This window comes from Carcharodon carcharias, chromosome 25 (assembly GCF_017639515.1).
Source record: "Carcharodon carcharias isolate sCarCar2 chromosome 25, sCarCar2.pri, whole genome shotgun sequence".
In the NCBI taxonomy this organism is placed as follows: domain Eukaryota; kingdom Metazoa; phylum Chordata; class Chondrichthyes; order Lamniformes; family Lamnidae; genus Carcharodon; species Carcharodon carcharias.
Genome location: NC_054491.1, coordinates 36200654 through 36266988, shown reverse-complemented (window position 1 = coordinate 36266988; position 66335 = coordinate 36200654). Strand labels below are relative to the sequence as shown.

The following is a 66335-nucleotide window of genomic DNA, read 5'->3' as shown; positions in this document are numbered from 1 at the left end:
CAACTGTTGGTCAGGCTCCTGTCAGTCAAGCTCGGGTCGGTCAGTCTCGGGTTGGTCAATCTCTTGTTCGTCAGGCTACTGTTGGTCAGGCTCCTGTTGGTCAAGCTCCTGTTGGTCAGGCTCGGGTTGGTCAGGCTCGGGTTGGTCAGGCTCGGGTTGGTCAGGCTCGGGTTGGTCAGGCTCCTGTTGGTCAAGCTCCTGTTGGTCAGGCTCGGGTTGGTCAGGCTCCTGTTGGTCAGGATCGGGTTGGTCAGGCTCCTGTTGGTCAAGCTCCTGTTGGTCAGGCTCGGGTTGGTCAGGCTCGGGTTGGTCAGGCTCGGGTCGGTCAGGCTCGGGTCGGTCATTCTCGGGTTATCAGGCTCCTGTTGGTCAGGCTCGGGTCGGTCAGGCTCGGGTCGGTCAGGCTCGGGTTGGTCAGGCTCGGGTTGGTCAGGCTCGGGTTGGTCTGGCTACTGTTCGTCAGGCTCAGGTCATTCAGGTTTGGGTCGGTCAGTGTCGGGTCGGTCACTCTCGCTTTGGTCAGGCTCCTGTTGGTCAGGCTCCTGCTGGTCAGGGTCGGGTTGGTCAGGCTCCTGTCGGTCAGGCTCGGGTTGGTCAGTCTTGGGTTGGTCAGTTTCCTGTTAGTCAGGCTCGAGTTGGTCAGGCTGCTGTTGGTCAGGCTCCTGTTGGTCAGGCTCCTGTTGGTCAGGCTTGGGTTGGTCAGTCTTGGGTTGGTCAGTTTCCTGTTGGTCAGGCTCCTGTCAGTCAGTCTCAGGTTTGGCAGGCTTGGTTAGGTCAGGCTCGGATTAGTCAGGCTCCTGTTGGTCAGGCTCGGTTCGGTCAGGCTCGTGTTGGTCAGGCTCGGGTTGGTCAGGCTCCTGTTGGTCAGGCTCGGGTCGGTCAGGCTCGGGTGGGTCAGGCTCCTGTTGGTCAGGCTCCTGTTGGTCAGGCTCGGGTCGGTCAGGCTCGGGTGGGTCAGGTTCCTGTTGGTCAGGCGCGGGTTGGTCAGGCTCGGGTTGGTCAGGCTCAGGTTGGTCAGTCTCCTGTCGGTCAGGCTCCTGTCGGTCAGGCTCAGGTTGGTCAGTCTTGGGTTGGTCAGTTTCCTGTTAGTCAGGCTCGGGTTGGTCAGGCTCCTGTTGGTCAGGCTCCTGTTGGTCAGGCTCGGGTTGGTCAGTCTTGGGTTGGTCAGTTTCCTGTTGGTCAGGCTCCTGTCAGTCAGTCTCGGGTTTGGCAGGCTCGGTTAGGTCAGGCTCGTGTCGGTCATGCTCGGATCAGTCACGCTCCTGTTGGTCATGCTTGGGTTGGTCAGGCTCCGGTCGGTCAGTCTCGGGTTGGTCAGTCTCGGGTTGGTCAGGCTACTGTTGGTGAGGCTGCTGTTGGTCAGGCTCGAGTCGGTCAGGCTCGGCATGGTCAGTCTCAGGTCGGTCAGGCTGGTCAAGCTTGTGTTGGTCAGGCTCGGGTCGGTCAGGCTCCTGTCGATCAGCCTCCTGTCGATCAGGCTCGGGTCAGTCAGGATCCTGTCAGTCAGGCTCGGGTTGGTCAGGCTCCTGTTGATCAAGCTTGGGTTGGTCAGGCTCCTGTTGATCAAGCTTGGGTTGGTCAGGCTCCTGTTGGTCAGGGTCGGGTTGAACAAGATCCTGTCAGTCAGGCTCCTGTCAGTCAGCCTCGGGTTGGTCGGTCTCCTGTTGGTCAGGCTCCTGTCAGTCAGGCTCCTGTTGGTCTGGCTCCTGTCGGTCAGGGTCGGGTTGGTCAGCCTCCTGTTGGTCAGGCTGGGGTTGGTCAGGCTCGGGTTGGTCAGGCTCGGGTCAGTCAGGCTCGGGTTGGTCAGGCTCGGGTCAGTCAGGCTCGGGTTGGTCAGGCTCGGATTGGTCAGGTTCCTGTTGGTCAGGCTCTGGTTGGTCAGGCTCGGGTCGGTCAGGCTCTGTTTGGTCAGGCTCGGGTTGGTCAGGCTCTGGTTGGTCAGGCTCAGGTCAGTCGGGCTCGAGTCTTCAGGCGCGGGTTGGTCAGGCTCGGTGTGGTCAGGCTCAGGTTTGTCCGGCTCGGGTTAGTCAGGCTCCTGTTGGTCAGACTCCTGTTGGTCAGGTTCCTATTGGTCAGGCTCAGGTGGTCAGGCTCCTGTCAGTCAGGCTCCTGTCAGTCAGTCTCGGGTCGGTCCGGCTCCTGTTGGTCAGGCTCGGGTTGGTCAGGGTCCTGTTGGTCAGGCTCTGGTTGGTCAGGCTCGGTTTGGTCAGGATTGGGTTGGTCAGGCCCCTGTTGGTCAGTCTCGGGTTGGTCAGTCTCGGGTTGGTCAGGCCCCTGTTGGTCAGTCTCGGGTTGGTCAGGCCCCTGTTTGTCAGGTTCGGATTGGTCAGGCTCCTGTTGCTCAGATTCCTGTTGGTCTGGGTCCTGTTGGTCAAGCTCGGGTTGGTCAGGCTCGGGTTGGTCAGGCTCAGATTGTTCAGGCTCGGATTGGTCAGGTTCCTGTTGGCCAGGATGCTGTTGGTCAGGCTCCTGTTGGTCAGGCTCGGGTTGGTCAGCCTCCTGTTAGTCAGGCTCAGATTGGTCAGGCTCCTATTGGTCAGGCTCCTGTTGGTCACGCTCAGGTCAGTCAGGGTCCTGTTGGTCAGGCTCAGGTCGGTCAGGCTCGGGTCGGGCAGTCTCGGGTTGTCAGGCTCCTGTTGGTCAGGCTCGGGTTGGTCAGGCTCCTGTTGGTCTGGCTCCTGTCAGTCAGGCTCGGGTTGGTCAGGCTAAGGTCGGTCAGTCTCGGGTTGTCAGGCTCCTGTTGGTCAGGCTCGGGTTGGTCAGGCTCGGGTCAGTCAGGCTCAGGTTGGTCAGGCTCCTGTTGGTCAGGCTCGGATTAGTCAGGCTTCTGTTGGTCAGGCTCGGGTCGGTCAGGCCCATGTTGGTCAGCATCAGGTTGCTCAGCATCGGGTCGGTCAGGCTCGGATTTGTCAGGCACCTGCTGGTCAGGCTCGGGTTCGTTAGGCTCGAGTCGGTCAGGCTTGGGTTGGTCAGGCTCGGGTCGGGCAGTCTCTGGTTGTCAGGCTCCTGTTGGTCAGGCTCGGGTTGGTCAGGCTCCTGTTGGTCTGGCTCCTGTCAGTCAGGCTCGGGTTGGTCAGGCTTAGGTTGGTCAGTCTCGGGTTGTCAGGCTCCTGTTGGTCAGGCTCGGGTTGGTCAGGCTCGGGTCAGTCAGGCTCAGGTTGGTCAGGCTCCTGTTGGTCAGGCTCGGATTAGTCAGGCTTCTGTTGGTCAGGCTCGGGTCGGTCAGGCCCATGTTGGTCAGCATCAGGTTGCTCAGCATCGGGTCGGTCAGGCTCGGATTTGTCAGGCACCTGCTGGTCAGGCTCGGGTTCGTTAGGCTCGAGTCGGTCAGGCTTGGGTTGGTCAGGCTCGGATTGGTCAGGGTCCTGTTGGTCAGCCTCGTGTTGGTCAGGCTTGGGTCGGTCAGGCTCCTGTTGGTCAGGCTCCTGTTGGTCAGGCTCAGGTTGGTCAGACTCCTGTTGGTCAGGCTCCTGTTGGTCAGGCTCGGATTGGTCAGGCTCGGCTCGGGTCAGGCTCCTGTCGGTCCGGGTATTGTTGGTCAGCATCGGGTCGGTCAGGCTCGGATTGGTCAGGCTCTGGTTGGTCAGGCTCGGGTCGGTCAGTCTCGGGTCGGTCAGGCTCGGATTGGTCAGGCACCTGTTGGTCAGGCTCCGGTTGGTCAGGCTAGGGTTGGTCAGGCTACTGTTGGTCAGGCTTGGGTCGGTCAGTCTCGGGTCGGTCAGACTGGTCAAGCTTGTGTTGGTCAGGCTCGGGTCGGTCAGGCTCGGGTTGGTCAGGCTCCTGTCGGTCAGGCTCAGGATAGTCAGGCTCTTGTTCATCAGGCTCAGGTCGGTCAGACTCAGGTTGGTCAGGCTACTGTTGGTCAGGCTCGGGTCAGTCATGATTGAGTCGGTCAGGCTTCGGTTCGCCAGGCTCCTGTAGGTCAGGCTCGGGTTGGTCAGGCTCCTGTAGGTCAGGCTCGGGTTGGTCAAGCTCGGGTTGGTCAGGCTCCTGTAGGTCAGGCTCGGGTTAGTCAGGCTCCTGTTAGTCAGGCTCAGTTTGGTCAAACTCGGGTCAATCAGGCTCGGGTTGGTCAGGCTCGGGTTGGTCAGGCTCGGGTTGGTCAGGCTCCTGGTGGTCAGGCTCGTGTTGGTCAGGCTCTGGTTGGTCTGGCTCGGGTTGGTCAGGCTCTGGTTGGTCAGGCTCCTGTAGGTCAGGCTCTGGTTGGTCTGGCTCGGGTTGGTCAGGCTCTGGTTGGTCAGGCTCCTGTAGGTCAGGCTCTGGTTGGTCAGGCTCCTGTTCATCAGGCTCGGCTCGGTCAGGCTCCTGTCGGTCCGGGTACTGTTGGTCAGGTCCTGTTGGTCAGGCTCGGTTGGTCAGTCTCGTGTCGGTCAGGCTCGGGTTGGTCAAGCTTGGGTTGGTCAGGCTCCTGTTGGTCAGGCTCGGGTTAGTCAGGCTCCTGTTAGTCAGGCTCTGGTTGGTCAAGCTCGGGTCGGTCAGGCTCTGTTTGGTCAGGCTCGGGTTGGTCAGGCTTGGGTTGGTCAGGCTCAGGTCAGTCGGGCTCGAGTCTTCAGGCGCGGGTTGGTCAGGCTCGGTGTGGTCAGGCTCAGGTTTGTCCGGCTCGGGTTAGTCAGGCTCCTGTTGGTCAGGTTCCTATTAGTCAGGCTCAGGTAGTCAGGCTCCTGTCAGTCAGGCTCCTGTCAGTCAGTCTCGGGTCGGTCCGGCTCCTGTTGGTCAGGCTTGGGTTGGTCAGGCTCGGTTTGGTCAGGATTGGGTTGGTCAGGCCCTTGTTGGTCAAGCTTGGGTTGGTCAGTCTCGGGTAGGTCAGGCCCCTGTTGGTCAGTCTCGGGTTGGTCAGGCCCCTGTTTGTCAGGTTTGGATTGGTCAGGCTCGGGTTGGTCAGGATCAGGTCGGTCAGGCTCATGTTGGTCAGGCTCCTGTTGGTCAGGCTCCTGTTGGTCAGGATCCTGTTGGTCAAGCTTGTGTTGGTCAGGCTCGGATTGGTCAGGCTCCTGTTGCTCAGATTCCTGTTGGTCTGGGTCCTGTTGGTCAAGCTCGGGTTGGTCAGGCTCGGGTCGGTCAGGCTCGGGTCGGTCAGGCTCGGGTCAGTCAGGCTAGGGTCGGTCAGGCTCATGTTGGTCAGGCTCCTGTTGGTCAGGCTCCTGTTGGTCAGGCTCCTGTTGGTCAGGCTCGGATTGTTCAGGCTCGGATTGGTCAGGCTCCTGTTGCTCAGATTCCTGTTGGTCTGGGTCCTGTTGGTCAAGCTCGGGTTGGTCAGGCTCGGGTTGGTCAGGCTCGGATTGTTCAGGCTCCTGTTGGTCAGGATGCTGTTGGTCAGGCTCCTGTTGGTCAGGCTCGGGTTGGTCAGCCTCCTGTTAGTCAGGCTCCTATTGGTCAGGCTCCTGTTGGTCACGCTCAGGTCAGTCAGGGTCCTGTTGGTCAGGCTCGGGTCGGTCAGGCTCGGGTCGGTCAGGCTCGGGTCGGGCAGTCTCGGGTTGTCAGGCTCCTGTTGGTCAGGCTCGGGTTGGTCAGGCTCGGGTCAGTCTGGCTCTGGTTGGTCAGGCTCCTGTTGGTCAGGCTCCTGTTGGTCAGGCTCCTGTTGGTCAGGCTCGGATTAGTCAGGCTCCTGTTGGTCAGGCTCGGGTTGGTCAGGCTCGGGTAAGTCTGGCTCGGGTTGGTCAGGCTCCTGTTGGTCAGGCTCGGATTAGTCAGGCTCGGGTCAGTCTGGCTCGGGTTGGTCAGGCTCCTGTTGGTCAGGCTCGGATTAGTCAGGCTTCTGTTGGTCAGGCTCAGGCTGCTCAATCTCGAGTTGCTCAGCATCGGGTCAGTCAGGCTCGGATTTGTCAGGCACCTGCTGGTCAGGCTCGGGTTCGTTAGGCTCGAGTCGGTCAGGCTTGGGTTGGTCAGGCTCCTGTTGGTCAGGCTCGGTGTGGTCAGGCTCAGGTTTGTCAGGCTCAGGTTAGTCAGGCTCATGTTGGTCAGACTCCTGTTGGTCAGGCTGCTATTGGTCAGGCTCAGGTGGTCAGGCTCCTGTCAGTCAGGCTCCTGTCGGTCAGGCTCCTGTTGGTCAGTCTCGGGTTGGTCAGTCTCGGATCGGTCAGGCTCGGGACGTCAGGCTCCCGTCGGTCAGGCTCAGCTCGGTCTGGCTCGGGTCGGTCAGGCTCGGTTTGGTCAGGCCCCTGTTGGTCAGGCTCATGTTGGTCTGGCTCGTGGTGGTCAGTCTCGGGTTGGTCAGGCTACTGTTGGTCAAGCTCGGGTTGGTCAGTCTCGGGTTGGTCAGGCCCCTGTTGGTCAGGCTCATGTTGGTCAGGCTCGGGTTGGTCAGGCTCCTGTTCATCAGGCTCGGGTTGGTCAAGCTCGGGTTGGTCATTCTCGGGTTGGTCAGGCTCGGATCGGTCAGGCTCGGGTCGGTCGGGCTACTGTTGGTCAGGCTCGGATTGGTCAAGCTCGGGTCGGTCGGGCTACTGTTGGTCAGGCTCGGATTGGTCAAGCTTCGGGTCGGTCAGGCTCCTGTTGGTCAGGCTCGGATTGGTCAAGCTTCGGGTCGGTCAGGCTCCTGTTGGTCAGGCTCGGGTCGGTCAGGCTCGGATTGGTCAGGCTCCTGTTGGTCATTGTCCTGTTGGTCAGGCTCGTGGTGGTCAGTCTCGGGATGGTCAGACTCGCGTTCGTCAGGCTCGGGTTGGTCAGGGCTCATGTTGGTCAGGCTCCTTTTGGTCAGGCTCGGGTTGGTCAGGCTCGGTTTGGTAAGAAATGGGTTGGTCAGGCTCCTGCTGGTCAAGCTCGGGTTGGTCAGTCTCGGGTTGGTCAGGCCCCTGTTGGTCAAGCTCGGATTGATCAGACTCGGGTCGGTCAGGCTCATGTTGGTCAGGCTCCTGTTGGTCAGGCTCGGATTGGTCAGGCTCGGCTCGGTCAGGCTCCTGTCGGTCCGGGTACTGTTGGTCAGGTCCTGTTGGTCAGGCGCGGGTTGGCCAGGCTCTGGTTGGTCAGACTTGGGTTGGACAGGCTACTGTTGGTCAGGCTCGGTCGGTCAGTCTCGTGTCGGTCAGGCTCGGGTTGGTCAAGCTCAGGTTGATCATTCTCAGGTCGGTCAGGCTCGGGTCGATCAGGCTCGGGTCGGTCGGGCTACTGTTGGTCAGGCTCAAATTGGTCAAGCTCGGGTCGGTCAGGCTCCCGTTGGTCAGGCTCGGATTGGTCCGGCTCATGTTGGTCAGGCACCTGTTGGTCAGGCTCGGGCGGCTCAAGGTTGGTCAGGTTCGGGTCAGTCAGGCTGGGGTTGGTCAGCATCGGGTCGGTCAGGCTCGGAATGGTCAGGCACCTGCTGGTCAGGCTCCTGTTGGTCAGACTCAAGCTGCTCAAGCTCAGGTTGGTCAAAATCGGGTCGGTCAGGCTGGGGTTGGTCAGCATCGGGTTGGTCAGCATCGGGTCGGTCAGGCTCGGATTGGTCAGGCACCTGCTGGTCAGGCTCGGGTTGGTCAGGCTCGGGTTGGTCAGCCTCCTGTTGGTCAGGCTCAGGCTGCTCAATCTCGAGTTGGTCAGGTTCGGGTCGGTCAGGCCGATGTTGGTCAGCATCAGGTTGCTCAGCATCGGGTCAGTCAGGCTCGGATTTGTCAGGCACCTGCTGGTCAGGCTCGGGTTCGTTAGGCTCGAGTCGGTCAGGCTTGGGTTGGTCAGGCTCCTGTTGTTCAGGCTCGGATTGGTCCGGCTCATGTTGGTCAGGCATCTGCTGGTCAGGATCCTGTTGGTCAGGCTCCTGTTGGGCAGGCTCGGGTTGGTCAGGCTCCTGTTGGTCAGGCTCCTGTTGGTCAGGCTCCTGTTGGTCAGGCTCCTGTTGGTCAGACTCAGATTAGCCAGGCTCCTGTTGGTCAGACTCGGGCTGCTCAAGCTCGGGTTGGTCAGGTTCGGGTCGGTCAGGCTCGGGTTGGTCAGCATCGGGTCGGTCAGGCTCGGATTGGTCAGGCTCGGGTTCGTCAGGCTCGGGTTGCTCAGGCTCCTGTTGGTCAGCCTCGTGTTGGTCAGGCTTGGGTCGGTGAGGCTCCTGTTGGTCAGGATCCTGTTGGTCAGGCTTGGGTTGGTCAGACTCCTGTTGGTCAGGCTCCTGTTGGTCAGGCTCGGATTGGTCAGGCTCGGCTCGGTCAGGCTCCTGTCGGTCCGGGTACTATTGGTCAGGTCCTGTTGGTCAGGCGCGGGTTGGCCAGTCTCTGGTTGGTCAGACTTGGGTTGGACAGGCTACTGTTGGTCAGGCTCGGGTCGGTCAGTCTCGTGTCGGTCAAGCTCGGGTTGGTCAGACTCGGGCTGCTCAAGCTCGGGTTGGTCAGGTTCGGGTCGGTCAGGCTCGGGTTGGTCAGCATCGGGTTGGTCAGCATCGGGTCGGTCAGACTCGGATTGTTCAGGCTCGAGTTCATCAGGTTCGGGTTGCTCAGGCTCGGGTCGGTCAGGCTTGGGTCGGTCAGGCTCGGGTCGGTCAGGCTCGGGTTGGTCAGGCTCCAGTTGGTCAGGCTCCTGTTGGTCAGGCTCCAGTTGGTCAGGCTCCTGTTGGTCAGGCTCCTGTTGGTCAGGCTCGGGCTGCTCAAGCTCAGGTTGGTCAGGTTCGGGTCGGTCAGGCTGGGGTTGGTCAGCATCGGGTTGGTCAGCATCGGGTCGGTCAGGCTCATGTTGGTCAGGCACCTGCTGGTCAGGTTCCTGTTGGTCAAGCTTGTGTTGGTCAGGCTCGGATTGGTCAGGCTCCTGTTGGTCAGAATCCTGTTGGTCTGGCAGCTGTTGGTCAAGCTCACATTGGTCAGGCTCGGGTCGGTCAGGCTCGGGACAGTCAGGCTCCTGTTGATCAGGCTCGGGTTGGTCAGGTTCAGGTTGTCAGGCTCGGGATGGTCAGGCTCCTGTCGGTCAGGCTCCTGTTTGTCAGGCTCCTGTTGGTCAGGCTCAGATTAGCCAGGCTCCTGTTGGTCAGACTCGGGCTGCTCACGCTCGGGTTGGTCAGGTTCGGGTCGGTAAGGCTCGGATTGGTCAGGCTCGGGTTGGTCAGGCTCGGGTTGGTCAGGCTCCTGTTGGTCAGCCTCCTGTTGATCAGGCTTGCGTCAGTGAGGCTCCTGTTGATCAGACTCCTGTTGGTCAGGCTCCTGTTGGTCAGGCTCGGGTCAGTCAGGCTCAGATTGGTCAGGCTCGGCTCGGTCAGGCTCCTGTCGGTCAGGTTCGGGTTGGTCAGGTTTGGGTTGGACAGGCTACTGTTGGTCAGGCACCTGTTGGTCAGGCTCCTGTCGGTCAGGCTCGGGTTGGTCAGTCTCGTGTCAGTCAAGCTCGGGTTGGTCATTCTCGGGTCGGTCAGGCTCGGGTCGATCAGGCTCGGGTCGGTCGGGCTACTGTTGGTCAGGCTCGGATTGGTCAAGCTCGGGTCGGTCAGGCTCGGGTTGGTCAGGCTCCTGTTGGTCAGGCTCGGGCGGCACAAGGTTGGTCAGTTTTGGGTCGGTCAGGCTGGGGTTGGTCAGCATCGGGTTGGTCAGCATCGGGTCGGTCAGGCTCGGATTGGTCAGGCACCTGCTGGTCAGGCTCGGGTTGGTCAGCATCGGGTCGGTCAGGCTCGGATTGGTCAGGCACCTGCTGGTCAGGCTCGGGTTGGTCAGGCTCGGGTTGGTCAGACTTGGGCTGGACAGGCTACTGTTGGTCAGGCTCGGTCGGTCAGTCTCGTGTCGGTCAGGCTCGGGTTGGACAAGCTCGGGTTGATCATTCTCGGGTCGGTTAGGCTCGGGTCAATCAGGCTCGGGTCGGTCGGGCTACTGTTGGTCAGGGTCAGATTGGTCAAGCTCAGGTCGGTCAGGCTCCCGTTGGTCAGGCTCGGATTGGTTCGGCTCATGTTGGTCAGGCACCTGTTGGTCAGGCTCGGGCGGCTCAAGGTTGGTCAGGTTCGGGTCGGTCAGGCTGGGGTTGGTCAGCATCGGGTTGGTCAGCATCGGGTCGGTTAGGCTCGGATTGGTCAGGCACCTGCTGGTCAGGCTCGGGTTGGTCAGGATCGGGTTGGTCAGGCTCGGGTCAGTCAGGCTCGGGTTGGTCAGGCACCTGCTGGTCAGGCTTGGGTCGGTTAGGCTCGGCTCGGTCAGGCTCGGGTAGGTCAGACTTGGGCTGGACAGGCTACTGTTGGTCAGGCTCGGTCGGTCAGTCTCGTGTCGGTCAGGCTCGGGTTGGACAAGCTCGGGTTGATCATTCTCGGGTCAGTTAGGCTCGGGTCGATCAGGCTCGGGTCGGTCGGGCTACTGTTGGTCAGGCTCAGATTGGTCAAGCTCAGGTCGGTCAGGCTCCCGTTGGTCAGGCTCGGATTGGTTCGGCTCATGTTGGTCAGGCACCTGTTGGTCAGGCTCGGGCGGCTCAAGGTTGGTCAGGTTCGGGTCGGTCAGGCTGGGGTTGGTCAGCATCAGGTTGGTCAGCATCGGGTCGGTCAGGCTCGGATTGGTCAGGCACCTGCTGGTCAGGCTCGGGTTGGTCAGGATCGGGTTGGTCAGGCTCGGGTCAGTCAGGCTCGGGTTGGTCAGGCACCTGCTGGTCAGGCTTGGGTCGGTTAGGCTCGGCTCGGTCAGGCTCGGGTAGGTCAGGCTCGGATTGGTTATGCTCCTGTTGGTCAGCCTCGTGTTGGTCAGGCTTGGGTCGGTCAGGCACCTGTTGGTCAGGCTCCTGTTGTTCAGGCTTGGGTTAGTCAGGCTCCTGATGGTCAGGGTCAGGCTGGTCAGGCTCCTGTTGGTCTGGCTTCTGTTGGTCAGGCTCCTGTCGGTCAGGTTCGGGTTGGTCAGTCTCGGGTCAGTCAGGCTCGGGTCGATCAGGCTCGGGTCGGTCGGGCTACTGTTGGTCAGGCTCGGATTGGTCAAGCTCGGGTCGGTCAGGCTCCTGTTGGTCAGGCATCTGCTGGTCAGGATCCTGTTGGTCAGGCTCCTGTTGGTCAGGCTCCTGTTGGGCAGGCTCAGGTTGGTCAGGCTCCTGTTGGTCAGGCTCCTGTTGGTCAGACTCCTGTTGGGCAGGCTCAGGTTGGTCAGGCTCCTGTTGGTCAGGCTCCTGTTGGTCAGACTCCTGTTGGGCAGGCTCAGGTTGGTCAGGCTCCTGTTGGTCAGGCTCCTGTTGGGCAGGCTCAGGTTGGTCAGGCTCCTGTTGGTCAGGCTCAGGTTGGTCAGGCTCCTGTTGGTCAGACTCGGGCTGCTCAAGCTCAGGTTGGTCAGGTTCGGGTCGGTCAGGCTGGGGTTGGTCAGCATCGGGTTGTTCAGCATCGGGTCGGTCAGGCTCGGATTGGTCAGGCACCTGCTGGTCAGGCTCGGGTTGGTCAGGCTCGGGTCAGTCAGGCTCGGGTCAGTCAGGCTTGGGTTGGTCAGGCTCGGGTCGTCAGGGTCAGGTAGGTCAGGCTCGGGTTGATTACGTTCGGATTGGTCAGGCTGCTGTTGGGCAGGCTCGGGTCAGTCTGGCTCGGGTTGGTCAGGCTCCTGTTGGTCAGGCTCCTGTTGGTCAGGCTCGGGTTGGTCAGGCTCCTGTTGGTCAGACTCGGGCTGCTCAAGCTCAGGTTGGTCAGGTTCGGGTCGGTCAGGCTGGGGTTGGTCAGCATCAGGTTGGTCAACATCGGGTCAGTCAGGCTCGGATTGGTCAGGCACCTGCTGGTCAGGCTCGGGTTGGTCAGGCTCGGGTTGGTCAGGCTCCTGTCGGTCAGGCTCGGGTCGATCAGTCTCGAGTCAGTCAGGCTCGGGTTGGTCAAGCTCGGGTTGGTCCAGCTCGGGTTGGTCATTCTCAGGTCGGTCAGGCTCAGGTCGATCAGGCTCGGGTCGGTCGGGCTACTGTTGGTCAGGCTCGGATTGGTCAGGCTCATATTGGTCAGTCTCGGGATGGTCAGGGTCGCGTTGGTCAGGCTCATATTGGTCAGTCTCGGGATGGTCAGGCTTGGGTTGGTCAGGCTCGGGTCGGTCAGGCTCATGTTGGTCAGGCTCGGGTCGTCAGGCTCGGCTAGGTCAGGCTCCTGTTGGTCAGGCTCGGGTTGGTCAGTCTCGGCTCGGTCAGGCTCCTGTCGGTCCAGGTACTGTTGGTCAGGTCCTGTTGGTCAGGCTCGGGTTGGTCAGGTTCGGGTTGGTCAGGCTCTGGTTGGTCAGGCTCGGGTTGGTCAGCAAGAGGTTGGTCAGCATCGGGTCAGGCTCCTGTTGGTCAGGCTCCTGTTGGTCAGGCTCGGGTTGGTCAGGTTCGGGTTGGTCAGGCTCTGGTTGGTCAGGCTCGGGTTGGTCAGCAAGAGGTTGGTCAGCATCGGGTCAGGCTCCTGTTGGTCAGGCTCCTGTCGGACAGGCTCCTGTTGGTCAGGCTCCTGTTGGTCAGGCTCCTGTCGGTCAGGCTCCTGTCGGACAGGCTCCTGTTGGTCAGGCTCGGGTTGGTCAGGCTCGGGTTGGTCAGGCTCGGGTTGGTCAGGCTCCTGTCAGTCAGGCTCAGGTTGGTCAGGCTCTGGTTGGTCAGGCTCGGGTTGGTCATTCTTGGGTCGGTCAGGCTCGGGTCGGTCGGGCTCCTGTTGGTCAGGCTCGGGTTGGTCATTCTTGGGTCGGTCAGGCTCGGGTCGGTCGGGCTTCTGTTGGTCAGGCTCGGGTCGGTCAGGCTCCTGTTGGTCAGGCTCATGTTGGTCAGGCACCTGCTGGTCAGGCTCCTGTTGGTCATTCTCCTGTTGGTCAGGCTCGTGGTGGTCAGTCTCGGGATGGTCAGGCTCGCGTTCGTCAGGCTCCTGTTGGTCAGGCTCGGATTGGTCAGGCTCATGTTGGTCAGGCTGCTGCTGGTCAGTCTCCTGTTTGTCAGTCTCCTGTTGGTCAGGCTCAGGTTGGTCAGGCTCGGGTCGGTCAGGCTTGGGTTGGTCAGCCTCGTGTTGGTAAGGCTCCTGTTGCTCAGGCTTGGGTTGGTCACGCACGGATTGTCAGGCTCCTGTTGGTCAGCCTCCTGTTGGTCAGCCTCCTGATGGTCAGGATCCTGTTGGTCAGGCTCCTGTTGGTCAGACTCGGGCTGCTCAAGCTCAGGTTGGTCAGGCTCGGGTTGGTCAGACTCCTGTTGGTCAGGCTCCTGTCGGTCAGGCTCGGTTCGGTCAGTCTCATGTCAGTCAGGCTCGGGTTGGTCAGGCTCGGGTTGGTCAAGCTTGGGTTGGTCAGGCTCCTGTTGGTCAGGCTCCTGTCGGTCAGGCTCAGGTCGGTCAGTCTCGTGTCAGTCAGGCTCGGGTCGGTCAGTCTCGTGTCAGTCAGGCTCGGGTTGGTCAGGCTCGGGTTGGTCAAGCTCGGGTTGGTCATTCTCGGGTCGGTCAGGCTCGGGTCAATCAGGCTCGGGTCGGTCAGGCTACTGTTGGTCAGGCTCGGATTGGTCAAGCTCGGGTCGGTCAGGCTCCTGTTGGGCAGGCTCGGGTTTGTAAGGCTCCTTTTGGTCAGGCTCCTGTTGGTCAGGGTCGGATTAGCCAGGCTCCTGTTGGTCAGACTCCTGTTGGTCAGGCTCCTGTTGGTCAGGCTCGGATTAGCCAGGCTCCTGTTGGTCAGACTCGGGCTGCTCAAGCTCAGGTTGGTCAGGTTCGGGTCGGTCAGGCTGGGGTTGGTCAGCATCGGGTTGGTCAGCATCGGATCGGTCAGGCTCGGATTGGTCAGGCACCTGCTGGTCAGGCTCGGGTCCGTCAGGCATGGGTCGGTCAGGCTCGGATCGGTCAGGCTCGGGTTGGTCAGGCTCGGATTGGTCATGCTCCTGTTGGTCAGCCTCGTGTTGGTCAGGCTTGGGTCGGTGAGGCACCTGTTGGTCAGGATCCTGTTGTTCAGGCTCGGGTTGGTCAGACTCCTGTTGGTCAGGCTCCTGTTGGTCAGGCTCGGATTAGTCAGGCTCCTGTTGGTCAGGCTCGGGTTGGTCAGGCTCCTGTTGGTCAGGATCGGATTAGTCAGGCTCCTGTTGGTCAGGCTCGGGTTGGTCAGGCTCCTGTTGGTCAGGCTCCTGTTGGTCAGGATCGGATTAGCCAGGCTCCTGTTGGTCAGACTCGGTATGCTCAAGCTCGGGTTGGTCAGGTTCGGGTCGGTCAGACTCGGGTTGGTCAGCATCGGGTTGGTCAGCATCGGGTTGGTCAGGCTCCTGTTGGTCAGGCTCCTGTTGGTCAGGCTCCTGTTGGTCAGCCTCGTGTTGGTCAGGCTCGTGTTGGTCAGCTTGGGTTGGTCAGACTCCTCTGGGTCAGGCTCCTGTTGGTCAAGCTCGGATTGGTCAGGCTTGGGTTGTTCAGACTCCTTTTGGTCAGGCTCATGTTGGTCAGGCTCCAGTCGGTCAGGCTCCAGTTGGTCAGGCTCCAGTCGGTCAGGCTCGGATTGGTCAGGCTCCTGTTGGTCAGGCTCGGATTGGTCAGGCTCGGCTCGGTCAGGCTCCTGTCGGTCCGGGTACTGTTGGTCAGGTCCTGTTGGTCAGGCTCAGATTAGCCAGGCTCCTGTTGGTCAGACTCGGGCTGCTCAAGCTCAGGTTGGTCAGGTTCTGGTCCGTCAGGCTGGGGTTGGTCAGCATCGGGTTGGTCAGGCTCAGGTTGGTCAGGCTCGGGTCGGTCAGGCTCGGATTGGTCAGGCTCTGGTCGGTCAGGCTCGGGTCGGTCAGGCTCGGGTAGGTCAGGCTCGAGTTGGTCACACTCGGATTGGTCAGGCTCCCGTTGGTCAGCCTCGTGTTGGTCAGGCTCCTGTTGGTCAGGCTCCTGTTGGTCAGGTTCGGGTTGGTCAGGCTCCTGTTGGTCAGGCTCGGGTCGATCAGACTCGAATCAGTCAGGCTCGGGTTGGTCTGGCTCAGGTTGGTCATTCTCGGGTCGGTCAGGCTCGGGTTGCTCAAGCTCGGGTTGGTCATTCTCGGGTCGGTCAGGCTCGGGTCGATCAGGGTTGGGTCGGTCGGGCTACTATTGGTCAGGCTCGGATTGGTCAAGCTCGGGTCGGTCAGGCTCCTGTTGGTCAGGCTCCTGTCGGTCAGGCTCGGGTCGATCAGTCTCGAGTCAGTCAGGCTCGGGTTGGTCAGGCTCGGGTTGGTCAAGCTCGGGTTGGTCATTCTCGGGTCGGTCAGGCTCCGGTCGATCAGGCTCAGGTCGGTCGGGCTACTGTTGGTCAGGCTCGGATTGGTCAATCTCAGGTCGGTCAGGCTCCTGTCGGTCAGGCTCGGATTGGTCCGGCTCATGTTGCTCAGGCATCTGCTGGTCAGACCCCTGTTGGTCAGGCTCCTGTTGGTCAGGCTCGGATTAGCCAGGCTCCTGTTGGTCAGACTCGGGCTGCTCAAGCTCAGGTTGGTCAGGTTCGGGTCGGTCAGGCTGGGGTTGGTCAGCATCGGGTTGGTCAGCATCGGGTCGGTCAGGCTCGGATTGGTCGGGCACCTGCTGGTCAGGCTTGGGTTGGTCAGGCTCGGGTTGGTCAGGCTCGGGTCGGTCAGGCTTCGGTTGGTCAGTCTCGGGTCGTCAGGCTCGGCTAGGTCAGGCTCCTGTTGGTCAGGCTCGTGTTGGTCAGTCTCGTGTCAGTCAGGCTCTGGTTGGTCAGGTTCGGGTTGGACAGGCTCCTGTTGGTCAGGCTCCTGTTGGTCAGGCTTGGATTGGTCAGGCACCTGCTGGTCAGGCTCCTGTTGGCCATTCTCCTGTTGGTCAGGCTCGTGGTGGTCAGTCTCGGGATGGTCAGGCTCGCGTTCGTCAGGCTCCTGTTGGTCAGGCTCGGATTGGTCAGGCTCATGTTGGTCAGGCTGCTGCTGGTCAGTCTCCTGTTTGTCAGTCTCCTGTTGGTCAGGCTCATGTTGGTCAGTCTCGGGATGGTCAGGGTCGCGTTGGTCAGGCTCGGGTTGAACAGGGCTCCTGTTGGTCAGGCTCGGGTTGGTCAGGCTGAGTTTGGTCAGGATTGGGTTGGACAGGCTCCTGTTGGTCAAGCTCGGGTTGGTCAGTCTTGGGTTGGTCAGGTCCCTGTTGGTCAGTCTCAGGTTGGTCAGGCTCCTGTTTGTCAGGCTTGGATTGGTCAGACTCGGGTCGTTGAGGCTCATGTTGGTCAGGCTCCTGTTGGTCAGGCTCCTGTTGGTCAAGCTTGTGTTGGTCAGGCTCGGATTGGTCAGGCTCCAGTTGGTCAGACTCCTGTTGGTCTGGCACCTGTTGGTCAAGCTCGCATTGGTCAGCCTCGGGTCGGTCAGGTTCGGGTCAGTCAGGCTCGGATCGGTCAGGGTCATGTTGGTCAGGCTCCTGTTGATCGGGCTCCTGTTGGTCAGGCTCCTGTTGGTCAGGCTCGGGTCGGCCAGGCACCTTTTGGTCAGTCTTGGGTTGGTCAGGCTCAGGTTGGTCAGACTCCTGTTAGTCAGTCTGGGGTCGGTCAGGCTGGGGTTGGTCAGCATCGGGTTGGTCAGCATCGGGTCGGACAAGCTCGAATTGGGCAGGCACCTACTGGTCAAGCTCGGGTTGGTCAGGCTCGGGTTGGTCAGGCTCGGGTCAGTCAGGCTTGGGTTGGTCAGGCTCGGCTCAGTCAGTCTCGGGTTGGTCAGGCTCGGGTCGGTCAGGCTCGGGTTGGTCAGCCTCGGATTGTTCATGCTCCTGTTGGTCAGCCTCGTGTTGTTCAGGCTTGGGTTGGTCAGGCTCCTGTTGGTCAGGCTCGGCTTAGTCAGGCTCCTGTTGGTCAGGCTCGGGTTGGTCAGGCTCCTGTTGGTCAGGCTCAGGTCGGTCAGGCTCGGGTTGGTCAGGCTCGGGTTCGTCAGCATTGGGTCGGTCAGGCTCGATTGGTCAGTCTCGGGTTCGTCAGGCTCGGGTTGCTCAGGCTCGGGTTGGTCAGGCTTGGGTCGGTGAGGCTCCTGTTGGTCAGGCTCCTGTTGGTCAGGCTCGGGTCGGTCAGTCTCGAGTCGGTCAGGCTCGGGTTGGTCAGACTCGGGCTGCTCAAGCTCGGGTTGGTCAGCTTCGGGTCGGTCAGGCTCGGGTTGGACAGCATCGGGTTGGTCAGCATCGGGTCGGTCAGGCTCGGATTGGTCAGGCTCGTGTTCGTCAGGCTCGGGTTGGTCAGGCTCGTGTCGGTCTGGCTTGGGTTGGTCAGGCTCGTGTCGGTCAGGCTCGGGGTGGTCACACTCCTGTTGGTCAGCCTCGTGTTGGTCAGGCTTGGGTCGGTGAGGCTCCTGTTGGTCAGGATCCTGTTGGTCAGGCTTGGGTTGGTCAGACTCCTGTTGGTCAGGCTCCTGTTGGTCAGCCTCGTGTTGGTCAGGCTTGGGTCGGTGAGGCACCTGTTGGTCAGGCTCCTGTTGGTCAGGCTCCTGTCGGTCAGGTTCGGGTTGGTCAAGCTCGGGTTGGTCAGGCTCCTGTTGGTCAGTCTCGTGTCAGTCAGGCTCGGGTCGGTCAGTCTTGTGTCAGTCAGGCTCGGGTTGGTCAAGCTCGGTTTGGTCATTCTCGGGTCGGTGAGGCTCGGATCGGTCGGGCTACTGTTGGTCAGGCTCGGATTGGTCAAGCTCGGGTCGGTCCGGCTCCTGTTGGTCAGGCTCGGATTGGTCCGGCTCATGTTGGTCAGGCATCTGCTGGTCAGGATCCTGTTGGTCAGGCTCCTGTTGGTCAGGCTCAGGTTGGTCAGGCTCCTGTTGGGCAGGCTCGGGCTGCTCAAGCTCAGGTTGGTCAGGTTCAGGTCGGTCAGGCTGGTGTGGGTCAGCATCGGGTTGGTCAGCATCGGGTCGGTCAGGCTCGGATTGGTCAGGCACCTGCTGGTCAGGCTCGGGTTGGTCAGGCTCGGGTCGGTCAGGCTCGGGTTGGTCAGGCTCGGGTTGGTCAGGCTCGGATTGGTCAGGCTCCTGTTGGTCAGCCTCGTGTTGGTCAGGCTCGGGTTGGACAGGCTCCTGTTGTCAGGCTCTGGTTGGTCAGGCTCCTGCTGGTCAGGCTCGGGTTGGTCAGGCTCGGGTCGGTCAGTCTCGTGTCAGTCAGGCTCGGGTCGATCAGTCTCGAGTCAGTCAGGCTCGGGTTGGTCAGGCTCGGGTTGGTCCAGCTCGGGTTGGTCATTCTCGGGTCGGTCAGGCTCAGGTCGATCAGGCTCGGGTCGGTCGAGCTACTGTTGGTCAGGCTCGGATTGGTCAAGCTCAGGTCTGTCAGGCTCCTGTTGGTCAGGCTCGGATTGGTTCGGCTCATGTTGGTCAGGCACCTGTTGGTCAGGTTCGGGTCGGTCAGCCTCGGGTTGGTCAGGCTTGGGTCGATGAGGCTCCTGTTGGTCAGGATCCTGTTGGTCAGGCTTGGGTTGGTCAGACTCCTGTTGGTCAGGCTCCTGTTGGTCAGGCTCCTGTTGGTCAGGCTCGGATTGGTCAGGCTCGGCTCGGTCAGGCTCCTGTCGGTCCGGGTACTGTTGGTCAGGTCCTGTTGGTCAGGATCGGTCGGTCAGTCTCGTGTCGGTCAGGCTCGGGTTGGTCAAGCTCGGGTTGGTCATTCTCGGGTCGGTCAGGCTCAGGTCGATCAGGCTCGGGTCGGTCGGGCTACTGTTGGTCAGGCTCGGATTGGTCAAGCTCGGGACGGTCAGGCTCCTGTTGGTCAGGCTCGGATTGGTCCGGCTCATGTTGGTCAGGCACCTGTTGGTCAGGCTCGGGCGGCTCAAGGTTGGTCAGGTTCGGGTCGGTCAGGCTGGGGTTGGTCAGCATCGGGTCGGTCAGGCTCGGATTGGTCAGGCACCTGCTGGTCAGGCTCCTGTTGGTCAGGCTCCTGACGGTCAGGTTCGGGTTGGTCAGTCTCGTGTCAGTCAGGCTCGGATTGGTCAAGCTCGGGTTGGTCAGGCTCCTGTTGGTCAGGCTCCTGTCAGTCAGGATTGGGTCGGTCAGTCTCGTGTCAGTCAGGCTCGGGTCGGTCAGTCTTGTGTCAGTCAGGCTCGGGTTGGTCAAGCTCGGTTTGGTCATTCTCGGGTCGGTCAGGCTCGGGTCGATCAGGCTCGGATCGGTCGGGCTACTGTTGGTCAGGCTCGGATTGGTCCGGCTCCTGTTGGTCCGGCTCCTGTTGGTCAAGCTCGGGTTGGTCATTCTCGGGTCGGTCAGGCTCCTGTCGGTCAGGCTCGGGTTGGTCATTCTCGGGTCGGTCAGGCTCGGGTTGGTCATTCTCGGGTCGGTCATTCTCGGGTCGGTCAGGCTCGGGTTGTTCATTCTCGGGTCGGTCAGGCTCAGATTGGTCAAGCTCAGGTCGGTCAGGCTCCTGTTGGTCAGGCTCCTGTTGGTCAGACTCGGGCTGCTCAAGCTCAGGTTGGTCAGGTTCTGGTCCGTCAGGCTGGAGTTGGTCAGCATCGGGTTGGTCAGCATCGGGTCGGTCAGGCTCATGTTGGTCAGGCACCTGCTGGTCAGGCTCGGATTGGTCAGGCTCGGCTCGGTCAGTCTCGTGTCAGTCAGGCTCGGGTTGGTCAGGCTCGGGTTGGTCAAGCTCGGGTTGGTCAGGCTCCTGTTGGTCAGGCTCCTGTCGGTCAGGCTCGGCTCGGTCAGTCTCGTGTCAGTCAGGCTCGGGTTGGTCAGGCTCGGGTTGGTCAAGCTCGGGTTGGTCAGGCTCCTGTTGGTCAGGCTCCTGTCGGTCAGGCTCAGGTCGGTCAGTCTCGTGTCAGTCAGGCTCGGGTTGGTCAGGCTCGGGTTGGTCAGGCTCGGGTTGGTCAGGCTCGGGTTGGTCAAGCTCGGGTTGGTCATTCTTGGGACGGTCAGGCTCGGCTCGATCAGGCTCGGGTCGGTCGAGCTACTGTTGGTCAGGCTCGGATTGGTCAAGCTCGGGTCGGTCGGGCTCCTGTTGGTCAGGCTCGGATTGGTCAAGCTCGGGTCGGTCAGGCTCCTGTTGGTCAGGCTCGGATTGGTCCGGCTCATGTTGGTCAGGCACCTGCTGGTCAGGATCCTGTTGGTCAGGCTCGGGTTGGTCAGGCTCCTGTTGGTCAGGCTCGGATTGGTCAAGCTCGGGTCGGTCAGGCTCCTGTCGGTCAGGCTCGGTTTAGCCAGGCTCCTGTTGGTCAGACTCGGGCTGCTCAAGCTCAGGTTGGTCAGAATCGGGTCGGTCAGGCTGGAGTTGGTCAGCATCGGGTTGGTCAGCATCGGGTCAGTCAGGCTCGGATTGGTCAGGCACCTGCTGGTCAGGCTCGGGTACGTCAGGCTTGGCTCAGTCAGGCTCGGGTCGGTCAGGCTCGGGTTGGTCAGTCTCGGGTCGTTCAGGCTCGGATTGGTCAGGCTCGGATTGGTCCTGCTCCTGTTGGTCAGTCTCGGGTTGGTCAGGCTCCTGTTGGTCAGGCTCCTGTTGGTCAGGCTCGGATTAGCCAGGCTCCTGTTGGTCAGGCTCCTGTTGGTCAGACTCGGGCTGCTCACGCTCGGGTTGGTCAGCATCGGGTCGTTCAGGCTCGGATTGGTCAGGCTCGGGTCGGTCTGGCTTGGGTTGGTCAGGCTCCTGTTTGTCAGGCTTGGATTGGTCAGACTCGGGTCGTTGAGGCTCATGTTGGTCAGGCTGCTGTTGGTCAGGCTCTTGTTGGTCAGGCTCGGATTGGTCAGGCTCCTGTTGGTCAGGCTCCTGTTGGTCAAGCTCGGGTTGGTCAGTCTTGGGTTGGTCAGGTCCCTGTTGGTCAGTCTCGGGTTGGTCAGGCTCCTGTTTGTCAGGCTTGGATTGGTCAGACTCGGGTCGTTGAGGCTCATGTTGGTCAGGCTTGGGTTGGTCAGGCTCCTGTTGGTCAAGCTTGTGTTGGTCAGGCTCGGATTGGTCAGGCTCCTGTTGGTCAGGCTCGGGTCGGCCAGGCACCTTTTGGTCAGTCTTGGGTTGGTCAGGCTCATGTTGGTCAGGCTCCTGTTGGTCAGTCTCGGGTCGGTCAGGCTGGGGTTGGTCAGCATCAGGTCGGTCAGGCTCGGATTGGTCAGGCACCTGCTGGTCAGACTCGGGTTCGTCAGGCTCGGGTTGGTCAGGCTCAGGTCGGTCAGGCTCCGGTCGGTCAGGCTCGGATTGGTCAGGTCCTGTTGGTCAGCCTCATGTTGGTCAAGCTTGTGTTGGTCAGGCTCGGATTGGTCAGGCTCCTGTTGGTCAGACTCCTGTTGGCCTGGCACCTGTTGGTCAAGCTCGCGTTGGTCAGCCTCGGGTCGGTCAGGCTCGGGTCAGTCAGGCTCAGGTCGGTCAGGCTCATGTTGGTCAGGCTCCTGTTGATCAGGCTCCTGTTGGTCAGGCTCGGGTCGGCCAGGCACCTTTTGGTCAGTCTGGGGTCGGTCAGGCTGGGGTTGGTCAGCATCGGGTTGGTCAGCATCGGGTCGGTCAGGCTCGGGTTGGTCAGGCTCGGGTTGGTCAGGCACCTGCTGGTCAGGCTCGGGTTGGTCAGGTTCGGGTTGGTCAGGCTCGGGTCAGTCAGGCTTGGGTTGGTCAGGCTCGGGTCGGTCAGTCTCAGGTTGGTCAGGCTTGGGTCGGTCAGGCTCTGGTTGGTCAGCCTCGTGTTGGTCAGGCTTGGGTCGGTGATGCACCTGTTGGTCAGGCTCCTGTTGGTCAGACTCGGGCTGCTCAAGCTCGGGTTGGTCAGGTTCGGGTCGGTCAGGCTCGGGTTGGTCAGCATCGGGTTGGTCAGGCTCGGGTTGGTCACACACGGATTGGTCAGGCACCTGTTGGTCAGACTCGGGCTGCTCAAGCTCAGGTTGGTCAGGTTCAGGTCGGTCAGGCTGGGGTTGGTCAGCATCGGGTTGGTCAGCATCGGGTCGGTCAGGCTCGGATTGGTCAGGCACCTGCTGGTCAGGCTCGGGTCCGTCAGGCTTGGGTCGGTCAGGCTTGGGGCGGTCAGGCTCGGGTCGGTCAGGCTCGGATTGGTCAGGCTCGGATTGGTCCTGCTTCTGTTGGTCAGGCTCCTGTTGGTCAGGCTCCTGTTGGTCAGGCTCGGGTTGGTCAGGCTCCTGTTATTCAGACTCGGGCTGCTCAAGCTCGGGTTGGTCAGGTTCGGGGCGGTCAGACTCGGGTTGGTCAGCATCGGGTTGGTCAACATCGGGTTGGTCAACATCGGGTCGTTCAGGCTCCAGTTGGTCAGCCTCGTGTTAGTCAGGCTTGGGTCGGTGAGGCTCCTGTCGGTCAGGCTCGGATTGGTCAGGCTCCTGTCGGTCAGGCTCCTGTCGGTCAGGCTCCTGTTGGTCAGGCTCCTGTTGGTCAGGCTCCTGTTGGTCAGGCTCGGATTGGTCAGGCTCGGATTGGTCAGGATCGGATTGGTCAGGTTCCTGTTGGTCAGGCTCGGATTGGTCAGGCTCGGCTCGGTCAGGCTCCTGTCGGTCCGGGTACTGTTGGTCAGGTCCTGTTGGTCAGGCTCGGTTTAGCCAGGCTCCTGTTGGTCAGACTCGGGCTGCTCAAGCTCAGGTTGGTCAGGTTCGGGTCCGTCAGGCTGGGGTTGGTCAGCATCGGGTTGGTCAGCATCGGGTTGGTCAGGCTCGGGTTGGTCAGGCTCGGGTAGGTCAGGCTCGGGTTGGTCAGGCTCCTGTTGGTCAGCCTCGTGTTGGTCAGGCTCGGGTTGGTCAGTCTCCTGTTGGTCAGGCTCCTGTTGGTCAGGCTCGGGTTGGTCAGGCTCGGATTGGTCAGGCTCCTGTCGGTCAGGCTCCTGTCGGTCAGGCTCCTGTTGGTCAGGCTCCTGTTGGTCAAGCTCCTGTCGATCAGGCTCCTGTTGGTCAGGCTCCTATTGGTCAGGCTCCTGTTGGTCAGGCTCGGCTTGGTCAGGCTCCTGTTGGTCAGGCTCCTGTTGGTCAGGCTCGGCTCGGTCAGGCACCTGTTGGTCAAGCTCCTGTCGATCAGGCTCCTGTTGGTCAGGCTCCTGTTGGTCAGGCTCGGGTTGGTCAGGCTCGGATCGGTCAGGCTCGGGTCAGTCAGGCTCAGGTTGATCAGGCTCATGTTGGTCAGGCTAGGGTTGGTCAGCCTCCTGTTGGTCTGGCTCCTGTTGGTCAGGCTCGGATTGGTCAGGCTCCTGTTGGTCTGGCTCCTGTTGGTCAGGCTAGGGTTGGTCAGCCTCCTGTTGGTCAGCCTCCTGTTGGTCTGCCTCCTGTTGGTCAAGCTCCTGTCGATCAGGCTCCTGTTGGTCAGGCTCGGGTTGGTCAGTTTCTTGTTGGTCAGGCTCGGGTCGGTCAGGGTCAGGTCGGTCAGGCTCATGTTGGTCAGGCTAGGGTTGGTCAGCCTCCTGTTGGTCTGCCTCCTGTTGGTCAAGCTCCTGTCGATCAGGCTCCTGTTGGTCAGGCTCAGGTTGATCCGGCTCGGGTTGGTCAGGCTCAGGTTGGTCAGGCTCCTGTTGGTCTGGCTCCTGTTGGTCAGGCTCGGATCGGTCAGGCTCGGGTCAGTCAGGCTCGGGTCAGTCAGGCTCAGGTTGATCAGGCTCGGGTCAGTCAGGCTCAGGTTGATCAGGCTCGGGTTGGTCAGGCTCGGGTTGGTCAGGCTCAGGTTGGTCAGTCTCCTGTTGGTCAGGCTCCTGTTGGTCTGTCTCCTGTTGGTCAGTCTCGGGTCGGTCAGGCTCAGGTTGCCTGTTTTCTGGGAAAGGATCCTGGACACTGTGAGGAAAAAAGTAACTCAAAGTTGCAAGATTCAGAACAACATAAAAGATATACAACGTTCAAGCAATGAATTTAATTTAAACTTCTTCCATTTAACTGGTCCAGTAGACTTCACATTGCAAGAATGTTCTTATCTCTAATCAGCTGAATTGAACAGTTATTGACCTTCCACTGCAGGCTAAGGACATTTATATTGTGTTACTTCGGTTTAAGTGTCTTTTCCGACACACTTTACAGCAATGAGGTGCAGCAGTGATGAGCTGGCTTGATTGTGACTTATTCTGTGGACCATTGCTGCCCTCTGCTGCTCCATCTGTGAATCACAGCCTTTCCTGCCAGTATTGTCCTTTTTCCTAGTTAACCTTCCTTTCCTATGTTGAAAACTCATGCTGCACAGGCCCTTGGACAGCAGTAAGGCCAATCCCTCATGCGTGAGCTTAGGCAGTGACCAGTGATGGGCTTTGTCCCAGGGAGAGCGGCATCATAACTGAGCCTAATTCTCATTCAGTATTGACACAAACCCTTAGACAGAGGTACACAGACACACATACCAATACACACAGACACACACAGACAAGCACAGACATATATAGGCATGCACAGATACAGACACACACACACACACACACACACAGAAACATGCACAGACAGAAATACAGGAAGACACATACATATACACAGACACACATAGACACATACATATACAGACACACATACCAATACGCACAGACACACACAGACACGTACAGACATATATAAGCACACACAGATACAGACACACACACACACACACACAGGAACATGCACAGACAGAAATACGGGAAGACACATACATATACACAGACACACATAGACACACACACACACACACACACACATGTTCACACACTCCCTTGCACACATTCATGCACAAGCACACATTCACACACTGACAAGCATGTACATACACATACACAACCTCACACACACAAAATAAAAGAAGTTGGGTTGATATCATGCTTTCTGAGAGCTCACGGAATTCCAAAAAGAAGTGCTTTATAACCATTGAGGTCATCATCACTGTTGCAAAGTGGGAAGTTCAGCGAGCTCCCACAAACAACAATGTAATAAGAGGCTGTCCAAAGCGGGGTCTTTTTTTTGTGATGTTGATTGACGAGTAAATTTTGATTAAGGATTTGGGGGTAAAAGGGAATTTGCCTGAGTTCTAACTGAAGTGAGAACTGAGATTAGGAATAACTGTGGCCCAGATAATACTTCCTCCCACATTCCATCAAATAATGTTGAAGATTGTGCTGCAGTGAGGTTCCAATGGATTCCGAGAGGCCCCAGAACTATCCCAACACCAGAGGCAACACCTTAAAAAACTATCGGAGGGATAAGTGAATAAGAATGTTAAATAAGGAGACGGTACACATTCTCACATCCACAATCTCTGTGAAACTCTTTAAAAGGTGATTTTGGAACCCAATTTGATTTCCTCTGCCTTGATTAACTCAGTGAGCCCAGCACAGCTCAGGTTGGCAGTTCAAACAGAACCTTCTAGATGGTTCCTTCACCCAGAGATGCGACTCCAAACAGCTTCTCCTGCGGAGTCCTCAGCCTAACTCAGTCCAGGAACGGCCTGCTCGAAACCCCTATAGTATATCATTATGTAATCAGAATGTCAAAAGCCTTCACTATGACAAGGCAATAAGACCAGCTACAAACCCAGCCATCGTTTTCTGTACAGTAAGATCCCACAAACAGCAAACCAATCAACCTCTCACGGTGACATTGATGGAAGCAGGGGTGTTGGCCAGGGCACATCAACAAGCCTGTTCTTCTTCAAAGAGTATTATGGGATATTTAACATCTACCTGAGCCACTAGAACATGCTGCTGTCTGAATAACACTCTTAATTAAAGGCTACAATGCAGTCACTGGGCTGCGGAGTGGATTCGATGGTGTTTTCCTGCTCTTCTTTTCAAATGTTTAAGTCAGCAGATTGAGGAGGAGGAGAGCAGAGGGGCACAGGAAGCACATGGTACAAAACTAGCTGCTCTTTTTGCTATTTTTGACTAAAGATTTCCCCCCCTCCCAAAAACATTAACTTCTCTGTCCCTCTCCAGGTGCTGGCAGTTGCTGTACATCTACAGAAATGTTCTCTCTCCTCACTGTGCAGTGTTATTTTGTCCCTTTTAAATTGTTTGTTCCAAGTCTCCAGTTTGTTTTTTTTTTCCTCTGTCAGAGAGGAATTGTTTGTGTTATTTGTGGACTCTTTTTTTTCGTAATTAAATCTTGGTTCATTTTTGGCGTTTTGACAGCTGGTGGGTGCAGATTCAGGTCACTAGATCCATGATGGGAGCTGTAGTTACAGGAGCTTATCAGGAACCAGAGCCATCGGTCCCGCTCTGTCTCTGCCGCTGGTCAGGAAGGGGCCCTGGTTGTGCTTCATCCTCAACAGGTCCTGCAGGTGTGTCACGTAGCACCATGTCAGTCTGACCAGGGCAATGAACTGCTGCTTCAAGCCAGTGAACTGCGGGTAGGAGAGCAACAAAGTCACACATCAGTGACAAACAGAAAAGACTCTGGGGTCAGTCCAAAGCGCTTTATTGCCAATGACATACTCCTGCCCTTGTTGTAAATCTGGGAAACGCAGCGGCCAACTTGTGCGCTGCAAGCTCCTAACATTAGGGATAAATATTGGCTAGGACACCGGGAAAAATTCCTTGTTCTTTTTTGAATAGTGGCTTTGGATCTTTTACGTCCATCTTGATAGGGCCTCGCTTAACATTTTATCTGGAAGACAGCACCTCTGACAGTGCAGCACTGGAGCATCAGCCTAGATTTTGTGCTCGAGCCTCTGCAGTGGGATTTGTCATCAAACCTCACGACTCAGGCGAAACAGCGACACCGGCTGGGCCATGGCTGACAAGCCAAGATTCAAGATGGAGGGAGGACATCATTCACCTCTGCAGCTGACTCCATCAGTGGCCAACAGAAAGGCTCCACTCAGGCCATCCCTGCCTCACTTCTGCCCCGGCATTCAGGCTTTTATCCTTGACTCCCTGTGGGATTGTCGATTGTTCAGCTTGCACTTGTTAAATATTAGCCGTAGCCCAGTCAGCTCACTTATCACATTGCTGATTGTGGGAGCTTGCTTTGTGCAAGCCTCTCCCGCATCACAGCAGTGGCTACACTTCAAAAGTACATCATTGGCTGTAAAGCGCTTTGGGACATTTTGAGATAGTGATAGGTGCTACAGAAATGAAAGTCTTTCCTTCCTTCCTTTTCAGACACTGATCTGCCAGAGGTACCGGCTCCTCAATCAAGCGACAATTTTTTGTTTGTTTTTCAAGATAAAGGTTGTCTCGATGAGGTGACCCTGTCCTCAGCACACAGAGGCATTTTCCACCAGGGGGCAGGAGAGAGTGAAACATAGTGCTTCATGCTGCTGAACACTGATTTGTGCTGGTTAAACTCTGGCTGTACACAGCACGTATTAAAAAAGCATGAGGCATCCTCAGTGTTTATTAATAGAGACATATAGTTCAAAAACAAGGAAGATATGTGAAAACTTTCTAAAACACTGGTTAGGGCACAGCAGAGCATGTGGCCAATTCTGGGCACCACACTTTAAGAAGGATGTCAAGGCTTTAGAGAGGGCACAGAGGAGATCTGCCAGATTGGTAGCAGGGAACACAGACACTCCGAAGCTCTCCTTGACACTAATGAGTGGGAGGAGCTCACTACCAATCATTCAAAATGGCGACAAGTTGTCCATCAAGCTGCTTTGGGTCACAGTGTCTCGATGATGAGGCAGAGCGGCGGCAGAAAGGGAAAGAAAATGAAGCAAATCCCACACTCCGGATCCCACTGCCTTGTGGGGCATCTTGCCCAAAGATCTGTGGGTCAGGAGTTGACCTGGTCAGTCACATGAAGACCCATGGCAGAAACCAACAGCCCTGACATCATCCTCGAGTCGAGCACCAGCCGAGGACGATGAGACAATGACCAGGGAAGAGGGGCTTCAGCTGCGAGGAGAGGCCGGAGAAGCTGGGATTGTTCTTGGAGCTGAGAGGTTTAAGGGGAAATTTGCAAAAGATGTTCAAACCTATGAAGGGTTTGGCCAGAGTAAGCAAGGGGAAAACAAATTCACTGGCAGAAGGATTGGTAACTAGAGGGCACAGATTTAAAATAATTGACAAAGAAGCCATGGGAGAATTTGGGGCATGGAGGTGGGTGGTGGAGAGATGTGAGGGAGTTGAAAAAATGTTTTTCAGCAGCAAGTTTTGGTGTGGAACGCCCTGCCAGGAGGAAATGGAAACAGATTCAATAATAACTTTCAAAAAGGAACTGGATAAATACTTCAAGGGGAAAAATGAGAGGGCCATAGGGAAACAGCAGGAGAGAGACTGATTGGAAAGCTATTTCAAAGAGCCAGCACAGGCATGATGGGCTGAGCAGCCTACTTTGGTTTTATATGATTCTGTGACATTCTGTCAATGACAACAGCTTATCTTTATATAGCACCGATAATGTAATAAAATGTACCAAGGCGCTTCACAGGAGCATTATAAAACAAAGCATGACACTGACATAAGGGGGAGGTGGTGGCGTAGTGGTATTGTCTCTGGACTAGTAACCCAGTGACTCAGGGTAATGCTCTGGGGTCCCGGGTTCCAATTCAATAAAAATCTGGAATTAAAAGTCTAATGATGACCATGAAACCATTATCAATTGTTGTAAAAGCCCATCTGGTTCACTATTGTCCTTTAGGGAAGGAAATCTGTCATCCTTACCTGGTCTGGCCTACATGTGAGTCCAGATCCACAGTAATGTGCTTGACTCTTAACTGCCTCCTGAAATGGCCTAGCAAGTCACTCAGTTGTATCAAACCGCTAAAAAGTCAATAAAAATGAATGAAACCAGGGACACCACCCGCATCGACCTAGACACCAGAAACAGTGATAACAAACCCAGCCCTGTCAAGCCTGCAAAGTCCTCCTAACATCTGGAAACGAGTGCCAAAATTGGGAGAGCTGTCTCACAGACTAGTCAAGCAACTGCCTGACATAATCGTACTCGTAAACTCACCTTACACATCATGTCCCAGACACCACCATCACCATCCCTGGGTATGTCCTGTCCCACCAGCAGGACAGGCCCAGCAGAGGTGGCGGCACAGTGGTATACAGTCGGGAGGGAGTTGCCTGGGAGTCCTCAACATCCACTCTGGACCTCATGAAGTCTCATGGCATCAGGTCAAACAGGGGCAAGAAACCTCCTGCTGATTACCATGTACAGCCGCCCTCTCAGTTGATGAATCAGTGCTCCTCCATGTTGAGCACCACTTGGAAGAAGCACCAAGGGTGGCAAAGGCACAGAATGTACTCTGGGTGGGGGGACTTCAATGTCCATCACCAAGAGTGGCTCAGTAGCACCACCAGGCCAAGCCGTAAAGGACATAGCTGCTAGACTGGGTCTGCGGCAGGTGGTGAGAGAACAAACAAGAGGGAAAAACATACTTGACCTCATCCTCACCAACCTCCCTGCCGCAGATGTATCTGTCCATGACAGTATCAGTAGGAGTGACCACCGCACAGTCCTTGTGGAGTCCCACCTTCACATTGAGGATTCCGTCCACTGTGTTGTGTGGCACTACCATCATGCTAAATGGAATCAATTTCGAACAGATCTAGCAACCTAAGACTGGGCATCCGTGAGGTGCTGTGGGCCATCAGCAGCAGCAGAATTGTACTCGAACACAATCTGTAACCTCATGGCTGGGCATATTCCCCACTCTACCATTACCATCAAGCCAGGGAATCAACCCTGGTTTAATGAAGAGTGCAGGAGGCCATGCCAGGAACAGCACCAGGAATGCCTAAAAATGAGGTGTCAACCTGGTGAAGCTACACCACAGGACTACTTGCGTGTCAAACAACATAAGCAGCAAGCCATAGAGAGAGCTAAGCTATTCTACAACCAATGGATCAGATCGAAGCTCTACAGTCCTGCCACAACCAGTCGTGAATGATGGTGGACAATTAAACAACTCACTAAAGGAGGAGGCTCCACGAATATCCCCATCCTCAATGATAGGGGAGACCAGCATATCAGTTCAAAAGATAGGGCTACAATCTTCTTTGCTACAATCTTCAGCCAAAAGTGCCGAGTGGATGATCCATCTCAGCCGCCTCTGGAGGTCCCCAGCATCACAGATGCCAGTCTTCAGCCAATTCGATTCACTCCACGTGATATCAAGAAACAGCTGAAGGCACTGGATACTGCAAAGGCTATGGGCCCTGACAACATTTTGGCAATCGTAGTGAAGTCTTGTGCTCCAGAACTTGCCATGCCCCTAGCCAAACTGTTCCAGTACAGCTACACACTGGCATCTACACGCCAATATGGAATATTGCCCAGGTATGTCCTGCACACAAACGCAGGACAAATCCAACCCAGCCAGTTACCATCCCATCAGTCTACTCTCGATCATCAGTAAAGTGATGGAAGGTGTCATCAACAGTGCTATCAAGCAGCACTTGCTTAGCAATAACCTGCTCACTGACGCTCAGTTTGGGTTCCACCAGGGTCACTCAGCTTCTGACCTCATTAAAGCCTTGGTTCAAACATGGACAAAAGGGCTCAACTCCCAAGGTGAGGTGAGAGTGACTGCCCTTGACATCAAGGCAGCATTTGACCAGGTATGGCATCAAGGAGCCACAGAAAAACTGCAGTCAATGAGAATCAGGAGAAAACCTCTCTGCTGGTTAGAGTCATACCCAGCACAAAGGAAGATAGTTGTGGTTTTTGGAGGTCAATCATCTCAGTTTCAGGACATCACTGCAGGAGTTCCTCAGGGTAGTGTCCTCGGCCCAGCCATCTTCAGCTGCTTCATCAATGACCTTCCTTCCATCATAAGGTCAGGAGTAGGGATGTTCGCTGATGATTGCACAATGTTCAGCACCATTCGTGACTCCTCAGACACTGAAGCAGTCCATGTCCAATTGCAACAAGCCTTGGACAATATCTAGGTTTGGGCTGACAAGTGGCAAATAACATTCGCACCACACAAGTGCCAGGCAGTGATCATCACCAACAAGAGGGAATCTAAACATCGCCCCTTAGCATTCAATGGCATTACCATCACTGAATCCCCCACTATCAACATTCTGGGGGTTACCATTGACCAGAAACTGAACTGGACTCGCCATATAAATACTGGGGCTACCACCTAGGAGGACAAGGGTAGTAGATAGATGGGAACACCACCACCTGGAAGTTCCCCTCCAAGTGACTCACCATTCTGACTTGGAAATATATCGGCCATTCCTTCACTGTCGCTCATCACCAACTTCTCAAGAGTAATTAGGGATGGGCAGTAAATGCAGGCTCAGCCAGCGATGCCCACATCCCGTGAATGAATAAAAGAAATTAGGTCAGATGACCAAAAGTCGGGCAACATGGTGGGTTTTAAGGCGTGTCTTAAAGGAGGAAAGTGAGGTCGAGAGGCGGAGAGGTGTAGGGGGGAAATTGCAGAGGTTGGTGCCTAGACAACAGAAGGCTTGACTGCCAAGGGTGGAGCGATTAAAATCGGGGATGCACAACAGCCCAGAATTAGAGGAGTGCAGATACCTCCAAGGATTTTCTTTAATATATCCATTCCCATGATGTGGGTATCACTGGCTGGGCCCAGCATTTATTGCCCATCCCTAGCTGCCCTTGAGAAGGTGGTGGTGAGCTGCCTTCTTGAGCAGCTGCAGTCCATGTGATGTAGGTGCACCCACAGTGCTGTTAGGGAGGGAGTCCCAGGATTTTGACCCAGCGACAGTGAATGAACAGCGATATATTTCCAAGTCAGAATGGTGAGTGACTTGGAGGCAAACTTCCAGATGGTGGTGTTCCCCTGTCCTTCTCGATAGTAGAGATTGAGGGTTTGGAAGGTGCTGTTGAAGGAGCCTTGGTGAGTTTCTGCAGTGCATCTTGTAGATGGTACACACTGCTGCTACTGTGCGTCAGTGGTGGAGGGAGTGAATGTTTGTGAATGTGGTGCCAATCAAGTGGGCTGCTTTGTCCTGGATGGTGTCAAACTGCTTGAGTATTTTGGAGCTGCACTTATCCGGGCAACTGGAGAATATCCCATCCCACTCCTGACTTGTGCCTTGTAGATGATGGACAGGCTTTGGGGAGTCAGGAGGTGAGTTACTCGCTGCAGGATTCCTAGCCTCTGACCTGCTTTTGCAGCCACAGTATTTATATGGCTAGTCCAGTTCAGTTTCTGGTCAATGGTAACCCCCAGGATGTTGATAGTGGGGGATTCAGGGATGGTAATGCCATTGAATGTCAAGGGGAGGTGGTTAGATCCTCTCTTGTTGCCGATGGTCATTGCCTGGCACTTGTGAGGCGCAAACGTTACTTGCCACTTGTCAGCCCAAGCTGGATATTGTCCAGGTCTTGCTGCATTTGGACATGGACTGCTTCAGTATCTGAGGAGTTGCGAATGGTGCTGAACATTGTGCAATCATCAGCGAACATCCCCACTTCTGACCTTATGATGGAGGGAAGGTCATTGATGAAGCAACTGAAATGGTTGGGCCGAGGACACTAACCTGCGGAACTCCTGCAGTGATGTCTCAGGACTGAGATGATTGGCCTCCAACAACTACAACCATCTTCCTTTGTGCTAGGTATGACTCCAAACAGCAGAGAGTTTTCCTCCTGATTCCCATTGGCTCCAGTTTTGCTCGAGCTCCTTGATGCCACATTCAATCATATGCGGCCTTGATGCCAAGTGTAGTCACTCTCACCTCACCTCGGGAGTTGAGCTCTTTTGTCCATGTTTGAACCAAGGCTGTAATATGGTCAGGGGCTGAGTGACCCTTGGCAGAACCCAAACTGGTTGTCAGTGAGCAGGTTATTACTGAATAAGTGCCACAGTCAATGACACTTTCCATCACTTTACTGATGAACGAAAATAGACTGATGGGGTGGTAATTGGCCGGGTTGGGTTTGTCCTGCTTTTCCTGTACAGGACATAACTGGGCAACTTTCCACATAGCCGGGTAGATGCCAGTATTGTAGCTGTACTGGAACAGCTTGGTTAGGGGCATGGCAAGTTCTGGAGTCTTCAGTATATTGCTGGAATATTGTCAGGGCCCTTAGCCTTTGCACCATCCAGCGCCTTCAGCCCTTTCTTTATATACATGGAGTGAATCGAATTGGCTGAAGATTGGCATCTGTGATGCTGGGGACCTCCGGAGGAGGCTGAGATGGATCATCAACTCAACATTTCTGGCTGAAGATTGTTGCAAATGCGTCAGCCTTATCTTTTACACTGATGTGCTGGTCTCCCCCATCATTGAGGATGGGGATATTCGTGGAGCCTCCTCCTCCAGTGAGTTGTTTAATTGTCCTCCACCATTCACAACTGGATGTGGCAGGACTAGAGAGCTTAGATCTGATCCGTTGGTTGTGGGATCGCTTAGCTCTGTCTATCACTTACTGCTTATGCTGTTAAGCAGGCAAGTAGTCCTGTTTTATAGCTTCACCAGGTTGACACCTCATTTTTAGGTATGCCTGGTGCTGCTCCTGGCATGGCCTCCTGCACCCTTCATTGCCAGGCTGAAAGAGGTTACACAAAAAGGGAGGGATAAGGCCATGGTGGGATTTTAAAACAAGGATGTGAATTTTAAAATCAAGACGTTGTTTGACCAGGAGCCATTGTGGGTCAGTGACCCCAGAGGTGATAGGGGAACAGGAAGTGGTGAGTTCAGACAGGGGCATCAGAGTGTTAGATGACCTCAAGTTTGTGGACAGTGAAATGTAGGAGACCAGCCGGGAGTGTTGGAATAGTCGAGTCTAGAGATAATGGCAACAAGAAGACCATGTCAGCTGAAGAAGCTGTTACCTTCCGGGTCTCTCAGTAACTTGGTTTAGAGTCTTGAGCATGCATCAGACTTGATTAAATTCTTGAGAAATGTCTGAGGCTGGGTAGAGAAACATCACCTTTCCAATACCAGCCCTCACTGTACTTGCCCCATCCCTGCTTGGTGCTGACAGAGTGGCAAGTCAAGGTAAATGCCCTATTTCCCAGCGCTGATCTCTTCATTAAGTAACACAGGAACCCAAATCATCAGAAAGCAGATAGAACAGAGCAAAGCAATGAAAGTTACCTCCTGTTGGATGGAGCTGGGGAAGGTACAAGCCAGTGATGATTTCACAGTGAGGTGCTGGTCCTGTTTAAGGTTCAGTTTAAGCGAGGCGGCCTGAAGCTCCATTTGCTGCAACGAAAGACATAGAAAATAAATCTGATTAAAGGAAGCTTCAGTTGCATTGTACCTGGGAGATACACCAGGGGAGGGGGTCGGTAAACTGGACAGTTGAGGGAGGGGGAGAATAAACTGTTGGGGAAGGGGGGAGACTTGACTGGTGGTGGAGGAGGGAGAGACTGAACTAGTGTGGGAAGGGGGAGAGACTGGACAGTTGGGGGAGGGGGGCACTGGACTATTGGGGGAGGGGAGGGTCTGGTGGGGAAGAGGAGAGACTTGACTGATGGGGGATGGGGGAGACCAGACAGGTGGGGGAAGGGGGCGAGACTGTACTGTGGGGGAAGGGGGAGACTGAGTTGGCAAGGTGGGGGTGGAGAGAGACTGAACTGGGTGTGTAATTTAACCAGAAAGGAGAAGCAAAGAGAGGGATTTGAACTGCTAGGGCCCAAAATTCAATTTGGTCATAGAAGTGAAGTTAATTGAACATTAATTCGGACTCAACACCTTGGGCTCAAATTGAAACAAACCCTTTTCTCCAGCCCTAACTTTCCAAAAGCTGGTCACTCAGGCTGGGCTACGGTCCAACAGTTCCGGCTGGTTTCACACAAGAGGCTATTAGCCATACGGAAAGAAAGGCAATGAGTGTGGGCAGACTGATCGACCATAGCATGCGTCACCACTCAATGTGCCTGACTTGCCTCTCAGCCCAGCGTATTGAGACTAATTGCATTGCCCCATCATCAATCTAGCTGCAGCTGACTGGTGTGAACGAGGGATTGAATTTTATTGTTATACTCCACTCCCAGCAGGGAGTCTCAAACAGCGTGAAGGATTAGTGCTCACAGTTCAAACTGCTTCCCATTTTCCAGACATTAATAGGTTTGGGCAACTAATGCAGCACCTGAAAACCAGAAAGAAACAGCTGCCACAGACCCAATCCCCAGCCCAGATTCTAGCTCCAGCAACACCCTTCCCCCCACCTCCCCACAACAGCACCAACCGTCTCCACCATCCCCCACCCCCATCCCCCACCCCCGCCACCCCCCTACTTCAAATAAAAGGTGCCAACTGGAATTCAGTGAAGAGAAGTGACCAGACAACCTTACAGCTCTGTGGGGACACTACTCCCACCCTATATTTTTTATTGGGATGTGGGCATCACTGGCAAGGCCAGCATTTGTTGCCCTTCCCTAATTGCCCTTGTACCAAGCAGCTTGCTAGGCCAAGGGCAGTTAGGAATCAATCACATTGCTGTGGATCTGGATTCCCATGCAGGCCAGACTGGGTAAGGACAGCAAAGGGCATTAGTGAGCCAGATGGGTTTTTACAATGCTCACATTTCCAGAGCCACTTTATCCGATTCAGGGTCATGGGGAGTCGGAGCCTATCCTGACAGACAGTGGGCACTTGGAAGGGTACACCCAGGACTGGGCACCAGTCCATCACAGGGCACACACACACACTAAGGAGCAATTTAACCGTAACTAATCCACCGAACCGGCACATCTTTGGACACAGGGCGCAAACCGCAGCATCTGACAGAAACCCACACAGACACGGGGAGAACGTGCAAACTCCACACAGACAGGCACCTGAGGTCAGAATCGAACCCAGGTCCCTGGAGCTGTGAGGCAGCAGCACTGAGCACTGTGCCACCCATACCACCTGTGGTTTTTACGACAATTGATAATTTCATGGTCCGAGAAAACTGGGACTAGCTTTCAATTCCAAATTTTATTAATTGAGTTTAAATTCCACCAGCTGCCATGGTGGGATTTGAACCCACGCCAGTCCAGATTGCCAGTCCAATGATATTAACACAACATGGCTATCTCCCCCTATATTACCCCTTCCTCCCTTTTGGGTAGGAGATGCTGCCAAATTCAGGGGTACTAAAGGAGGAAAACAACATGAGAGGAAGTTCCATATAAAATCCATCTAACTGCGTACAGTAAATCATTTAAAATCTCCACAAGATCAGATTGCTTCAAATAAACTCTGTCTGCAGTGGTATCTGTAATATAGCACTGAGTTGCCTGCTTGAACTGCTGCAGTCCCTGTGGTGTGGGTACACCCACGGTGCTGTTAGGGAGGGAGTTCCATGATTTTGACCCAGCAACAGTGAAGGAACGGCGATATATTTCCAATTCAGGATGGTGAGTGGCTTGGAGGGGAACTTCCAGGTGGTGGTGTTCCCATGAAATGGTGTCCTTATCCTTCTAGGTTGTAGAGGTCATATTTTAGAAGGTTCTGTAAACCAGCTTCATTGTGATAGCAGAATCTCAGACCCTTCTCCTCCCTGTTCCCAATTTCTTACCTTAAAGACCTGAACGCACTCACTCAGGCTCCTCTGACAGTTGCGCAGCTGGGGGGCTCTCTCTTCAATTTCCTCCACTATCCTCTAAAATTAGGAAAAAAAGCAAGTGGTCAGAAATGACTCTACTCAGCCAAGTTAATTCTGCATATCATTACTGATCTAGAACGCTGCACTATACCTGTTCCTACATTCTGCATATTCTAATCCAGCGCTGTATATCACTACAATGATCTAGAATTGTGAATTGCATTGGACAGTGTCAGACTGATCTGGACTGTATGCTAGGCTGTAATGCATCACCCTGACCTGTACAGCAAAATAATGATCTAGAGCAGCACCACACTAGATAGCATCAAGCTGATCTAGAATGGTGTGACACTGTGCAATTCCATGTTAATCTAGAACAATATGTACACTGGACCACATTACTGGATTAGAATATGACACAGTACTGTACACCTCACTTTTCTAGAACAAATCGTCATAATGCTACCTCATGCTGATCTAGAACATTTAAACATCGCTCGATGTCTTGTGCTGATCTAGAACAGCCCACCACGCTTTGTGGCAGCACACTGATCTAGAACAATTTTATTAACAGCTCACTGAACTGTCATTTTTATTTCAGAATGCACAGTTTAGCGGAACATAGGAAAACATAGGAAAACATAGGAACATAGGAGGCCATTCAGCCCCTCAAGTCTCTTCTGCCATTCCACTAGATCATGGCTAATCTGTACCTTAACTCCATTTACCCACATTGACTTCATAAACCTTAAGACCCTTGTCTAACAAAACTCTTTCGATCTCAGCTTTGAATATTTCCAATTGAGCCACAATTTCAACAGATTTTTTTAGGAATAGAGCTGCAGAGTTCGAATACCCTTTTGTAGGAATGTTTTCTGACATCACCCCTGTTACGGACAGGAGGGGAGTTAATTTAAACAGCATTAATTTCTCCTCTCACCACTTGTCCATAAACAGAAAGATGTTTTTGATTTGTTTCCCTCTTTATAAGCAGTGGCATTTTTCACAACCCCTCGGTTTTGGTGCGATCCAATTTTCTATTCATAACCCCACAACAAACTCGAGATAGGATGAACTCAAAGGGTTAGTTTATTTGCACACACCCAAGACACAGAAAGGTGAAGGGGGGTGGTCACAATGTCACGCCATCACATTCATATAGTAAACAGAGGGATGGAGAGAAGATTTTACAGTACAGAGACCACAAAGAAAATAAATATTGTATCATGTGGGTTCCAGAGTCCAAAATCAAAGTCCGATGAGGTATTCCTTCATGGAGGTCAGCAGGCTAAAAACCAATACTGTATAATTCATTTTTCCAATGGTGCTGACTTCACTAGATGAGATAGGCATGCAGAGATGAACCAGTCTTGTTGGACAGTCCAGAACCTCCAGCAGAAACAGTGTAGGTAGGGCCAGGTGTTTAACCTGGGCTGAGCTCCTTGTCAGTGGGGCTGTGATAAAGAGCACTCTGAGCTATTCAGCTCAGCGAAGCAATAATAACTTGCTCAACAAGCCAGAGGCCTATGTGACATGACCCCCACCTCTCCATCCAGTCTCCAACAAAGAATGTGTATCCATCATTTGGAATGCGGTTGGGTTCCAAAGATTGTTAAATGTCTCAGCCATTACAAATTGAACGAAAGGTTGTGGGGCGTGTTGTCTTAACAGACCATCAGTTTCCTTCTGGCCAGCCTGGGTTATTAAATACAGATGGCCTTTGTATAGCTCTCTTTGAAGTTAGGCTGTGCATCCACAGGTCGTTGTTAGTGGCTCCTCAGAGATAACGAGGTGTGAGTTTCCCTGAAACTGCAACATGGCTTCTTTTGTTCAGGGGTCACAGACAGACATAGGTTCAACCATTTTAAGGGTCTTTTTATTCAGTTTTATAACTTACAAAATAGCAATGAGGATATCTATTTATATTTTATAAAAATGTGCAGGGCAAGGTCTTAATCCCTCACACCCCTGAACCACCCGATTCTTATTTTAAGGTTTTGGCCCCTTGCTCTGGAAGAAATCGATTCTGTCTATCTACTCTACTGAAAGATACAAAATTCTTACAGGGCTCGACAGAGGAAATGCAGGGAGGATGTTTCCCTGGCTAGAGGAGGGGTGTGGGCGGGGCTGGGGGGGCAGGGTAGAGGGGGGTGTCCAGAACCAGGGGACACAGTCTTAGAATAAGGTGTAGACTATTTAGGACTGAGATGAGGGAGAATTTCTTCACTCAAAGCATGGGAAACCTTTGGAATTCTCTATCCCAGAGGGCTGAGGAGGCTCTGTGTATGTTCAAAACAGAGATCGATAGATTTCTAGTTAGTAAAGACGTCAAAGGATTCGGGGATAGTGTGGGAAAATGGTGTTAAGGTTGAAGATCAGCCATGATCTAACTGAATGGTGGAGCAGGCTCGAGGGACTGAATGGTCTACTCCTGCTCTTATTTCCTATGTTCCTATGCTCAAATCCATTAATAGTCTCAAACGCTTCAACTAGATCGCCCCTAAATCTTTTATATTCAAGGCAATAAAAGCCTGGTCTATGCAACCTGTCCTCATAATTTGATCTTTCTGGCTCAGTATCATTCTGGTGAACCTGTGCTGTACCCACTCCAAAACCAGTTTGTCCTTCCTGAGGTATGGTATCCAGAACATGAATGTAGTTACTCCACAACTGGAATATAACTTCCACCTGTCTGTCTTCCAACCCTCTAGAAACAAAGGTCACTCACATTGTTACTTATTATTTATAACTGTTCACAGGCTTTAAGTGATTTATATACTTGGACTCCTAAATCCCCCACAAGGTTCCCAGCTCCTCGCCATACAGAAAATACTCTGATCTATCCTTTTTAAGTGCAAAGCTAATTATCTCTTACTATCTCACAGAGTGAGATTGATTTTTTTCTCTCTTTCTTGACAATCCAGTGAATTATACCCATTAAATCGCAATTCAAGATCAGTAAAATTGAAGTAATGGAGAGGGTTGAGGAGGGTAATGCGATTGATGTTGTGTATATGGACGTTCAAAAGGTGAACAAAGTACAACAAAATAGCTTTGTTAGCAAAATTAAAGCTCTTAGGATTTCAAGGAACTGCAGTAATAGTGAAGGAGGTCTAGTGGTGCAGTGGGTAATGACCCTGCCTCTAAACCAAAAACTCTAGGTTCAAATCCTGCTCTAGGACTTGATGACAAGGAATGTAGATTTGTACCACATCCAACACAAGTTGAGTATCAACTTGTAAATCCTTCTAGTGAGAGAAGTTCCTGATCAACCATGTGATAGTAAAGAAGATAGTGGTAATGTCACTGGACTAGTAATCATGGGTTAATGCTCTGGTAACACAGCTTCAGATCCCACCCCCTCCACAGCAGCTGGTGAAATTCTATTAATGCAACTAGCTCATTCAATTTAATAACAATATCTGGAATTGAATGCTAGCTTCAGCAATGATGATCAGTTAACATTATCGTAAAAACGCACCTGCTTCACTAAAATTCTTTTAGAGCATACAAACTAAAGAGTGAGCCAGCAGGGAAGGCCAGAGTTTACAAAAATAGTGAAAAGCTCTGTGTCTGAATGCCCGGAGCAGATAAAATGCACCATTCTATAATTAAGAAATGTGAGGATAAAGTAAAAAATACTGCAGACACTGAAAACCTGAAATAAAATCAGAAAATGTTGGACCCACCCTAAAGGTCAGTCAATATCTGTGGGAAAGTCACCTGACCTGCTGAGTGTTTCTGGTATAATTCATTCTTTTGTAACTCTTCTTCAGAGTCATACGGACTCGAAACGTCTCAAAAACTCTGTTTTTCTCTCTCTACAGATGCTGCCAGACTTGCTGAGCTTTTTCAGCATTTCTTGTTTTTATTTCAGATTTTCAGCCTCCGCAGTATTTTGCTTTTATCTGACTTTCATCTAACTTGCCTTATAGAATCATACAGCACAGAAGTAGGCTATTTGGCCCATTGTGCCTGTGCTGGCTCTTTGAAAGAGCTATCCAATTAGTCCCCCTCCCCAACCTCCGCAACTGCCTGCTGCCTAGGCCTATTGATGGCCACCTTGGCCAGGCCCAGGAGCAGGCTAATGAGGAGGTCCTTCTCCCTGCCCGCTCCCCTCCGCACCGCCAAAGATCAGGAGTGTAGGGCTGAAGTGCAGCCAGAACCTGAGGAGAAGCCGCATAGCAAAGAAGTGGCTGAAACCTCCCACAATCTATATACACATGGAAAATGAGGACGCAGAAAATACAGGCGGCCTGGGGGGGTACGTGAACCATCGTAGCCTAAGGTTGTACGGGACTACTGCATGCAACTCGCTTCACGCCAGGTCCTCGATGGTGAAAGGGAAGACTCCCACATAGAGGGCCCTCCACTGGAGAGCCCCACCACCTCTGGACGGCAGGGCAGAACCTCACAGCGTGTCCAGATAATTGACCAGCGCGAGGAAGTGAAGGATGTGCAGCAACAGCCCTTACAGGAAACCCTCCGGGCCAAGTGAAAAGGTACAGAGAGAATTTCTGCAAGGCGGTTCAAATTGTGGGGCTGAGGCTCCCAAGGGAGGTTTCGGTACTTGGGGCCAATGTGAAATTCCAGGGGTCAGTTCGGATGGGAGTTCATGGCACACTCGAACTGTGTCATCACCACAGGTGCGGCTGAGGCCGAGCACCATGGTTCTGAGGCTGTGGATGACATTAGCTGCAGAGCTGGACATCGACTGATACAAGTGCTCTAGATACTTAATTAAATAATGCCCTTCACTGGTGTATCTTAACAATATAATTAACATACCATTAACATCCCCATCCCTCTGATGTAGCTCCCAGCCCACCTCTGGCTGCCCAGAGTTCCGAATCCTATCCCCTCACCCCAGCTCCTGGAGCGTAATGACCTTTAGACCATCCCATGCCACATTCACTGTGCTGCTAGGTTTCTCCCACCCTGCGTTCCATGTATACCAAGTTCCCAACTGCTTCTTCCTGGGACCACAATGTGGAGAGCTCCTACTTCCTGTTCACATGACAAGAAGCAAAATCAGGTAACCCTGTGAGGAGGAATCGACGGCTTTCAAACTCAAACCCAAGGTTCAGGAATGGAGCCAGTAAGAGCATACCTGGCCCCCTGCAGAATCGATCATAATAATATAAGAAATAGGAGCTGGAGAAGACCATACAGCCACTCAGTCTGCTCCACCATTCAGTACAATCATGATCGGTCTTCAAACTCAATTCTACTTTCTCACCTCATCCCCATATCCGTTGATTGGCTTAGAGCCCAAAGATTTGAGCCTTGAATATACTCAAATACAGAGCACCACAACTCCCTGAGTTAGAGAATTCCAAAGATTCACGGCCCTTTGAGTAAAGAAATTTCTCCTCATCTCAGTCCTAAGTGGTCGACCTCTTATCCTGCGACTGTCGCCTATGTTCTAGATTCCCCAGCCAGGGGAAACAACCTGTATGTTATAATGAATCACCTCTCATTCTTCTAAACTCCAGAGACTACGCACCCATTCTTTGCTCATATAATAACCCCCTCATCCAAGGAATGAATCTAGTGAACCTTTGCTGTACCATCCCTGAGGCAAGCCTATCCTTCCTTAGGTAGGGAGACCAAAACTGTACACAGTACTCCAGATGTGGTCCTAGCAACCCCCTGTATAATTGCAACTAGGATTCCTTGTTATTGTGCTCCAATCCCCTTGCAACAACATGCCCTTTGCCTTCCTAATTGCTTGCTGTGACTGTACATTACGTCTCTGTGTTTCATGTACAAGGACATCCAAATCCTTCTGAACACAAACATTTAATGTTTTCTCACCTTTTAAAAAATATTCTGTTTTTCTATTCATCCCACCAATGGGGCCAGCATGAGTATAGCTGGTTGATAGACAGAAATCAAAGGTTTGTACGTGATAGAAATGTTCTCAGATGCATCTATTTCAATGCAAGGAGTATTGTCGGAAAGGCAGATCAGCTTAGGGCATGGATTGACATTATTGCTATTAGTGAGACTTGGTTGCAGGAGGGGCAGGACTAGCAGCTCAATGTTCCGGGGTTCCGTTGTTTCAGACGTGATAGAGAGGGAGGGATGAAAGGGGGAGGAGTGGCATTACTAGTTAGGGAAAATGTCACAGCTGTGCGTAGACAAGACAGCCCAGAGGGCTCGTCTACAGAGGTCATATGGGTGGAGCTGGGGAACGGAAAAGGTGTGACCACACTAATAGGGTTGTATTATAGACCGCCCAATAGTCAAAGAGATTTGGAGGAGCAAATCTGTCGAGAGATAGCAGACCGATGTAAGAAACAGAAAGTTGTGATAGTAGGAGATTTTAACTTTCCACATATTGACTGGGACTCCCATACTGTAAAAGGGCTGGATGGCTTAGAATTTGTCAAATGTGTTCAGGAAAGTTTTCTAAATCAATATATAGAGGTACCAACAAGAGAGGAGGCAATACTTGATCTCCTATTAGGGAACCAGACAGATCAGGTGACATAAGTATGTGTAGGCGAACATTCTGGGTCCAGTGACCACAATGTCATTAGTTTTAAGTTAATTATGGATAAGGATAAGTCTAGTCCTCAAGTTGAGATTCTGAATTGGAGAAAGGCCAATTTTGTGGAAATGAGAAAGGATCTAGGAAGAGTGGATTGGGATAAGTTGTTTTCTGGCAAGGATGTGTTCAGTAAGTGGAAGGCATTCAAAGGCAAAATTTTGAGAGTGCAGAGTTTGCATGTTCTTGTCAGGATTAAAGGCAAAGTTAACAGGCATAGGGAACCTTGCTTTTCAAGGGATAGTGGCAATCTGGTTAAGAAGAAGAGAGAGGTGTATAGCAGGTATAGGCAACAAGGAGCAAATGAGGTATTTGTAGAGTATAGAAAATGTAAGAAAATACTAAAGAAGGAAATCAGGAAGGCAGAAAGAAGACATGAGGTTGCTTTGGCAGATAATGTGAAGGTAAACCCGAAGGGTTTCTACAAGTATATTAAGAGTAAAAGGATAGTAGGGACACAATTGGTCCCCTTGAAGATCAGAGTGGTCATCTATGTGTGGAGCCTCACGAGATGGAGGAGATCTTAAACAGTTTTTTTGCATCAGTATTTACTCAGGAAACTGGCATAGTGTATAAGGAAGGAAGGGAAACAAGCAGTAGTGTCATGGAACATATAGAGATTAAAGAGGAGGAGGTGCTTGCTGCCTTACAGCGAGTAAAGGTAGATAAATCCCCCGGGCCCGACATGATATTCCCTCGGACCTTGAGGGAGACTAGTGTAGAAATTGCAGGGGCCCTGGCAGAAATATTTAAAATGTCCTTAGCCACGGGTGAGGTGCCGGAGGATTGGAGGGTAGCTCATGTTGTTCCTTTGTTTAAAAAAGGTTCCAAAAGTAAACCAGGTAATTACAGGACAGTGAGCCTGACGTCAGTAGTAGGTAACTTATTGGAAGGTATTCTGAGAGATCGGATATACAAGTATTTGGACAGCCAAGGTCTGATTAAGGATAGTCAGCATGGCTTTGTGCGTGGTAGGTCGTGTTTAACAAACCTTGTAGAGTTTTCGAGGAGGTTACCAAGAAAGTAGATGAAGGAAAGGCTGTGGATGTTGTCTATATAGACTTTAGTAAGGCCTTTGACAAGGTCCCACATGGGAGGCTAGTTCAGAAGGTTCAGACACTTGGTATCCATGGAGAGGTTGTAAACTGGATTCGAAATTGGCTGTGTGGGAGATAACAGAGAGTGGTAGTGGATGATTGCTTCTCAGACTGGAGGCCTGTGACTAGTGGTGTGCCTCAGGGAACTGTGCTGGGACCATTGTTGTTTGTTGTCTATATCAATGATCTGGATGATAATGTGGTAAATTGGATCAGCAAGTTTGCTGATGACACTAAGATTGGACGCGTTTTGGAAAGCAAGGGAGGCTTTCAAAGCTTGCAGAGGGATCTGGACCAACTGGAAAAATGGGCCAGAAAATGGCAGATGGAATTTAATGCAGAAAAGTGTGACATGTTGCATTTTGGAAGGACAAACCAAGGTAGGACATACACAGTAAATGGTAGAGCACTGAAGAGTGCGGAGGAACAAAGGGATCTGGGAGTTCAGATACATAGTTCCCTGAAAGTGGCGTCACAGCTAGACAGGGTTGTAAAGAAAGCTTTTGGCATACTGGCCTTCATAAATCAAAATATTGAGTATAGGAGTTGGGATGTTATGGTGAGGTTGTATAAGACATTGGTGAGGCCTACTTTTGGGGTATTGTGTGTAGTTCTGGTCGCCTAATTACAGGAAGGATATCAGTAAGATTGAAAGAGTGCAGAGAAGATTTACTAGGATGTTGCTGGGTCTTAAGCAGTTGAGTTACAGGGAAAGATTAAACAGGTTAGGACTTTATTCCTTGGAACGTAGAAGAATGAGGGGAGATTTGATAGAAGTTTACAAAATTATGAGGGGTATAGACAGAGTAAATACGAGTAGGCTCTTTCCACTTAGATTAGGAGAGATAAACACAAGAGGACATGGCTTTAGGGTGAAAGGGGATAGGTTTAGGGGGGACATTAGGGGGAACTTCTTCATTCAGAGAGTGGTGAGAGTGTGGAACGAGCTACCATCTGACTTGGTAAATGCGGGTTCACTCTTAAGTTTTAAGAATACATTGGATAGATACATGGATGGGAGAGATCTGGAGGGTTATGGACTGGGTGCAGGTCAATGGGACTAGCAGAATAATATTTCGGCCAGACTAGAAGGGCCGAATGGCCTGTTTTCTGTGCTGTAGTGTTCTATGGTTCTATGGTTCTATACAGGGCTGAGGGCAGTGTGAGTAGACCTGGTCTGGTACAGGATTGAGGGGAATGCGCGTACACCTGGCCTGATACAGGATTGAGGCCAGTTTGGATATACCTGGCCTGATAGAGGACTGAGGGCAGTGTGAGTATACCTGGCCTGATAGAGGACTGAGGCTTGTGTGAGTATACCTGCCCTGGTACAAGGCTGGAGCCACTATGAGTATACCTGGCCTGGTACAGGACTGAGGGCAGTGTGAGTATACCTGGCCTGGTACAGGGCTGAGGGCAATGTGAGTATACCTGGCCTTGTACAGGACCAAAGCTGTGAGACACTTCACTGTGTGAATGTGGAAATACCCATCCTGACAGTGGCAGTGTCACTAATTCCACACTTAATTCCGCCTCAGGTTCCAGGTTAATTGGTATCCTCAGTACGTTGAGGTGCTGTTCATATTACAATCCTGTAACAAGGAGAGTCCTTGAGCTAAACCCAGGTTGTCCCTCACTTCTGTAGGTTGTTGTAATATGCCTTTAAGGGATAGCAGCATGACATAAGTAGAAGGGAAGTGTGTCATGTGATCCAGTCTCACTTTCACTTTTGCTTTTGAGCAGAGCACACACACACACACACACACACCTCTGCTGCTGGTGTCTTCAAACTTTATACCTCTGTATAAATGTTCCCATGTGCCTTATGTCAATAAATGAACCCACAATGTGTTTACCCAATCCCTTATGAGAGATTGGTGCCTTTATATCATTATAAAAACACGACCCAGGTGTCTGCTCCTCACCTTCTCGTAATTGAGGTTCATGATGATCAGGGATTTGCTATCACACGCGATGGAGTGAATCCATTCCTGGAACCTGTTGGTCCGCACCACCCAGTTATGGAGCTGATTGCAGGATAATTGGAAAGATTCATAACAACTTGCAAAGCTGGTCAATAACTGCAGCCTGAAATTTATAACAATGGGTTAGAATGCAGAGGGCTGGAGAGCTCAGTCAGAATAGAGACTGCTACATCGATTTACGAGAATGGTACCTGGACACCAATGGTTAAGCTACAAGGAAAGATTAAGCTAGGGTTGTATTCCCTGGAATCGAGAATGTAAAAGGGTGACTTGATCGACATATTAAGTATATTAAGTGGAACAGATGGGGTAGATAGAGAGAAACTATTTCCGCTGGTTGGGGGGAGTCTAGGACTGGGGGACATTGTATAAAATTAGAGGCAGGCCTTTCAGGAATGATAAATGCAAAATGCTGCAGATGCTAGAAATCTGAAACAAAAATAGGTCTGGCAGTACCCTGGAAAGAGAAACAGGGTTAATGTTTTGACTCCATATGACCTGACCTGCTCTGAAGAAGGGTCATACGGACTGGAAACATTAACTCTGTTTCTCTTTCCACAGATGCTGCTGGACCTGCTGAGTTTTTCCAGCATTTTCTGTTGTTCTTTCAGGAGTGAGACTAGGAAATACTTCTTCATGCGAGGGATAGTAGAAGTTCGAACTATCTTCTGCAAACGGCAAATGTTGCTAGATCAATGGTTAATTTTAAAACTGAGATTGATGGATTTTTGTTCACTAAAGGTATTAAGGACATGGGGCCAAGAGGGATAACTGGAGTTAGCTTGCAGTTTAGCCAATACCTCATCGAGTTTTGGATCAGGCTCAAGGAGCTTAATGGGGATGTGGGAACTGGAGGAGGCAAATAGAACTGGAGGGGTCAGTCAGAAGAGGCAGGATTGAAGCTCTCAGTCACAGTGTACAAGTCTCGAGCAGTCAGTGATCATTCACACTTTAGGAGGTGAATTGCCAGCAAAATGCTCCAGAGTTTATTTGGACCGTATCATTCTGGCTGCTCAAAATCCAAGTCTTCCCTTCCAGGTTTTAAACACTATGGAAACCATTGACATTATTAACTCCTGACATGTACACAACGGCATCATAATAATACACGATTTCAGGACAAGTCAACTTGCCAACAACTGAAGGAAGGTTCTGTATTAGTATATGAGGAAAAATCCTTGCTACGGAGCTTTATTCATCATCAACCTTTTCTCCTGCTTTACTGGGAGGAAATAGGAACGTGGTAGTGGTAGGGGACAGTATAATTAGGGGGATAGATACTGTTCTCTGCAGAAGTGAGCAAGAGGTCTGAAGGCTGTGTTGCCTGCCTGGTGCCAGGGTTAAGGACATCTCCTCAGGGCTGGAGAGGAACTTGGAGTGGGAGGGGAGGGATCCAGTTGTCATCGCCCACGTTGGTACCAACGACATTAATAGGACTCGAAAGGAGGTTCTGCTGAAAGAATTTGAACAGTTAGGAGCTGAATTAAAAAGCAGAACCTCCAAGGATTACCTGAGCCACGGGCAAACTGGCATAGGGTAAATAAAGTCAAGGAGTTAAATGCGTAGCTCAACTATTGGTGTGGGAGGAATGGGTTTCAGTTCATGGGGCACTGGCATCAGTACTGGTAGAAAGGAGCTGTTCTGGTAGGATGGGCTTCACTTGAACCATGCTGGGACCAGTGTCCTGGCGAATTGAATAAGTAGGGCTGTAGAGAGGGCTTTAGTCTAAATAGAAGGTGGGGGGGGGGGGTCGGTTGCTGCTGGGGGTTCTGGAAAGGGGATACGTAGGCATTCGACAAAGTTCCACATAGGAGATTAGTGTGTAATATTAAAGCGCATGGGATTGGGGGTAATGTATTGAGATCGATAGAAAACTGTTGGCAGACAGGAAACAAAGAGTAGGAATAAATGGGTCTTTTTCTGAATGGCAGGCAGTGACTAGTGGGGTACTGCAGGGATCGGTGCCGGGACCCCAGTTATTCACAATATATATTAATGATTTAGATGAGGGAATTAAATGTAATATCTCCAAATTTGCAAATGACAAAAAGCTGGGTGGGAGGGTGAGCTGTGAGGAGGATGCAGAGATGCTTCAGTGTGATTTGGACAAGCTGAGTGGGTGGACAAATGCATGGCAGATGCAGTATAATGTGGATAAATGTGAGGGTTTCCATTTTGGTAGCAAAAACAGGAAGGCAGATTATTATCTGAATGGCTATAAATTGAGAGGGGAATGTGCAACGAGACCTGGGTGTCCTCGTACATCAGTCGCTGAAGGTAAGCATGCAGGTGCAGCAGGCGGTAAAGAAGGCAAATGGTATTTTGGCCTTCATAGCCAAAGGATAGTACAGGAACAGGGATGTCTTGCTGCAATTGTACAGGGCCTTGGTGAGACCAGACCCGAATATTGTGTGCAGTTTTGGTCTCCTTATCTGAGGAAGGATGTACTTGCTATAGAGGGAGTGCAGCGAAGGTTTACCAAACTGAGATGTCGGGACTGACATATGAGGAAAGATTGAGTTGATTAGGGTTATATTCGTTGGAGTTCAGAAGAATGAGGGGGATCTCATAGAAACCTATAAAATTCTAACAGGACTAGACAGGGTAGATGCAGGAAGGATGTTCCTGATGGTGGGGCAGTCCAGAACCAGGGGTCACGATCTGAGGATAAGGGGTAGACCACTTAGGACTGAGATGAGGAGAAATTTCTTCACCCAGAGAGTGGTGAGCCTGTGGAATTCGTTACCACAGAAAGTAGTTGAGACCAAAACATTGTCTGTTTTCAAGAAGGAGTTAGATATAGTTCTTGGGGCAAAAGGGGTCAAAGGGTATGGGGAGAAAGCAGGAACAGGCTATTGAGTTGGATGATCAGCCATGATCATAAGGATTGGTGGAGCAGGCTCGAAGGGCCAAATGGCCTACTCCTGTCCTAGTTTCTATGTTTCTAAAAGGATATGGCAGCATTGCAGGGCAGCTATTTAGGTAATGATACCCAGAGTGTGACAGGAAGGGACAGAGTGTACAAACGTAAAAAAACAGCAGCAAATAGGGTCAAAGGGGGAAAAAATGAAAGGGAGCAAAATTAATGGCCCTTTACTTAAATGCACATAATATTCAGAACAAAATAAATGAATTAACGGTGCAAATAGAGGTTATTGGGTATAATCTGTTAGCCATTACGGAGACCTGGTTACAAGGAGATCAAAGCTGGGAACTAAATATTCAGGGGTATGTGACTTTTTGAAAAGACAAACAAGAAGGAAAGGGTGGTGGGGTAGCTTTGTTAGTACAAGATGGAATAAGTACAATAGCAAGAAAGGATCTTGGATTGGAAGATGTAGAATCATATGGGTGGAGGTAAGAAATAACAAGGGGAAGAATACACTGCTGGAAGTAGTCCATAGGCTCCCTGACAGTAGCTATACTGTAGGACAGAGAATAATCACGAGATAATGAGGGCATGTAAAAAAGACAGTACATTAATCAGGGGTGACTTTAATCTTCATGTAGATTGGGGAAAATCAAATTGGCAGAGGTAGACATGAGCAAGAATTCATAAAATGTATTCAGGAGAGTTTCGTAGAACAATATGTTGTGAATCCAACCAGGGATCAGGCTATTTTGGATCTGGTAATGTGTAATGAGGCAGATTTAATAAATGATCTCAGAGTAAAGGGTCCCTAGGAAAAATGACCATAATATGGTAGAATTTAGCATTCAGTTTGAGAGGGAGAAACTTGGGTTGGAAACAACTGTGCTAAACTTAAATAATGGTAATTACAAAGGAATGAGGGTAGAGTTGGCTGGAGTGGACTAGAAAACAGTTTAGCAGAAAAGACGGTTGATGAACAAAGGCAGACATTTAAGAAAATAGTTCATGACTCTCAACAAAGATATATCCCAGTGAGGAAGAAGGATTCAAGGAAGGGGATAAGCCAACCATGGTTAACCAAGGAAGTTAAGGACAAATCATTAGAAAAAGCATACAACGTGGCAAAGATTAGTGGTAAGACAGAGGATTGGTAAAGTTTTAAAAACCAACAAAAGATGGCCAAAAAAAAAGGGAGAAAATAAATTTTGAGGGTAAACTAGCAAGTAATATAAAAATGGACAGTAAGAGCTTCTTTAAATATATAAAAAGGAAGAGAGGGGCCAAAGTGAAAATAAGCCCCTGAGAGAATGACGCTGGGGAAATAATAATGGGGAACTAGGAAATGGTAGAGGAGTTGAATAAATGCTTTGCTTCAGATTTCATGGTAGAAGACACTAATAGCATTCCAAAAATACTAAATAATCAAGGGGCAAAAGGCGGGGGAAGGAAATAAATACAATAACTATCACTAGAGAAAAAGTACTTGGGAAACTAATGGGGCTAAAGGCTGATAAGTCCCCTGGCCCTGATGGGTTACATCCCAGGATATTAAAGGAAGTAGCTACACAAGTAGTGGATGCACTGGTAGCAATCTTCCTTAGACCCTGGAAAAGCCCCAGAGAATTGAAGAACAGCCAATGTAACACCCTTATTCAAAAAGGGAGACAAAAAACAGGTAACTATGGGCTAGTTAGCTTAATACCTGTCATTGGGAAAATGTTAGAGTCTATTATAAAGGATGTAATAGAGAGTATCTAGAAATGCATTATCCAATCAAGCAGAATCAGCATGGCTTCATGAAGGGGAAATTTGCCCAACAAATTTATTAGAACTCTTTGAGGAGGTAACAAGCAGTATAGATAAAGGGGAACCAGTAGATGTAATATATTTGGATTTCCAAAAGGTGTTCAATAAGGTACTGCACATAAGATTATTTAATAAGATAAGAACCCATTGTGTTGGGGGTAGTATATTAGCATGGATAGAGGATTGGCTAACTAATAGAAGACAGAGAGTTGGGATAAGAGGGGCATTTTTGGGATGGAAATCTGTAACTAGCGGAGTGCCATAGGGATCTGTACTGGGGCAACAATTATTTACAATATATATTAATAACTTTGATGAGGGAAGTGAATGCACTATCACCAAGTTTGTGGATGACACAAAAATAAGTGGGAAGGCAAGTGGTGAGGATGACACAAAGGGTCAACAGAGGGATATAGACAGGATAAGTGAGTGGGCAAAAACTTGGCAGATGGAATATAATGTGGGAAAGTGTGAGGCTATGCACTTTGGCAGGAAGTATAGAGGAGCTGAATATTATTTAAATGAAGAAAGACTTTAGAAAGCTGCAGCACAGAGGGAGTTGGGGGTCCTCGTGCATGAATCCCAAAAAGCCGATATACAAGTTCAGCAGGTAATAGGGAAGGCAAATAGAATGTTGGCCTTTATTTCAAAGGGAATGGAGTATAAAAATAGGGAAGTCTTGCTAAAATTATACAAGGCACTAGTTAGGCTACACCTAGAATACTGTGAACAGTTTTCGTCTCCTTATCTAAGGAAAGACATATTGACATTAGAGAAGGTTCACTAGGTTGATGCCAGGTATGGAGGGATTTTCTTAGGAGGAGAGATTGAGTAGGTTGGGCCTGTACTCATTGAAGTTTATAAGAATGAGAGGTGACCTTATTGAAACATATGAAATTCTTAGGGGGCTTAACAGAGTAGATGCTAAGAGGTTGTTTCCCCTTGGGAGAGGGTTTAGAACCAGAGTACATAATCTCAGAGTAAGGGGGCGCCCATTTAAAACAGAGATGAGGAGGACTTTCTTCTCTCAGAGGGTAGTCAACCTGTGGAATTCTTTACCACAGAGAGCTGTAGCAGCTGGGTCATTACGTATATTCAAGGCTGAGATAGACAGAGTTTTAATCAGTAAGAAATCAAGGGTTATGGGGAAAAGGCAGGAAAGTGGAGTTGAGGATTACTGGATTAGCCATGATCTCATTGAATGGCAGAGCAGACTCGAAGGACCGAATGGCCTACTTCTAAGTCTTATGGTCTTATGATGTACTGGTAATCCTTCAGCCTCGCTCTCACCCAACTTTGCACTTCTGAATCTGAACCACAGAAGGCCTTGTTTACACTATGGGCTGGAATCTGCAGCCCAGGTCATGAGTCCTCCGCTATATGGCACCTTCAGAGAGATCATTCTGCAATCACTGACCTCACTGTTCACATGTGCCCTGAAGATTGACCAGGACTTACAATGGTGAGCTATATCAGGAGCGATATATGAACCCTGCACACTTCTACACTGCCCAAGGGTCACTGTGAGATGGAGGCTGCTGGCACTGTAGATTAGATTGAGGTAAATGCCATCATTACTCAAGGTGTCATCTGCTGCTGAAACCTTCATCCATGCATTTGTTACCTCTAGGCTCAACTATTCCAATGCACTCCTCCGACATTGTACCCTCCATAAACTGGAGGTCATCCAAAATTGTTGCCTGTGTCTTAAATTGCATCAAGACCAGTTTCCCTATCGTCCTGTGCTCGCTGACCCACATTGGCTCCCAGTCAAGGAATATCTTGATTTTAAAATTCTGAGTCTTGTTTTCACATCCCTCCATGGCCTTGTCCCTCCCTATCTCTGTAAGTTCTTCCCATAAGCCTCTGAGATATCTGCGCTCCTCAAATTCTGGCCTCAGTGCATCCCTAATCAGAATTTCTCCACCTTCGGTTGCCTAGGCCCCAAGCGCTGGAATATCAATCCTAAAGCTCTCCACCTCTCTACCTCGCTTTCCTCCTGTAAGATTCTCTTTAAAACTGATCTCTTTAACCAAGCTTTTGGTGACCTGACCTAATATCTTCTTACGTGGTTCCATGCCATATTTAGTTTTATTATGCTCCTGTGAAGCACCTTGGGACATTTCATTATGTTACAGGCGCTATTTAAATATAAGTTACTGTTGCTACAATTTCTAAGGACGTTTCAGGTAAAGTCAAAAGGTCTGGGGACAAGGCGAACTAGAATGGGCCACGCTTGTCACAGAGGTCACCCCAGTGCCAGATCTCAGGCCCTGGATGCTGAACAAAGCCAAAAAAAATTAGTCACAAACATTCCAGCACCCTGAACCAAAGCTAGAGACAGTGGACAGAGGGGATGACCCAGAGATTGCCCTTCCCCCTCCCCCAGCCCCATTGCACTCAATTAAACAAGGGTTTTGACTGTTCTTCAATGACATCAGAATAGAATGTCTTTTCCGGCTAAGAAAAGTGTCTTTCTCAGTGAGATGGACAGAATTTACATTTATATAAACATCTTTCACAATCACAGAGCACCCCAAGGTACTTGACAGCCAAATGAAACACTTTGAAAGTTTAGTCACTGTTGTAATGCAGAAAATGCAGCAGCCACTTTGCAGACAGCACGATCCCACATACAGCAATAAGATGAATGTTTGATATGGCTTTTAGGTGTTGACTGAAGGATAAACACGACAGCAAAATGTAAATTGGTTTTTGGGGCAGAGAATAATGAGGATATTTTCTTCAATAGGCATTGCCAGGGCTGGAGAGTAATCCATACATATACTCACCGTTCCTCGGTGTATACTTTCATTGACTGAAGCTTGCTGCTCAGGAGCTGAATCCTCTGTCTGTCACTGGCTGTTATCATGTGCCCCATCTTGGTGTTATTCTGCTGTGTGTTGCCTCCTGGTGAAAACGGAAGGTCCTTGGTGCCCCTGGTTAATTCATGGTTTCGAGGGCTCTCCGAATCTGTCTCGGCTGGAGTACACCGAGCCCCAAGACTCTGCAGCACGTCATCCGCTCGACGGATCTCTTGGTGCAGCTTCTGAAAATAAAAATGACGACAAGGGCTTGATTTCTCATCCTCTGCCATCCCTTCATCAGGCATCGCGCTACAGAAATGTTCAAGCATGCCGATCAATAATGGTTACATAGGAACAGGGATAGGCCTCGAGCCTGCCCTCCCATTCACCGCAATCATGGCTGATCCGTATCGTAACCCTATTTATCCACCTTAGCTCCATTTCCTTTGATACCGTTACCCAATAAAAAAATCTATTGATCCCCAGTGTCTACAAGCCTTGTGGAGAGAATTCCTGATGAGATAGTAATCCTTGTGTGAAGAAGGATTTCCTGATTTCACATCTGGATGATCCAACTTTAATTTTGTTACATCCTCTTGTTTTGAATTCCCTGACCAGAAGAAACTGTTTCCTTACATCTACCCTATTGAATTCTTTTGGCATTTTAAAAATCTCCATCAGATCACCCCTTATACTCGAAGAAATCCAGTCCCACATGATGAATCTCCCACCAGCCTGACCATGCGAGATACTGAGGCCTCTGAGGGATCGAAAGGTAGTCAGAGGACAGTCAACTCGCCTGGATTCGTGTGCAATGTGGTCCCTGCACCAGGTTTCCAGCTAGTTCTCTCTGCCAGATAAGGAAATTGACAGGAAAAATAGGAAACCAAAGAAAGCCTGAAAAATAATTTACTTACATTACTCAAACCTCACAAGATCATAATTGGATAGTGGCATCTGTGAGGGATCCATGGGGAAAGTGATGAGTAGTCCTTTAAATCAGCTGAGAACCCAGGACTGCCCTAGGCCCACTGACCAGGACCAGGCTCAGTAACCAGGACCAGGCCCAAACCCACTGACCAGGACCAGGACCAGGTCCACTGACCAGGACCAGGTTCACTGACCAGGACCAAGCTCACTGACCAAGACCAGGCCCAAACCCACTGACCAGGACCAGGCCCGCAGCAGGCCCAGAGTCATTGAGCAAGCTTTGAATATTGATTTTGCCATCAATAGAGTATTGCATTCTGCTTTTAGTCAAAATTACATTTGATGAAAGAACAAGCAATTATTTATATAACCTGATTCATGACCTCAGGGTATTCCATGCCTTTTACAGCCAATGAACTACTTCTTATCGTGCTGTTTGTAGAAAACATGGTAGCCAATTTGTGCACAGTAATGCCCCACAAACAGCAATGAAATGACTGTTTAGAGAAATGCTTTTGTGTATGGCTGTCTTTTGTATACTGTGGCTTGCCATAGTCATGTGACCTCTGAAGTCATCTTGGGTAAAACAAAAGTTTGAGGCAGAAGTTTTACACACCACATGGAACATGATGTCAGGAGTGTGCAGCTGAAATTGAGTGGATTTTGATAGCTGTAAGAGAGCCAGCACCTGTAAGCAGCAGAGAATAAATTAAACTTCAGTCTGCAATTTTGTACAGGAATTTGACTGCTGGGTGAGTCAATGTGGCTTTGAATATTCCAGTACTGGCTCCTATGGAGATGAGGGGAGGTTTGAAAGTGAATTGGAAATTCTTCCAGTCTCAATGGCAGAACTGAGTTTGCCACAGAGTTAAACAAGAAACCTGAGCGAATAAGTGAGGCAACTGTACCCTAAACCTCACTGAGGAGTGGGAGAGCCAGTCTTGTGAAATTTGGAAGTCTTGAAGACTCACTTTGATCCCTCCGTGAATGTTATTTATAAACACTAAATGTTCAACAACAGAGCTCAGGAAGAGGGGGAGAATATTGATCAATATGTGACTGCGCTGAGACGTCTAGCTGAATCTTGTGAGTTTGGGAAACTGAAGGATGATCTCAGCAGAAATAGCATCGTAGTCATTTGGTTGTACAGAACTTGACTATTGCTGAAAGAAGAGACGTCTAAGCTTTTTGTCTTGCACCCATCAGGACACTTGCAAGAACACCAATGTAAGGAGGGGGGGAAACACAATTTATACTGTATGTGAAGAGAGTGCTGATTGGTTGGCAGGTGACATTGCCATGAAGAATGCACCATTCTGATGGTGACTGACAGTTAATTGCCAAGTATTGTTTGAAATTTAAACCAGGCAGCTTGATCCCGATTAGTTGAGGCATTGCCCTGAGGAATGAGTCAGCAATTGGCTGTCATTTATTTTGTTTAGCTGAAACAGGCGCAATGTGTGTACATGTTCTTCCTGTCTGCAAAGAACAGGGCCCTGCGTATTAATATATGCAGCTTCACGTATATGCAAATGCGCCACGTTACGAACCTGACTGGAAATCTTAAGTTGGTTGTCAGTGTAATTCGTAGCACATTGAAAATTATGTAGCAAATGTTGTCCAATCGCGGAATCACATCTAACGTTGGACACAGTGTTTTGAGTTTTGCAAGCACGAGATGCTAAAACTCAAAACACAGTTATGACCCAAAGGTAAAGTTGAAACAATGTGATGGAACGATGCTCATCCCAAGAGGACAAACTAAGATGAGAGCCCAATGTGAAGAAAGAAGATCTACTGTTCCAAATAGTAGACACAAAGCAAAATCCCCTCATCTCAGTGAAACAAGTCAAAAACTTGGACTGGTAACCCTGAAGAGGTTTGCAGTGTTTTGCATGGCACAAAGCCATTGACTGCTGAACAGATCCTGACAAATTACAAAGATGTTTTCACAGGTCTTGGGTGTCTTCCTGGTGAATATTATCTAGTAGATGAGAGTGTGAGACCCACTCAGCATCTTCCGAGGAGAGTTCCAGCTGCCCTCAAATCCAGCATAAAGACAAGATAGAGGAGATTGAAAAGATGGGAGTAATCAAAAAAGTGACACTTCCGACAGAGTGAATTAGCAGAATGGTAGCAGTGAAAAACCTGGATAGCTGAGAGTATGTAAAGATTCAAAGGACCTCAATAAAGCTTTGGAGCGATCTCACTGCCCCTTTCCAACCACTGAAGAAATTTTGCCACAACTTGCCAAGGCAAATGTCTTTACCACCCTAGATATGAAGGATAGATACTGGCAAGTGAAGGTGCATGAAAGCAGCAGTTTTATGACTAGGTTCTGGATACTATTTGGGAGATACAGACGGTTGCACATGCCGCTTGGCATTTCTACTGCTCTGGAAGAGCAAACAGCATGTGTTAGTCAATGATTTTCCAGGAGTTGAAGTGAATGTGGATGATCGATTAGTCTATGGATGGGAGATACGACAGAAGAAGCCATTGTGGACCATGCTCGGAATCTAGTGAGACTGCTGGTGAGAGCTGAAGCTGAGCAAGAAAAAACTGCGCCTGAAGGTGACTGAAGTCAAGCACTTAGGTCATGTACTGACAGCAAAAGAACTTCGCCCTGATAAGGTGCGAGCTGCAGCAGAGGAGCAGCAACAACAAATGTGAAGATGGTGTGACGATTTGTTAGATTTGTGAACTACCAGCAAAGCTTTTGCTCAATTTGTCATCGGAGTGTGAACCTCGACATAAGCTCACTGCAAATGATGTTCAGTGATATTGGGGCACAGAATAAGAAGCAGCTTTCACTCACATCAAAGAACTAGTGATAACAATGCCAGTAATACTATGAAATCAACATCTGTAGTGTGATGCCAGTGAGACAGGACTTGAAGCAACCCTTATGCAGCAAGGACAACCAGTTGTGTTTGCATCTAGAGCATTAACGCAAACTGAACAGATTGAGAATGAGTTCCTTGTTATTGTCCTTTGTTTGTGAGCATTTTAAGCAGTACCTGTTTGGTAGAGAGAAAGAGGTTTAGAATCTGACCACAAGCCACTTCAAAGCGTCTTTCTCAAACCTATCTGTTCCAAAGCATCTGCAAAGGATGTTACTTTTTTTGCACGGATATCATTTGAAAGTGAAGTACAAACAAGGAAGTAGATGTACACCACTGACATCCTGTTGAGAGCTACACTCCCTTTGATGAAAGTTGATGAGTACCGACTGTGAAATCTTCTAGATTCAATGAGAAGCAACAGCAAGATAAGCTCTGGAAGTCATCAACCCAGCGGAGACAGTGAATCTGACAGACAAGCGTCTTGTTCAGATCAAGCAAACTGCCCAATGAGATGTATCTCTCCAAGTGCTGCAGGAAGTAGTGATGAAAGGAGGGCCTGATACCATCAAAGTTACACCTGTTGCTATACAAAGGAACTTCAGTCATCATCCCTAAGGAGATGTGGAAAGAGATACTGAAGTGAATCCATGCAAGTCATCAAGGAATTGAGTCTAATATGTGGAAGGCAAGAGAAGTGCTCTACTGGCTAAACATGAGCAATGAGATTAAGGACCACATCAGCCAATGTAGTGCTTTAGTGAGCATCACGCTAAGCAAGCTAAAGAGCCACTTGCTCATGACATCCCGGAACAGACTAGAAAGAACTACAGTTTTAGTTCATGCATGAGGATTTTCTTTATAGACCAGGGGCCCTCAGCTCCTGACCTTATTATAGCCTTGGTCCAAAAGAGCTGAACTCAGGAGGTGAGAGTGATTGCCCTTGACATCAAGGCCGAGTGTGCATCAAGGATCCTAGCAAAACTGGAGTCAAAGGGAATCAGGGGGAAAACTCTCCACTGGCAGCAGTCATACCTACCACAAAGGAAGATCATTGTGGTTGTTGGAGGCCAATTATCTCACTCCCAGGGAATCACTGCAGGAGTTCCTCAGGGTAGTGTCCTAGGCCCAACTATCTTCAGCTGCTTCATCAATGACCTCCTTCCATAAGATCTGAAGTGGGGATGTTTGCTGATGATTGCACAATGTTCAGCACCATTCATGACTCCTCAGATACTGAAGAAGTCCATGTCCATATGAAGCAAGACCTAGACAATATCCAGACTTGGGCTGACAAGTAGCAAGTAACACAAGTATCATGCAGTGACCATCTCCAACAAGAGAGAATCTAACCACCTCCATGTGATGTTCAATGGCATTACCATCACTGAATCCCGGGCTATCAGTATCCTGGAGGTTACCATTGACCAAAAACTGAACCATGCATATAAATACTGTGGCTACAAGAGCGGGTCAGAGGCTAGGAATCCTGCAGCAAGCAACTCACCTCCTGACTCCCCAAAGCTTGTCCACCATTTACAAGGCACAAGTCAGGAGTTTGATGGAATACTCCCCATTTGCCTGGATGGATGCAGCTCCCATAACACTCAAGGAGCTTGACACTATCCAGGACAAGCAGCCCACTTGATTGGCACCCCATCCACCACCTTCAACATTTACTCCCTCCACCATCTATACACACTGGCAGCAGTGTGTGCCATCTACAAGATGCACTGCAGCAACTCACCAAGTCTCCTTCAACAGCACCCTCCAAACCCATGACTTCTACCACCAAGAAGGACAAGGGCAGCAGATAGATGGGAACTCCATCACCTGGAAGTTCCCCTCCAAGTCATTCACCATCCTGACTTGGAAATATATCACCATTCCTTCACTGTCACTGGGTCAAATTCCTGGAACTCCTTTCCTATCAGCACAGTGGATGTACCTACACCACATGAAATGCAGAGGTGCAAGAAGGCAGCTCACCACCACCTTCTCAAAGGCAATTAGGGATGGGCCATAAACGTTGGCCTAGCCAGTAACGCCCACATCCTGTGAAAGAATTTAAAAAGGACCATGTATGAGGGTAACTTGCAACTGCAAATGATAGTGCATGCAATGCGTTTTGCCTTTTTATGAAAAGGGGATGTTTGGAGAAAAACATGATTGCTTTTTGTGTACTGTGGTTTGCCATGGTCATGTGGCTTCTGAGATCACCTTGGTTAAAAAAAAGGTTTGGGGCAGAAGCCATATTTACATGCCACAATGGTCAGACAATGGAACAATGATCAGACAATTTGTTTTGGTGATGTCAGCTGAGGGATAAATATTGACCAGGGCATCAGGGATAACTCCCCTGCTCTTCTTCGAAGTAGCATCATGGGATCTTTTACATCTACCCTAAGAGGGTAGCTGAAGCCTCAGTGTATACATCTCATCCAATGGACATAACCTCCAGCAGCTAGTGTAGCACTCCCTCAGTACTGCACTGAAGTGTCAGCCTAGATTTTGTACTCAAGTCTCTGGAGTGAGAGGCAAGAGTTTCACAAGGGGACAGAGAGTCAATCAGCAGCTACCAGAGATTAAGCTCACCCTAAACCTCAACAAATGGGTTTTGGGCCTCAGGGGAATGTAAAGGGAAACAAATTCTCACCACAAATATCTTTCTGTATTTGGGATTGTGACTCTGATCACTGTTGTCCGTGCACAGATCCAACTCCAGCTGCATCACCCTCTCTGCCACTGAGGAAAGTGTTTGGAGGGAAGATTCCTTCTTTTCATCAGAGTAACTAGGAAACAGAAGGTAAATCAGCAAAGCAACTACCTGTGTACAAAACCAGTTACAAAGAAATGTAACATCAATTCAAGGTCAAATATCCCATCAGTAGTGTTCAATTTTTTTTGTGTTTGATAATATGAGCCTGGTAGCTAATCTGTGCTCACTGTATTTGATTGGTTAAACTGGGCTTAAACAGACACCACAGAAGCTACTAGAAGCTAGAGCTGGGATAAGCATGGTGCAGACGTTTTGTGATACGAACATACATATGAACATATGAATTAGATGGAGTAGACTGTTCAGCCCCTCGAGTCTGCTCCACCATTCAGTAAGATCATGGCTGATCTGATTGTGGCCTCAACTCCACATTCCGTCTGCCCCTGATAACCTTTGACTCTCTTGTTAATCAGGAATCTATCTACCTCTGCCTTAAAAGTATTTATTGACCCTTCCACCACTGCCCTGGGAAAAAGAGTTCCAAAGCTAACTGTGATTGCAGAGATCAATCTGGAATTATAAAGCTAGCCTTAGTAATGGTGACCATGAAGCTATGATTAATTGTTGTAAAAACCCATCTGGTTCACTAATATCCTTTAGGGGAAGGAAACCTGCCGTCTTTACCTGGTCTGGCCCACATGGGACTCCAGACCTAGAGCAATGTGGTTGACTTTTACCTGCCCCTGAAATGGCTGAGCAAACCACTCAGTTCGAGGGCAATTAGGGATGGGCAGCAAATGCTGACATTGTCAGCAACGCCCACATCCCATGCAAGAACTTCTTAAAAATTAAAATTCTTGTAAATTTAGAAACTTGTGTCATCTCTGTATTGCTCTCAGGTATAAAAAATGTACAACACCACCTCCACTCCTTTTTTTATTCATTCACAGGATGTGGGCTTTGCTGGCTGGGCCAGTATTTATTGACCATCCCTAATTGCTCTTGAGAAGGTGATGGTGAGCTGCCTTCTTCAACCGCTGCAGTCCATGTGCTGTTAGGGAGGAAGTTCCAGGATTTTGACCCAGCGACAGTGAAGGAATGGCAATATATTTCCAAGTCAGGATAATGAATGGCTTGGAGGGGAACTTCCAGGTGGTGGTGTTCCCATGTGTCTGCTGCCCTTGTCCTTCTAGATGGTAGAGGTCATGGTTTTAGTGAGGCTAAGGAGGGATTGGTGAGTTCCTGCAATGCATCTTGTAGATGGTACACACTGCTGCCACATTACACCAGTGGTGGAGGGAGTGAATGTTTGTGGATGTGGTGCCAATCAAACAGCTGCTTTGTCCTGGATGGTATTTTTGACTTTTTGAGTGTTGTTGGAGCTGTACTCATCTAGGCAAGTGGAGAGTATTCCATCACTCTCCTGACTTCTGGCTTGTAGATGGTGGACAGGCTTTGGGAAGGCAGGAGGTGAGTTACTTATCACAGCATTCCTAGCCTCCTGACCTGCTCATGTAGCCACAGTATTTATATAGCCAGTCCAGTTCAGTTTCTGGTCAATGGTAATCCCAAGGATGTTGATATTGGGGGATTCAGTGACAGTAATGCCATTGAACGTCAAGGGGCGATGGTTAGAGTCTCTCTTGTTGGAGATGGTCATTGCCTGGCAATTGTGTGATGCAAATGTTACTTGTCACTTGTCAGCCCAAGCCTGGATATTGTCCAGGTCTTGCTGCATTTGGATGTGGATTGCATCAGTATCTGAGGAGTCACGAATGGTGCTGAACGTTGTGCAATCATCAGCGAGTCATAGTTTTCAGCCCACATCACAATCAAGGCTTGTGCTGATCAAGCTGTACTCCTGTTTTCCTGTAATACTCGAGAATAACTTCCTATCAGTGTCTAATGTTGACTGTGATTAGGTAGAACTCGTGAATCACAATCAGGCTATGAGTGAAAATATTTATAATAGATCCAGACTGGATACAATCGATTCTGTTTCTTTTTGACCTTCTGTCATTGGCTTTCAAACTGAAAAATGAAAACAATGTGAAGGATTCTTCCTCAGCATTTCCCAAACCCACGTCCTCCGGTACCTAGAAGGACAAGGGCAGCAAGCACATGGGAACACCACCAGCGGCTAGTTCCCCTCTGAGTCACACACCATCCTGGCGTGGAAGTGTGTCTCTGTCCCCTCACTGTTACTGGGTCAAAATCCATCCCTAAACAGAAACACCTTCATCACAGTGACTGGAGCAGTTCAAAAAGACATCTGTAAGAGCAATTAGTAATGGGCAATAAATGCTGGCTTTACCAGTGATGCCCACATCCCATCAATGCTTTTTTAAAGTATATTTCCAGTATTCTTATAGCTCAATTATTTCAACTTAATTTTGTCACATCACCTTTCTCATGTGCTGAAGGAGCTATCTCCGTACTGAGAGATGGATTTGCCAAAGACCCTTTTGCATCTTTTTCAAATGGCTATTTGTGTGTGATCTTTAACAGTAAGTGGCAATAGTATATTCGACTGTGGGAGGCATCATAGTCCAGCAATATTCTCCCTTCACCTGATATCCACATGTGCATGATGAGGTTGCAACAGAGAAGCCAGTCAACTTTCTCCCATCCCTAACCTACACCAACCAACAGTAACATCTTACACAATGTTCTACTTGTACTGATTCTGAACAGTCCAAGGACTGACCCTGAGATCATGCAGTTACCCTTTAGGACATGTCCGCAGTTGAATAGCTCCCACATTTGAGCTACCCTCTGTACCCGTAGCCTCCACTCCCTTCCCTTAATATCCAACAACAACAAATTGGAGAAATCTAAATGCTGCCGTGTGACAGTGTATCGGCCTTAGACTGGATTTCTGAATGAACGATTACACAGACTGTTCAGGAGCATTTTGTTAGCCACTCTGCTAATAACAGCAAATAACTGAAATCTTAATGCAAATCTGAAATTTATTATAATCTTGGAAATATTCAGCACCATAGGAGGCCATTCATCCCATCGTGCTGGACTAGCTCTCTGAAAGAGCTATCCAATTAGTCTCATTCCCTCCTGTTTTGTTCATAGCCCTGCAATTTTTTATTCATTTTAAAGGTTTATCCAAATAACTTTCAAAGCTTACAACTGAATTTACTTCCAAGGCCCTCTCGGACATGGCATTCCAGCTCATAACAATCGCGAAAAAATTCTCCTCGTCACCATTCCAGCTTTTCTGTCAGTTATCGTCAATCTGTCCTCTCCGGTTACTGACCCATCTGCTAACGGAAACAAATTATCCTTATTTATTCCTACCAAAAGTCTTCATAACTTTGAATGCCTCTATTAAATCTCTTCTTAGCTTTATTTAACCAGGACCAACCCCAGCTTCTCCAGTCCCTCCACATAACAAAAGCTGTTCTGCCTTTGGTGAGATCTGATTCTGTTTAAACAATAACTTACATTCTTGTATTGCCATTAATGTGGGGAGAAAGAAACACCCAAGGACACGTCACAGGGCTGAGATTGGACAAAAATGAACTGTGAGCCAAAGAAAGGAAGATGAGGAAGGGTGTGCAAAACTTTGGTCAAACCCTGATTTCAGGTGGAGATACTATGCAGGTGAGTCAGCACCTGGGGCAAAGAGATTTCACTGATCTCAGTTACTGTTTCAATCAGTGATGTTAGCACAGCTTCAATACTTACAGCCGCGCTCCTGTCATCCCATCATCGCCCTCCGATGTACGTTTCTGGTAACAAAATAAACACAGTTCCTTTTGAGACAAATATTTCCCATAGATACAGCATCACCGCCTCCTCATTCCCATCACCCCCTCTCCTTCCACCCCCTCCCCCAACCACCCACCACTCCATCCATGACCAGTTTCCTTTACTCCCTCCTCTTTTGAAGGCAGTTACCCTCCCTGGAGAGAAGCAGTTCCAGAGGAGCCAAAATTTCATCCAAATGTGACCGTACGCTCGTGATCCTGACAGTGACGGCCAGGCAATTTGACCATGAAGGCAGCACAGCTGAGTCCAATCCTGTCCTTGCCCTAAGTCCTTATGCACGTTTTTGCCTGATAGGGGTCGGGGCTGATTTTTTTCCCAACTCACCCCCGTGAAGAGAGTGTGACAATTTGTAAAAAAAACTCCTTACGAAATCAGCTTCAGAATATCCAATGGCACAAGATGAGTGAGGAATAAACCCGACACGTTCCTGATTCTGTGACTCCATTCCCACACTATCTTGATTGATTCTTAACTGACCTCTGAAGGCCAGTCAGTCAGACAGGCGGGGGATGGGTGATAAATACTGGCTGTGCTAGAGTCATCCACAACTAAGAATGAACTTTTTAAAAATGGATGTCAGTATCTTCACAGTCATTTGGACTGGGGGGAGGAGCGGAGAATGGGATATGGGGAACAGGGACAATTAGTAATAAAGAACTTAAGACTCATTTATCTTTAACATAGAATTTGGCTTTACCTTATACTGAATCCCCACCTCGAAGAGCGAGCGGAATGGACTGAAACTCTCAAGGACATCGAAGTAGGTTAGGAGACTGAGAACAGTCAGCAGACTAAACAGAATGGCAGACTTGCAGAAGTCAAAAACAGTTCCAAACAAGCCTTCCTGGGACACCAAATACTCCAACAGATCCATAGTAAGGAATTGGGAGTGGTGCAGTCACTCAGACTGGGACCGAACACAGTTCATTCTTCAAAATCTCGAACCAGTTTTATCCGAGTGTCTTTAACAAACAATGCTCTTGTTACATTTATTCTTTTCAGTCTATTTCTGTTTACACCCTCCTATTCTCTTTCTTCCTCTATCCCTCTCCACCTGCCCTCTCGCACTCTGTCCTTTTCCAGTTTAGTCTTTCCCCTGTTGTCTCGCTCTCTCCTGCCCATCTACTTCTTGTTTCTCTCTGTTAGTTTCTCTTATTGTCTCTCTGTTTAACTTTGTCGGTCTCGTATGTCTCTCTCTCTCTCTGCCACAGTTTGATCATTCAGCCACTTTGTCTCTCTCCCTCTCTCACTCAACAGCAAGTCTCACTGCCTGTTCATTCCTTCTGTTTGGTCATAGCTCTGATCATTTTTTTTTACTCTCTCGATTCCTATCGGCGATCCTGGACATACTCCCAGTCTGCCATGCTCACATATATAACCCCAGAATTATGTCACTTTTCTGCAGTGGCTCAGCCTGTGAGACAGGTTTTCAAAAATGTCAGAAATGTGGTGAGTCTGAAAACATCCCGGCCCTGAAAACACATGGCCAAATCCAGTGGTCAGATTAAAGTTGATGATAGGAAAATAATTCAAAATCTTAAATAGTTTTAGAAATAGGCTTACAAACCGAAACTGAAAATCACAAATCCTTTTCTGTTCATCCAATTTACAGCCATATAATGACCTAGAGCTTGGTGTACAGGGCACAATTTCAAAATTTGCAGTTGATATGAAACTTGGAAGCATTGTGAACTGTGATGAGGTCGGTGTAGAACTTCAAAAGGACAAGAACAAGTTAGTGGAGTAGGCAGATAGGTGGCAGATGAATTTCAATGAGGAGAGATATGAGGTGATTCATTTTAGTAGGAAGAACATGGAGAGACAGTATAAAATAAAGGATCGAACTCTAAAGGGAGTACAGGAACAGAGGGACCTGGGTGCATAAGTGCATAAGTCATTGAAGGTGGCTGGACATGTTAATAAAGCATACAGTATCCTAGACTTCATTAATAGGAGATGAAGAGAACAAGAACAGGGAGGTTATGTTGAACTTGTATAAGTCACTAGTTGAGCCTCAGCTGGAGTATTGTGTCCCGTTCTGGGCGCCGCACTTTAGGAAAGATATGAAGGGATTGGAGAAAGTGCAAAAAAGATTCACGAGAATGGTTCCAGGGATGAGGAACTTCAGATATGAAGATAGATTGGAGAAGTTAGGACTGTTTTCTTTGGAGAAGAGAAAGCTGAGAGGAGATTTGATCGAGGTATTCAAAAGCATGAGGGATCTGGACAGAATAGATCAGGAAAGGTGAAAGGATCAAGAACAAGAGGGTACAGACTTAAGGTAATTTGCAAAAGAAGCAAAAATGATTTGAGAAAAAACTTCACACAGTGAGCGGTTAAGGTCTGGAATGCACAACCTGGCAGTGTGGTGGAGGCAGGTTCAACTGAGACTTTCAAAAGGGAATTAGACTGTTATCTGTAAAGGAATGATGTGCAGGGTTATGGACAGAAGCTTCAAGAACGGACTAAGGGAATTGCTCATTCAGAGAGCCAGTGCAGGCACAATGGGTTGAATGGCCTGGCAGGAGTGTGGGCAATGCAGCTATTGTCATGGCATCTTAAACTGCGAGACAAAAAGATTAAGAGAAGGAGAGAGATAGGAACAAAGAGCAACAGACAGAGATAAAATGATATATTTCTGAAAAAAGAGACATAGATTTGAAGCTTTTTGACTTGCATTCATCAGGACAGAATCATAAGAATGCCAAATCTCAAAGGGAAAAACAAATTTATATTGCATGATAAAAAGGTGCTGATTCGTTGACTAGTGGATCCTGAAATTGGACAGCACCTACTGAACAATCCTGAGTGTGCTAATAGCTACACTAACAACCAATCTAAGATTATCAGTTGGGCTCATAATTTGGCTCACTTATGCTCGTCAGGGCCCTGCACCTTTTTCACGTAAATAGAACTTGTGAGAACAAC

The 66335-nt window shown here is 50.6% G+C and overlaps 1 protein-coding gene across 1 annotated transcript; it reads right to left on the bottom strand.

The window, feature by feature from the left end:
- Positions 1-35548: 35548 nt before the first annotated feature.
- LOC121269589 lies at positions 35549-64281 on the bottom strand. Its single transcript, XM_041174291.1, has 7 exons — positions 64105-64281; positions 63324-63367; positions 59559-59694; positions 53115-53371; positions 45585-45747; positions 35983-36066; positions 35549-35557 (listed from the first exon to the last, which is right to left on the bottom strand). The coding sequence occupies exons 1-7, from the start codon at positions 64279-64281 to the stop codon at positions 35549-35551; spliced, it is 870 nt and encodes a 289-aa protein (XP_041030225.1).
- Positions 64282-66335: the final 2054 nt, after the last annotated feature.

Coding starts and splice junctions, on each gene's coding strand:
- LOC121269589 (XM_041174291.1), bottom strand. CDS start 64,281: ATGGATCTGTTGGAGTATTTGGTGTCCCAGGAAGGCTTGTTTGGAACT. Junction 63,368..64,104: donor AGGTGGGGATTCAGTATAAG/GTAAAGCCAAAT, acceptor TTTTGTTACCAG/AAACGTACATCGGAGGGCGA. Junction 36,067..45,584: donor TGAACCTCAATTACGAGAAG/GTGAGGAGCAGA, acceptor TCCTAATTTTAG/AGGATAGTGGAGGAAATTGA.